Raw genomic sequence first — 70,681 nt, 5'->3', positions numbered from 1 at the left:
ACAAAAAATGCTAGCAGCTTACCAGCTAGGGAGGCCTGTACAGCCAAGTTTTCCAAATGGGGCTACATTAGTTGTTCCAGAACTTTAGCTGCATCAAAACCACCTGGATGGCTTGTTCAGCTACAGAGGGTCTGGCCATGCCCCTAGAGTTTCCAGCTGAGGGTCTGGAATGAGGCCCAATGATTTGCATTTCTAACAATCTCCAGGCGATGCTGATGCTGTGGGTCCAGGGACCACATTTTGAGAATCTATGTTAAATGAACCGGACGAGATCAAAGCTCGAACTTATTCCAAGAACTTTTCAAGGCCCACCTGCAAGTTGTAGTGGAAGTAAGCATCTAAGGGTGCAAAAAAGTTTCACTGTAGACTAAGGCCTTTTACCTGAGCTCTCAAATGTTCACATTTCTCTTATCAACCTAAATAACAAACAGAGAGAGGCTCTCCACAAGAAAAAGATATTCGTTTGGAAACAGAGCCTTGCAATAGAAATAGGCAAGCCAGAGTAAACTATATGCATATTCACGGAGGTAAAGGAAGACAAAAGAAAAAATGAGGAAGATTATATGATCATTTGGAAATGATTATCCTTGGCTACAAAGATCAATAACAAAGGTGATGCCAGTCCCAGGTTCGACAGGCAGTTGTTGGGCAAATATCCTTCAGAAGCATTGTTGTGTGCAAAGTTGCAATGGGCTTTGTGCAAGATTGTGTTTTTTGCAGTCTTCTGTGATAAGTTTTTGTTCTCAGGCATACAAGCCCAAGAATCCTTTTTTGCATGGCCTTCCCTGGCTCTATTTGTCAGGGTTTTGGTTAGGGGAGGGGTATTTTTAACACTCTCAATGTAAAAAATGCCATAAGGTAGGTACCCCAATTGCTTGTTTCGTCTTCATAAGATAACTTTTCCACCCGAACAAAGTCTACACATAAATTGTAAAAATACCCTGGCATGCAGTCCCTGGAAAAGTCTGGAGTCATTCTCGGGGTTCCCACCCAGGTGGGCAAGCGTAGCCACCACAGATAAACACAAAGTAGGGGCGCCCGCTGGGGTTTGGCGGCAGGCAGTGGCCCTGGTTCTGATATTTGGCTGAAAACACAGCTCCTCTTTGTCACCCTCAGGAAGCCATCCCAAACCGCTCGAGGAGTCCTTGAAGCCAATGTTACCACTAGGACAGCAAGTGTGCCTGAAAGCTATTTGCCTTTGCAGCAGATTCATTAAGCCAGAACAAAGAGAAGACCGATGACTAGAAGATTTCTCTCCTTTTAAAAATCATGCTCTTTAACTCATAGCACATTTTCATTGTCCATCTGGACAAAGCCGCTGTCTTATTTTGCTTTTTCCCTTGTCTGTGATGCTCACACTCATCCTCCCTATTCCATCAGCAACCTCTCTAGTACGTTTGATATGTGTCCTTAAACTTTCTATCTTGGCCAGGGGCACGGTGGCTGTCATCTCAGCACTTTGGGAGATGGAGGTGGGTCTATCACTTGAGCCCAGGAGTTTGAGATCGGCCTGGGCAACATAGTAAGATTTCATCTTTACTAAAAATAAAAAACAAAAAAATTTAGCCAGGTATGGTGGCCTGTGCCTGTAATCCTAGCTACTCGGGAGGCTGAGGCAGGAGGATCACTTGGGCCTGGGAGGTCAAGACTGCAGTAAGCTGAGATGGCACCACTGCAGTCCAGGCTGGGAAACAGAGTGAGACCCTGTCACAAGAAAAGAAAAAAGAAAAAACAACTATCTCTGTAGAAATAGGCAAGGTTGTTTGATATGCAAATGTGGCTTTAAATTACATAATAACATTATATCAGTAAGCCCATTTTTTTCTTATAGTTGCACTCAACATCATGATTTTAAGACCTAGGCATGTTGCTTTATATTTTACCTCATGAGAAGTCACCTTTACACATCTGTTTCTCACACTGAAATCAACATGCCTTTGAGTCAGTATTTAGGACTGAGTGAGGCTGTTCGCTGGAGTTAATCTGACACCAGATGCATTTATCCCTCTTTAGGACTGTAACGAATTCCTTTCCACTCTGTTCCCCCAGGCTCACTAGTTGGCATCACAGGTGTCATCTTTGAAAAAGAAAAACATCTCATCCCTTGGTTTCCTGACAACCACCCCCACCCCCTGCCTTGGCTCTTTTTCATGGAATTTGCACCAAACAGCACAGAGACAAACGTCTCTCTAACGTCTATGATTTATCCTTGCTTACACAAGATCACTCCAGCCTATTAAAAAGTATTTTTAAAAAATATGAAAAGTTACCCCAGTCTTGGATTACAGAGTTTCAGATAAAAATGAAAACATAGTAAAATTGCTTATCAGAGACTTTCCTGTTCTTATTCGCCCTTACTCCTTTCACAGATGTGAGTCATAAATCCACAACCAAATCCTCCCTCCTTCAAGGTCAACTCCTACTAACACCCATGAGGAGGGAATTTGGCTCATATAATAACACTTAATTAAAATGTATAATGTCCACATGTACATGAGAGATAAAAAGAATGCTTCTTCGGGTATGTTTCCAGCCCAATCTTTCAAAATACGTGAAGTATTTCTTAACCTACTATACCCTATAAATGATAAATATAAGATACTAAGATTTAAAATACTTTCAATAACACTTTCCTAGGCCTCCAGATGAGCACTACATAAGTTTATAATAAAATATTTTAAATAGCTACCATGTATTATGTGTTTATAATGTGCCAGGCACTGGAGTAATGTGTTTTCACATTTTAATCTTCATAAGCCAAAGACATAGATTTTTTATCTTCGTTTTAAAGTTGAAAGACCTAAGGCTCAGAGATAAATTTTTTAAAAAATCTTTAATCCCTTTATACAAGATTAGCTCATTCTCACAAGCCAAAAATAAAAACCAAAACTCCCATATCTCCCCATATAAAAAAATACTCTTTAACTTCTTTCTCCCTCCAGAACCCCTCCTCCCTCTCCTTTCTATCTTCAGCCAACATCTGGAAGGTTCTGTCTACATTCACTCCTCCATGTTAACGCCTCCCTCTTCCCCTCCTTTCCTTGCAACCTGGTTGCCTCTCACAGCAGTGAAACAGAAAGCTGTTTCCTCAGCCCATAACCAACTGTAACTTTGAATCACTGTGCACCCTTGGCCGCGGCCACCTCCTCCTTCAATTTAACTCCCTGCCTTGATCCGCCATCTCTGGCATGCTCTACTTACATTCACTCCTCCTCTTCATGTGTTTCTGGGCTGCTTTGCCAACTCTTCTTCCTCTGCTGCCCTCATACATCCAGGCAGAGGAGCACAGCTTCTGCCTTGGCCTCCTGCCTTAGTTCTAACTGGTGTCCCCCTGAGCATCTCAAGCCCCCAGACTGGAGCCTGTGTTCTGGGGTTAATTCCCTTCCCCACCTATGGAGGCTTAGCTCCTGCCCACCAGTGGGGTTATCACAAGTGCCCGCCTTTTCCTCACACTCTGCCTCTTACAGGGTTTCCGTAGGCTGGCCATTTGTGAGTTGTGTGACCCTGGACCTCAGTGTCCTCCCATAGAAAACAAGGAGCATGAACTAGATTTATCTCTAGTGTCCTTTCTAGGTGTTTCTTTCTTTATTTATTTTTAAACAAGATCTCACTCTGTCACCCAGGCTGGAGTGCAATGGCACTAACATGGCTCACTGCAGCCTCAACCTCCTGGGCTCAAATGATTCTCTTGCCTCAGCCTCCCAAGTAGCTGGGACCACCACTCCCAGCTAATTTTTTTATTCTTTGTAGAGATGGGGTTGCAATGTTTCCCAGGCTAGTCTCAAAATCCTGGGCTCCTAAGAATTTTAACATTTGAGTTTTCTTCCAACAAAGAGGTGGAGGAAAATATAACTTTATATAAACATGTATAAACCCTGCTTCCCACTTTAATTAAGCCATAAATTCCTGCGACAGCTAGGGATGTGAAGAGGCAAGTGAGAAGAGGAAATGTGCATAAGAGTCTCAGCAGCTTGGAAGTAAACAGGGAGGACTGAAGTGACACTGTTGCTCCGAAGGTGGCTGTTCATTAGCCTCCTTCTGTCCTTAGACCCAGCTGAAGCATTGCATGCACTGGCTCCCAGGTTGCAGGGGATGTCAGCAGCTCCAGCTCATCCGATTGAAGGAGGCCATGTGGCTTTCCCTGGACTTTCTGCTTGAACAGTGAATCCCTGTAGGGCCTGGATCCATTGCCCTCTTCTCCTCCCACCCCACCCAAGCACTCTTCTTCATGAGTTTGCTTTCTCCTATCTTTTTTTCCTCCACTTTTCCTTCAAAAATTGTTGATTAAGCACCTGCTATGGGCCAGACATTTTTCTAGAGTAACATCTCAATGAGCAGACAGGTTCTTGTTCTCATAGATCTTCCATTTTAGAGAGAAAGCTGAATGATAAACAAATAATACAGCAGGTGGTGAGGGGTGCTATAAAGAAGGATGAGCAGGGTAAGTGGGTGAGAAAATGTGCTACTTTGTCCTCTAGAGGCCAGGGAAAGCCTCTCTGTTTAGGTGATATTTGACAGAGATTTGAAGACACTGAAGGAGTGAGCCATTTGGATCTCTAGGGAAAGAGCATTCTTCCCCAGACAGAGAACAGCAAGTGCAAAGGCCATGATGAAGAAGGGAGCTTGGCCAGAGTGAGGGACACAAACGGCAGCCTACGGTGCATGCACGCCTTAAGAGATGAGGTTCCTGGTGCCCTTTGACTGCCTAAGAGATCCCGTGCTCACAACACACAGCCCCAATCATCCTAAAATACATCTATGCTATAGAAACTTGTCCCAAAATATCCTTGCATAATGATTTACCTTCTGGTATCCCACCCATGAAAGCAGAAATTTCCTGCTTTCTCCTAATAATTACTAATAATTCTCCTAATAATTACTAATCTGTCTCCTCCCCCAAAATGTAAGGCCAAGAAGAGCAGGGACTTGGCCTATTCATTCACTGCTCTATGTTCGGCTCCTATTTCAGTGCTAAAAACCAAGTGGGCCCTCAATAAATATTTTTGTGAATTTATTTATTTATTTATTTATTTTTTGAGACGGAATCTCTCTCTTCCGCCCAGGCTGGAGTGCAGTGGTGCGATCTTGGCTCGCTGCAACCTCCGTCTCCTGGGTTCAAGGAATTTCTGGCTAACTTTTGTATTTTTAGTAGAAACAGGGTTTCACCATGTTGGCCAGGCTGGTCTCGAACTCCTGACCTCAAATGATCCATCCACCTTGGCCTCCCAAAATGTGGGGATTACAGGCGTGAGCCACCGCACTTGGCCAGCCCTCAATAAATATTTATTTTCTAGGTGAAATGGAGAATCTAACTATGCTACATGGTAATGAGGCAGCTGACTTTCTTGGAAGCAGAAGACCTAATTCTAGATGTGGTGACATAAAAGCAATAAAGGAAGGACCTCTATAAATCACTCGTGGAGCTGAGCCTCAGCTCTCAAAGTGTTGGATTACAACTAGGGATGGCAAAATCCTATTAAAGGCACAACAACTCACCCCCTCCCTTCCATGCCCACTAGACTCTCTAATGAAGCGTGGCTGTCTCTCTCTGGAAAAAACTACGGAATTCTTCCCACCCAGTGCTCCTAGCAGCCACAACCAAAGGGTCAGAGGTGACCCTTACAATGAACCCAATTTGCCATCCCTCAATTAGATGTTTAAGATTCCTTTCCACTTTAATATCCTGTGGTGCAAATCTAAGCAAGCCTGCTTCTTTGGCCACATGGAGGTACATGTTCCTGCAAAATCAACCCCAAAAAATCCTATTGCTCACAGGTAAGCAGGTAACCCCTGCTTCCATAGCAGAGGCAGTCACTAGTAGTACTTGCTTCAATTGGGACAAATATTTTTCACCCGGAAACTAATTCAAGGCTACCTTTTTCAGACTCCTTCGAAGGCTGCTAGAATTGGTCCCTTGAGTAAGCTGAGTGTTGTGGTGCCCCTCAGTTCCCATGCCATAGAAGCTCGAACCTCATTCATTAATACACTAGCCCTAAGGCTTGAAACCAGTCTGGCCTGGCTTGGAGCCTTTAGATCACTCTCTAGCTTCTGGCCAATAAGAATGAGCTTCTAGGCCAGGCATGGCGGCTCACGCCTGTAATCCCAGCACTTTGGGAGGCCGAGGCAAGTGGATCACTTGCATCCAGGAGTTCAAGACCAGTCTAGGCAACATAGTGAAACCCCATCTCTACAAAAAAAATACAAAAAATTAACCGGGCATGGTGGCACGGGCCTGTAGTCTCAACTATTCAGGAGGCTGAAGTGGGAGGATCGCTTGTGTGGGGAGGTCAAGGCTGCAATAAGCTGTGATGACACCACTGTACTCCAGCCTGCATGACAGACTAAGGCTGGAGTGCAGTCTCCAAAAACAAAACAAAACAAAACAAAACAAAACCAAAAACCTGCAGCCTGCACCACTCCTACTGGTAGGCTTGCTCTAATAGCAGCACTTCAAGCAGGTGATAACACTATGAGGTTTATTTTTAATTGCTAGGTGTGGTGGTTGTATTTCCTCAGAGTAAAAATGCACTTCCTTCCTCCCTTTGAAGTGAGATGTGGACCTGTGATTTGATCTGGCCAAGAAAGTGTGACCGAAAATGACCTGGACACTTCCAATGGGAGCTTTAAAAGCCAGTGCACAATTTATCACTGATCCTTTTTCTGCTTCAGTCATCGTAGAAGCCCAGGTCAGGATGGAACTCCCACCAGCCTGGATTGCTGATTAAGGATGCTCCATGTTAGAGCAAAAATATAAGTTGTTTTAAACCACAGACGTTTGGAGGTGGTTTCTTATTGCAACATAACTAGTCTCTATTGACTGATACTCCATGGTGTAAGATTACTCATGGGATTTTTCTAGCTCAGAGTTTCTCAATTTTGGTAGGATTGACGTTTGGGGTTAGTTATGGCTTTCTTGCGGGGACCATCCTGTGCATTGCAGGATGTTAAGTGGCCTCCATAGCCTTTACCCACTAGACACCAGCAGCACCCCATCCCAAGTTGTGACCATCAAAAATCCCTCAACAGTATGATTCCACTTATTTGAGGTACCTAGAGTAGTCAAAATCATGGAGACAGAAAGTCAAATGATGGTTGTCAGGAGCTGGGAGAAGAGGGAAATGGCGAGTTAGTGTTTAATGGGTACAGAGTTACAGTTTTGCAAAATAAAAAGAGTTCTATGGATGGATGGTGGTGATGGTTGCACATCAGTGTGAAGGTGCTTAGGGCCACTGAACTATACACATGAAAATTGTTCAGATGGCTAATTTTATGTTATGTGCTTTGCCACAATTTTTGAAAATGGAAAAAAAAAATGTCTCCAGACATTGCCAATGTCCCCTGGAAAGCAAAATCGCCCCTGGTTGAGAACTAGTGTCCTAGCGGTAGTGCAACACATTCAATTGTAAAATATGTGTAAAAACGTGGGCTTAGGGCTCAGCCCTGCTTTTTGCCATTGAGGGTTAGAATCTCATCTCTCCTAAAATATTTTTTATCCACTCAGATTTTAGGCCAGGATCAACAGGACAATTGAACGGTTTGATCTAGAAAAAGCCCCTGTCTATGGACCCCAAACTGGTGTGATATGAATACACTCTGTAAAAACTCTTACACTGTTTTAAGCTTTACATCTGATAAACAGAGCACCGTAGAGACTCCACTTGGGATAATTTTTCCTGAAACCTACTTGTTTTTTATGCTGTTTCTGCAGCTAAGGTGCCTGGTCTTAAAATGTGTTGAAGCAAAAGAATGGGAAGAGCCAAGGGACACATCAGGGAGTTTCCAAATGACAGAACTGCAAACCTGCAGGGCAGTCCTCTGCTGAGGAAGAGGTAGCTTACACTCTGAATGCATCTTGAGGAGTATTCTCCATACCTGAGGAATAAATTAAGGCTAACAAGGGGGCCTAAATGGTGATTGGCTCTGCTCTTGACCAATTGAATTCCATGCTCAGAGTGAGGCAGCAGAGGGCTTCTTACACCCACCTCCACCACCATCACCCTGCCTAAGTCGTCTCAGAGAATCCTCTTTCTATCTCAGTATTGGGCCTACATTCTTATGCTTCAGCCCTTTTCCATAATGACCCCTCCAGATTGCCACACTCTAGAACCACTACAGAGGGTGGTGTTACTGCTGTATGGACACTTCATCTCAAAGTGAGGGGCCAGCTCACATGATTTGCAGGGTTCCTTTCTCTGGCCTTCCAAAACATTCTCCAGGTTGAGGCTGAAACTGCTCCCCCAAAGCCCCATAATAGGCATGAACAGATTATCCTCCTCTTCTTGGTTCTCATGGCTAGAATCCTTAACTAATCCTCTCCCCACAAAGTAGGGTTGATTTCACAAGCTGTTATTTCAGCTTCTTGTTCTGCCATCTGCTCTTGATTTGCTTGGTGAACACCTCCAGCGTGCTTGGAGCCGCACTGTCACGCTTCGCCCCAATCAGCTTCTGGCCCCCCACACTCAAACACATCTGCATCGGCACACCCCTCCCACGCCCCAGTTCTGCCCACAGTGGATCCATCCATCTGCGCTCCAGGCCCCAGCCCCTTGGGAGCTTGCGCTATCAATTACTTGCACTTAGTTCAGAATCTTTAGCCACTCCATGTCCATGGTTATTTCATTTATTCAATGTAGTAACATGTTTAAACCTCTCCCGTCCTGGAAAAAAAAAAAAGTCCTACATTTAACCCTATCTCCCTCTTTAGCTTAACGTCATCTGTAATCTTCCTTGCCATTTATTTACTCCATGTCCCAGGTTGAACAGTATCCACACACCCCCAAAAATTCATGTTCTCCCTAGGAATCTTAGAATGTGACTTTATTTGGAAATAGGGTTGTTGCAGATGTAATTAGTTAGGAGTGGACCCTTAATCCACTATGACTGGTGTCGGTGTCCTTAGAAGAAGAATAGAGGGAATGCAGAGGCACACGCAGAGAGGAGGCCATGTGATGATGGGGGCGGAAACTGGGGTGATGCATCTACAAGCCAAGGAATGTCAGGGCTTGCAGGAAACCCCAGAAGCGAATGGAAAGGCATGGAGCAGATTCTTCCTAGCATCTTCAGAGAGAGCATGGTGCTGCCAACACCTCGTTTTGAACTTCTAGCTTCCAAAACTGTGAGAGAAAAAATTTCTGTTGTTTTAACAAGACACCCAGTTTCTGGTATTTTGTGACAGCAGACCTAGAAACTGAATATACCCTTTAAACCACCACCGTTTTCCTTTTGGTTCCAAGATTCTTTCGTGTATGACCTGCGAGAGCCAAATCCAGTCTTTATTTGGCCTCTCTGGAGCACGTGCAACTCATTTATTCCTTATTGATGCTTCTCCCCCACATCCTTCTCGGCCTCCTTCATTGCTTCCTAATCTCACAGCCAGCTACCGCATACTGGAGTCCCTGGGTTCATCACCACCTTTTCCCACTCTGTTCATGCTCCACTGCAATCTCATCCAAATACCAGCTCTCCTCCCACCCCCATGCTGATGATTCCCCAAGCCCTCTGGCCTAAGCCTCTCTCCTGAGATCTACTTTGAGTTCCCCACTGCCTCCTGGACATTTCCACCTAGAACTTGTACAAGCACTTCAAAAACTACATGGCTAAAATGGAAGTCATGGTCTAGAAGCCTCCTTCCCAAATAAACCTGCTGTTCCTCCTGTAACCTGCATGTCAATGAGAGGCTTCACGTTCACACAGGGGCATAAACCAGACACCTGGCATCTTCTTGGACTTCTCCTCTGCACCCTTGGCCGTGGTCACTGAAGCCAAAGGACTCTGCCCATAAGGGTTTGGGGAATGTATCCTCTGCATCCCTGCTGCAGCTGCTTCAGCTCAGCCTCTTACCACCTCTTGTGGCTAGCGGAGACCTCCACTACACTAGAATTTCATGCTGCTCTGGGAGCACTTTCTTATACCACCTTGTTTTAAGCCATTCCCCTGCTTCGAATGCTTCAGGGTTTCCTGGTCACCTGCAGGATGATGTCGTTAGCATTTCTCCACTTGGAATAACAATGCCTTGTAGCATCTGGCTTTCAGGAGTTTAGAGTGGAGGGGCTCTGCATTCAACTCCAGGACCTACCACATACTTGGTGCGTGGCCCTGGGCAACATGCTTACTCTCTCTGTGCCTCAGATTCCTCACCTGAAAATGGGGATAATAATAGTACCTACCTCATAGGGTTGTTGTAAAGATTAAATGAGCGAATATGCTCAGAGTACCCGGAACTGTGTCCAGCCTGTCGTAAGTGGGCACTAAATATTAACTGCTGTTGCTGTTAAGTATTACCTTTCCCCACTCATTTCTGTACAGCTTCCCATGTGCGTTGTTTTCCAGCCGATCAGAACACTCTTCCATCTTAGAAGAAAAAAAAAAAAAAGCCCCACCTGTGTTCCCCTGGCTCTTGGCCTTGACACACACTGTCTGGAATACCTTTCCCACCACGTCTCCTCCCATGCTCCCTATGAACATACTTCGACTCATCTTTTGTAACCTAAGTGCCCTCCCCTGCAGTCAAGCATGCTCTTCACTGAGCCTTCGTAAGGCCCTTGTGCTCACCTCTATTGCAGCACAGATCACACTGCATTATAAAGGACCATCTCCTGTCTCTCTGTCCATCTTTCAGAGTTTGCTGTATTGATCTTAGTGATGTCAGCACGTGGCACTCAGCTAGACAAAGAAAGCAGGCTCAATAAAGGCTGGTAGAATTAAGTAAAGAATTGTATAAAGGCATTAAATAGAGATGGGGTACAAATATGTCCCAGGCTGCCTGGGATAGTCCTGGTTTAGGCCATGGTCCTGATATAATTACTAACAACACCCTCTTTCACTGTCAAAAATATCTCCTTTGGACAATACATTATAAGGTCACTCTAGGTATTAGAGCTGTGATTCTCACCCTATCAGGCCCAATTTTCTCTTTGCTTAACAGCTATTTTAGAATACCCTATGCACTATCTTTAAATGGGATTGATAGGCAATAGAAACTGCCAATAACAGAATTTCAAAAAAACCAATGTAATACCCTAAATAGAATGCTAAATGGAAAATGAAGGAGATTTTTTAAAAAGTGGCTTAAACTAAAATTATGTGTGCAGTATTTTGATGTGTAAATGCTTAGGTCTTACACTTCTGGCCAAGATGGAGTAACAGAGACCAAAATTACTTTCTGACCTAAAACAACAAAAATACTGGACAAAATATATGAAACTATGGCCCTCAAGCAACAAAGGGAATCAATCACTGGAATCAAGCATCAAAAGGCAGTGATCGTCAACAAATGAGAAACAAATGAGGCTAACCCCACAATTGACCTCCCAAACACCTTAGAAAACTTTCCAGGCCACAGCACAGGAAGAAAGAATGCAGATGGAGCTCAGAGATCTTCCTGAGTTGAGAGGACAGAACTGTGAGTCTGGGAAGGCCAATGTGGCTAGAATTCATAGGGCAGAATATTGAGGAGGAGAGGGCTGTACAGAGACAGAGCTCTGGAAATCTGAAGATAATACTTACCTTCCTTGACTGTTTAACAGAGTAGTGATCAGAGTATGCAGGTATGAAAATCGCCTGAGAGGCTGGACCCAGTGGCTCGCACCTGCAATCCCAGCACTTTGGGAGGCTGAGGTGGGTGGATCACAAGGTCAGGAGATAGAGACCATCCTGGCAAACATGGTGAAACCCCATCTCTACTAAAAATACAAAAATTAGCTGGGTGTGGTGACACACGCCTCTAGTCCCAGCTACTCAGGAGGCTGAGGCAGGAGAATCTCTTGAACCTGGGAGGCAGTGGTTGCAGTCACCCGAGATCCAGCAAAGCATGGGCAACAGAGCAAGACTCAGTCTCAAAAAAAAAAAAGAAAGAAAAAAGAAAAGTGCATGAGAATGGAAAAAGAATCATCCACAAAGAGAGCCAGCCCCTCTTCCCCCCTGGCTCTTAGGACCCCGACCACAAGGTGGGGAGGCACCTCGCGAGGCGGAGACTGAGAGCCAGCTCCTCCTCCCCCGCTGGCTCTTAGGACCCCCATCGCAGTGGGGGTAGTCACCCCCCTGAGGTGGGGACTGAGAGCCAGCCCCTCTTCCCCCACTGGCTCTGAGGATCCTCCGTGGACTCACAGCCTCTTTACCATATTGTGAGTAATATCATCTCCCCCTCTGGAGATTACGAACTCTTTCACAGACGGGTGTACACCCTCGGTGTACAGAGGGTGTACACCCATCTGTATTGGGAGTAATATCATCCTCTTCATCCCTGAATATGAAGAACAGTATCACAGGGGTGTTTCTACTCCCTGCGATATCGCCTGTCATATCCTCCTCTCCCACGTTGCAATTAGAAGGAATATCAGTGGGGGCGTGTCCACCTGTAGGGAAAAGAAAGAGAGATCAGACTGTCACTGTGTCCATGTCGAAAGGAAAGACATAAGAGACTCCATTTTGAAAAAGACCTGTCCTTTAAACAATTGCTTTGCTGAGATGTTGTTAATTTGTAGCTTTGCCCTAGCCGCTTGGCCCCAGCCACTTTGACCCAACCTGGAGCTCACAAAAACATGTGTTGTATAAAATCCAAGTTTAAGGGATGTAGGGCTGTGCAGGACGTGCCTTGTTAACAAAATGGTTACCAGCAGTATACTTGGTAAAAGTCATCGCCGTTCTCTAGTCTCAATAAACCGGGGGCACAATGCACTGTGGAAAGCCGCAGGGACCTCTGCCCTTGAAAGCAGGGTATTGTCCAAGCTTTCTCCCCATGTGGTAGTCTGAAATATAGCCTCATGGGATGAGAAAGACCTGACTGTCCCCCAGCCCGACACCCGTAATGGGTCTGTGCTGAGGTGGATTAATAAAAGAGGAAAGCCTCTTGCAGCTGAGATGGAGGAAGACCACTATCTCCCGCTTGCCCCTGGGAACTGAATGTCTTGGTGTAAAACCCGATTGTACATTCGTTCAACTCTGAGATAGGAGAAAAGCTGCCCTGTGGCGGGAGGCGAGACATGTTTGCAGTAACACTGCCTTGTTCTTCTTTACTCCACTGAGATGTTTGGGTGGAGAGAAACAAATCTGGCTTACGTGCACGTCCAGTCATAGTACCTTCCCTTGAACCTAATTATGACATAGATTCTTTTGCTCACTTGTCTTCTGCTGACTCTCTCCTTATCATCACCCTGCTCTCCTACTACATTCCTTTCTGCTAAAATAATGAAAATCATAATCAATAAAAACTGAGGGAACTCAGAGGCTGGTGCCGGTGCAGGTCCTTGGTGTGCTGAGCGCCGGTCTCCTGGACCCACTGTTGTATCTTTACACTTTGTCTCTGTGTCTTATTTCTTTCCTCAGTCTCTCGTCCCACCCAACTAGAAATACTCACAGGTGTGGAGGGGCAGTCCACCACTTCATCCACCTTCTGTCATATAGAAAGTAACATCATCTTCTTCCCTCCAGGATCGTGGGAATAATATCCCTGGGGGGTTTCCACTTTCTGCCATGTATGTAGTCATATCACCCCCTCCGCCGTGGAATATTATTAAGGACCATCTCACACGGGGGTGCATACTTCCTCCGATATTGGGAGTGACATCAACCTCACGGTCTCTGAATATGAGGAAGAAAATCACAGGGCGGGTGTACACCTCGTGCTCTACGATGGGGAGTCATGTCTGTTATGGGGAGTAATATCATCCTCTCCCTTTCAGGATACTAATAACAATTTAACAGGCTGGGTGAACACAGCCTGCAATGCTGAAGTTATTATCATCCTCTCCCCCTCTTCCTCCCCTGGCTCTTAGGATGTCCATCTCAGGGGAGCGAGCCACCCCCCGCGAGGCGGGGACTGAGCCAGCCCCTGTTCCCCCCCTGGCTCTTAGGATCCGTATCTCGAGGAGGGGAGGCACCCCCCGCGTGGCGGGGACTGAGAGCCAACCCCTCTTCCCCCCATGGCTCTTAGGACCCCCATCGCTGTGGGGGGGAGGCACCCCCCACGCGGCGGGGACTGGCAGCCAACCCCTATTCCCTGCCTGGCTCTTAGGACCCCCATCGCAGGGTAGCAAGGCACCCCTCGCGAGGCAGGGACTGAGAGTCAGCCCTTCTTCCCCCCCGGCTCTTGGGACCCCCATCGCAGGAGGGGAGGCACCCCCCTCGTGGCGGGGACTGAGAGCCAGCCCCTCTTCCCTCCATTTCTCTTAGGACCCCCATCGCAGGGGGGGAGGCACCCCCCGCGAGGCGGTGACTGAGAGCCAGCCCTTCTTCCCCGCCCAACTCTGAGGATCCCCATCACACGGGGGAGGCACACCCCGCGAGGCGGAGAATGAGAGCCAGTCCCTCTTCCCCCCCGGCTTATGACCCCCATCGAGGATTCTAAGATCCTTAGGACCGACCTGGAGGGCTGTGGGTATTAGGTGTCCAAGAAGAAAACTCAGATCTGCCGACGACCGCAGGTACCTTACTTGGGATTTACTATTCGACAGGTGTCCGAAAGCAGCCCGGGATCCCAAAGAAAGCAGGTCATTTGCAATCTACTGGAGCCTAAGGGCAGAAGGCTGGTGAGAGAATTCCTAGGAGCTGTGGGGTTTTGTAGACTGCGGAGCCCAAACTTTGCAGTATTAGCCACGCCTTTCTATGACGTGACAAAGGGGACGGGGACCGGGAACATTTGGAATGGGGATTCCAACAACAGCAAGTCTTTCATGACTTAAAGGAAAAACTTCTGAAAGCCCCAGCCCAGGGGCTACCTGATCTCACAAAGCCTTTTCCATTGTATGCATCAGAGAAAAGATGGCAGCTGGACTTTAAACCCAAACTGTGGGGCCTTGGCTGAGGCCGGTGGCCTACCTCTCTAAACAGCTAGACAGAGATTCGAAAGGATGGCCCCCATGTTTGAGGGCCTTGGCAGCAACTGCCCTGCTAGAACCAGATGCAAATAAGCTTACTCTTGGGCAAAACCAGAACAGAAAGGCCCCCCATGCTGTGGTGACTGAGAGCCAGCCCCTCTTCCCCCCCTGGCTCTTAGGACCCCCATCTCAAGGGTGCGAGGCACCCCTGGTGAGGCGAGGACAGACAGAGAGCCCCACTTCCCCCCCTGGCTCTTAGGACCCCCATCTCAAGGGTGCGAGGCACCCCTGGTGAGGCGAGGACAGACAGACAGCCCCACTTCCCCCCCTTGCTCTTAGGACCCCCATCGCAGCGGGGGGAAGGACCACCCACAAGGCAGGGACAGAGAGCCAGCCCCTCTTCCCCCCCTGGCTATTAGGAACCCCATCGCAGCGGGGAGAGGCACCCCCCACGAGGCGGTGACTGAGACCCAGCCCCTCTTCCCTCCCTGGCTCTTGGGACCCCCATCCCGGGGGGGGGAGGCACCCCCCACGAGACAGGGACTGAGAGCCAGCTCCTTTCCCCCCCTGGCTCTTAGGACCCCCATCGCAGGGGGAGGAGGCACCCCCCGCGAGGCGGGGACTGAGAGGCAGCCCCTCTTTCCCCGTGGCTCTTGGGACCCCCATCGCAGAGGGGAGAGGCATCCCTCGCGAGTCGGGGAATAAGAGCCAGGCCCTCTTCCCCCACTAGCTCTTAGGACCCCCATCGCCGGGAACCCCCTTGATGCGGGGTGTAAGAGCCAGCCCCTCTTCCCCCCCTGGCTCTTAGGACCCCCATCGCAAGGGGATGAGACACCCCCCGCGATGCGGGGAGTGCGTGCCAGCCCCTCTTCCCTCCCTGGTTTTTAGGATCCAAGGTGGACTCACAGCCTGTTTACGGTATTCGGAGTGATATCATCTCCCCCTCTGGAAATTATAAACTATTTCACAGATGGGGGTACACCCTCGGTGTGCAGAGGGTGTACAGCCGTCTGTTTTGGGAGTAATATCATCGTCCTCCTCCCTGAATATTAAGAACAGTATCATAGCTGTGTTTCTACTGCAGGTGTGATTGGGCGTCACATCCTCCTCTCCCACGTGGAAATTAGAACCGATATCAGTGGGGGCGTGCACACCTTCTGTGATATTTAAAGTGACATCATCCTCTTCCCTCTAGGATCATGAGAACAATATCCCTGGGGAGGTACACTTTCTGCGATATTGGGAGTAATATCTCCCCCTCCGCCTTGGAATATTATTAAGGACCATCTCACACGGGGGTGTACACTTCCTGCCATATTGGGAGTAATATCGACCTCTCGGCCTCTGAATATTAGGAACAATATCACAGGGTGGGTGTACACCTCCTGCTCTGTTATGGGGAGTAATATCTATCTATTACGGGGAGTAATATCATCCTCTCCCTTTCAGGATGTTAATAACAATATCACAGGGTGGGTGATCACAGCCTGTGATACTGGAATTATTATCATCCTCTCCCCCTCGGGATACCAGGAACAATATCACAGAAGAGGTGTACACTCCCTGCGATTTTGGAAGTAATATCCTACGCTTCTTCCGTGAATATTAGGAGCAATATCACTGGGTGGCTGTACATTCATTGCTATGTTGGGAGTCATGTCATACTCTACTCCCTGGATATTAGGATCAGTGTCACAGGGTGAGTGTACACCTACGGAGATATTAAAACTAATATCATGCTCTCCATCCCTGGATATTAGGAACAATATCACGGGTAGGTGTACACCCCCTGCGGTATTAGGAGAAATAATACGATTAATGATTAAGCATCAATCTTAATAATATTATTAATTGTTAAACATCAGTCTTAATAATTATCAATGGTAATATTAATTAATAGTATAATGTTATTAATCATTAATGATTATTATAAATGTACGATTATGCATGATTAAAATTATCTGTATTAATGTCATTTTTCAATAATATTAGTTATTAATCTTAATATTAATTATTGTTTTATTACCAACATCATTTATGACTGATTTATGTAACACTGATTAATAATATCATTATTTTATTATTAATAGTGATATTGTTATTATTAATAGTAATTGTTAATATTTTTAATCCGTATTAACTTTTACTATCTCTATTGCAATTATTAATATCGATGATTACTATTAATTATTAATATATTTATTAATATTAATAATTAATATAACTTCCCGATATCTGTGGGGGAGAGGATATTACTCCCGATGTCGCTGAAAGTGTACACCCCTCTATGATGTTTCTCCTAATTGCCAGGGCGTAGAGGATGACATTATTGAAAATATCGCTGTGGGTGTACCTCCGTTCAGTCATCTTGTTCCTAATGTCCTGGGTGGGAGCGGATGATATGACTCCCAATATCGCAGGGGGCATAGACCTCCCCCGTGATACTGTCCCTAACGTCCAAAGGTGGAGAGGATGATATTTCTTCCAATTTCGCAGGGGGTGTACACCACCCCTATGATATTGATCCTAATATCCAGGGGGGCGAGAGGATGATCTTAGTCTCACTATTGTAGGAGGTGTACACTCCCTAGGGATATTGTTCCTAATATTCAGGGACGGAGAGGAAGATCTCACTCCCAATATAGCAGGGAGTGGACACCCCTTCTGTGACATTGTTCCTAATAGCCAGCGGGGCAGAGGAAGAAATTACCCCCAATATCTCAGGGGGTGTGCGCCCCCTTGTGACATTGTTCCTTATATCCTGGGAGGGAGAGGATGATACTGGTGGCAATGTCGCAGCGGCTGTACGCACCCACTGTGATATTGTTTCTTATATTCAGGGGGAGAGGATGATATGACTCCCAATATCGCAGGGCTTGTGCACACCTCCTGCGACATTGTTCCTAATAACCCAAAGGGGAGAGCCAAATATTACTGTCAATATCGCAGGGGGTGTACACCTCTTTGGTAATATTGTTCTTAATATCCATGATGGGAGAGGATGATATTACTCCCAATACCGCAAGAAGTGTACAGTCGCCTGTGATGTAGTTCCTAATATCTAGGTGGAGAGAGGATGATATTACTGCCCATATCGCATGAGCTGTAAAACCCCTTCCATATTTTGCCTACAATCCCGAGGGGAGAGGACGATACTACTCCCAATATCGAAGAAGGTGTACACCCCCCTGGGACATTATTGCCAATATCCAAGTTGGGAGACGATGACATTACGCCCAATATCGCAGGGGATGTACACCCACCTCGGGATATTGTTCCTTATATAGAAGGGGGAGGGGATGATATTACTCCCAGTATCGCAGGGGCAGTACACCCCTCCTGTGATATTGTTCTTAATATCCTAGGAAAGAAAGGATGATACTACACTCAATATCTCAGGGGGTGTACACCCACCTCCTTCAGATATTGTTCTTAATGTACTCCACCTCCCCCGACCAGGGATATTGCTAACATTATGCCCAATATCGCAGGGGGTGTACACACCCTCTGTGATGTTGTTCCTAGTATCCAAAGGTAGAGACGATGATATTACTGGCCATATCGCAGGGGGTGCACACCCCTCTTGTGATACTGTTCTTAATATTTAGGGAGAGAGACAATGATAGTACTGTCCATATTGCTGGAGTCACAGCAGCCCCGTGACGTTGTTTTTAATATTCAGTTTGGGAGAGGATGATAATAATTTCAATATAACAGGGGACACACACCCCCCGTGATGTTGTCCCTAATGTCCAAGGGAGGAGAAATGATATGACTCACAATGTGTCAAGGGGTGTACATCCCCTGTATAATATTCTTCCTAATATCCAGGGGGGATTAGAATGATATTACTCCCAATATCACAGGGGGTGTACGCGACCCCTTTTATATTGTTTCTAATATCTAGGGAGGGAGAGGATGATATTACTCCCAATATTGTAGGGGTGTACACCCCTCCCGTGACATTGTTTTTAATATTTAGGTAGGGAGTGGATGATATTACTCTCAATATCTCAGAGGGTTTACACTCTTCCTGGGATATGGTTTCTAATGTTAAGTGGGAGAGAGGATGATATTATTCCCAGTATCGCAGGGGGTGTACATGTCCTGTTATTTTGTTCCTAATATCCAGGTAGGGAGAGGATGATATTACTGCCTATATCGTAGGAGTTGTACACCCCATCAGTGATATTATTCCTCATATTCAGGGGAAAAGAGAATGACATTACTCCCAATAGCGCAGGAGGTGTACACACCCCTTTGATATTGTTCCTAATACGCAGTGGAGGAGACGATGATATTACTGGCCATATCATGAGGGGTGTACACCTCCTCTGTGATATTGTTTTTAATATCCAGGGGTTAGAGGATGACATTACTCCCATGATCGTAGTGGGTGTACACCAATTCTGTGGTATTGTTCTTAATATCCAGGGAGGGAGAGGATGATATTACTGTCACTATCACAAGGGGTAGACACTCCTTCTTTGATATGGTTCCTAATATCCAGGGGGGAGAGTATGATATTAATCCCAAAATCGCTATGGGTATACACCCCTTTTTGATATTGTTCCTAATATGCCGGGGGAGAGTCTATGATATTACTGCCCATATCACAGGGTGTGTACACCAGAACTGCTATATTGTTTCCTATTTCCAGCAATGAAGAAGTTGATATTACTCCCAAAATGGAATGGGCTGTAAACCCCCCATAAGATATTGTTCCTAATATCCAGGGGGAAAAGGATGATATTACTTTCAATGTTGCAGCAGGTGTATAATCTGCCTGTTATATTGTTCCTAATATCTGGGGTGGGGGCGGCGGGGTGAGAACGATATTACTCACAATATCTCAGAGGGTGTACACTGCCCCTGTGATATTGTTCTAAATATCCACTGGGGTAGAAAATCATATTACTCCCAATATCGCAGGTGGTGTAAATGCCCCCCGATATTTTTTCTAATATCCAGGTGAGGTAGGATGATATTACTCCCAATATCACAAGCGTTGTACACACCTTCTTTGATATTTTTCCTACTATTTACTTGTGGAGAGGATGATATTACTCCCAGTATCAAAAGAAGTGTACAAGCCCCCTGTGATATTGTTCCTAATATCCAGGCTAAAAGCGGATGATATTACCCCCAATATCGCAGGGGGTTGGCTGTACCCTCCGCCTGTGATATTATTTCTAATATCCAGGGGAAGAGAGAATAATATTACTCCCAATATCGCAGGGGCTGTACACACCTTGTGATATCGTTCCTAATATCAATGAGGGGAGGAGATGATATTACCACAAATATCAGAAGAGGTGTACACCTTTCCTGTGATATTGTTCCTAATCTCCATTTTGGGAGAGGATGATATTACTCACAATATCGCAGGGGTTTTACACTTCCCCTGTGATATTGTTCCTAATATCCAAGTTGGGAGAGGATGATCTTACTCCCAATATCGCTGGGGGTATACACCCCTTCTGTGATATTGTTCCTAACATCCACAGGGGAAGAGATTAATATTACTCCCAATATCCCAGGGGGTACACGTCCCCACTGTTATATTGTACCTAATATCAAGGGGTGGAGAAAATGATATTACTCCCAATAGCGCCGTGTGTATACAGCCCTCCTGTGATATTGGCTAAAGATAGATATTACTCCCAATATCCAGGGGATAGAAGTTGATATTAAACCGAATATCACAGTGGGTGTACACAACTCCTGTCATATTGTTCCAAATATCCAGGCAGAGAGAGGATAATATTACTCAAAGCATTCCTGGGGGTGTACACAGCCCTCTGTGATATTGTTTCTAATATACAGAAAGGGAGAGGATGATATTACTCTCAATAAACAGAAGGGTACAATTCCCATGTGATGTTGTTCTGAATATCTAGGGTGAGAGAGGATGAAATTACTCCCAACATTGCAGAAGTTGTAAACACCTTCTGTGATATTGTTCCTAATATCCGAGGAGAAAGAAGATGATATGACTTTCAATATCGCAGGGGGTGTGCACCCCCCTCCCTGTGATATTGTTCCTAATATCCGGGGGAAAGAGGATGATGTTACTCCCAGGATCGCAGGGGGGTGTACACCCCCCTGTGATATTGTTTCTAACATCCAGAGGGGGAGAAGTTGATATTACTTCAAACATCGCCGGGGGTGTACACCCCACCTGTGATATTGTACTTAATATTTAGCAGGAGAGAGGGGGGTGATATTACCAACAACACAGGGGAAAGTCAACCCCTCTCCCCCGCTGGATATTACGAGCCATATGACAGGGAGGTGTCCACCCCCCACCATATGGACAGTAATATCACCCTGCTCTCCCCCCACCTCCAGCTTCTTTCTGCTAAGGTCCCCTTGCCCCTCCAGGTGGCTTTCTTGGGCAGGGCATAAAAGAAATTACGTGGTTTTCTTGCTCAGATTTGTTCGCAAGTCCACGAGAAATACTCAGGGACTCTTGCAAAAATCCAGTGTTACAGCAGCTAAGTCAGCCAGCTAGCCGTGCCCTACAGTTGAGATGGCATGTCATGATTCCCCTCTCTTTTACCTGCTGACTCCTCCTCAGCCTTCCGGACTCTGCTTAGGTGCCTCTTCCTCCAGGTTGTCCGCTCCCGTCCCCACCCTTCCTTACCTGCTCTCCTAATACCATGGGCTGATCCAGCGCAGCATTTGTCACACATCTTACAGCTGCCTGCCTCCAGTCTGTATCCGGACTCCACAACCTGAAGGTAACGGCTGCATCTGCCTTGATCATCATTGTATCCCTTGCGCCTACAACAGCACCTAACACAGAGTAATTCCTCAGTCAACATTTTCTGGATGGGTGAACAAAAAATAAATCTACACATCAAGTGAAAATTAGGCTGAGCAGAAATGAAGCAAGTGATAAAGTACAAGAGAAGGTTATACCTGTTATTCTAGGCATGCTAATTCTAATTTTAGAATTGCTGTGGTTATTTCATGTTACTCTGCCAGGCTTCAGTGTTAGGCAAGGGCAATTCTCTGTGTAAGCAGGGATAGCTTTCCTGAAAGGTCCTGTTGGTCCTGGGAAGTGATGGTATATGTGACTCATCCCTCAAACCGGAAGGCTAAGCTAAACTAGCAGGAGAGCTGCAGCAGGAACCTTCTGGCAGGAAAGAAACAGCATGCTCTGTGTACCACCCGTGTGTGACCGGAAATAAAGGATGCCCACCATGTGAAGACTGACCAGGACGCAGAGAGAAGGACGTCAGGCAAGATCCCGCCCGTGCTTCGGGACACATCATGTCTATTAGCATCATTAAGTACTAGCTGACACGCATAGAGCATTGAGTATGTGCCAGGCACTGTGCTAAGCACTTCACATTCACTACTTCATGGAATCCCCACCATGGCCCTATAAGGCGAAACTTATAAATATCACCATTAGATAGATGGGGAAATTGAGGCTTGGAGAGGTTAAGTTGTTTGCCTGAGGTCACAAAGCTGGTAAGCAGCAGAGCTGGAATCCAAACCAACAGAAATTCCATCTAGATACCCAACTCCTCACTGCCGTCTATCCTTGGAAACTAGACTAGTCTCCAAGGAAACATGAATCTACATTTTCTTTCAACTAATAAGAGCTCTTTCCTTACGGTAATTATTTAAATAGTTTTAATAAAAATTTAAAATCTATTTCAAGATTAAAGTTTCAAAGCCATCAAACATCAAATATATATGAAAATACATTTGTATACATTATAAACAGATATATGACGTGACATGAAGTGCTGGATCCAGTGCATCAGAAAATACACGCAAATATAAAATACCTGACAGCATTATGTAAAACATCAGCTGCTTGCCAAATCGGCATTAAATACTTAAGCACTGTGACCTGTTGCTTAAAGTATTACAAATCCAGCCTTATCTAAAAATCTCTATTTGTCCTAGGAAACTAATACTTTTTAAAAACAATAATTTGGTAATTTTAATAATATTTAGATCTATCTAAACTTAAAGCCTATATATTTACCACCCTTTTACATGCTTACCAGTATTACAGACACAATAAATTTTATCAGGTATTTTTGATAATGTGCTAGGAATTGTTTGAAATATAAAGAAGAATAAGATTTCGTTTTCACCATCTCAGAGATTCCAGATAGTGGTGGACACAGAAACCCGTGAAAATAACTGCAGGATGAAATAGATGAAATTATAGAAGCCCTATGTACCACGGAAAAATGGACATGGACATGGAAATTTTATTTCATATGCATACTCGTTAAAGAAAGAAGAAGCCTAAAAAAGTTAGCTACCTTTAGTTTTTATTACTTATGTCTTACACTCAAGTGAACTTTTTTCTGTCTAATCTAATATCATTCAAATCCTGAGTCCTTTTAATTAAGTTATCCTAAAATGAATTTTCATGAACACAGAATTTGTGCTATTACTCTATCCGCACCTCATGGATATTACCACATTTTAGATTTTATGTTTTAAAACACAAAACAATATAAAACCTAAAGTTTTAACATAAAATGTCTTTGGATCTTCAACTAAAATACTAAAGATATAAAAAACTTTATTCTCCTCAAGATAAAACTAGATTTAAAATTGTCAATGAAATAGTTGATTGATCATTTATATTTCTATAAATATATGGAAAATAATCTATTTTTTAATTGTAAGACATTACAATTTTAGATTGTATTTGCATTTAGGAAAATTTCACATAATCTTTACCAGATCCATGCTTACTCTGATAAAAATTTGTTTTTTCAATAGTTGATTCTTCAAAATATCTTGACTAATCCTTCTCCCTCTACAAACAATATTATTATTTGCCAATATTCAAAAGTCTGAATAAACGACCTTATCCCTGGGAATATCTTGCCAAAAAACTATTACCTGCAGCTACAAAGTCCAGAATGTCAACTTCTTCAGAACAAACAGTTCAGTTTCTCCCATAAAAAATGCAAGGGAAACAAAAAAAGAGGATTGAGGAAATCTAAAAGAGATATAATAGCCCATATCAACCAAACACAATACGTAACCCTTATTAGCATTCTAATTCAAACCAACCAACTAAACAAAAAGTTTTTAGACAATTGAAGATATTTAAATATTGCCTGGATAAACCGATGCTATTAATGGATTATTTAGGTGTGATAATGGTATTGTGGTTACATTGATGGGAATCTTCTTTTTTATAAATGGGGTCTTGCTATGTTGCTCAGGGTGGTCTTGAGCTCCTGGCCTAAAGTGATCCTCCAACCTCTGCCTCCCAAAGAGCTGGGATTACAGGGAGGAGCCACTGCACCCAGTCTCATTGATGGAATTATTATCTTTTAGAGAAATATTCAAAAATACAATACAATGATAGACTATCTGGGATTTGATTCAAAATAATTCAGTGGGGAGGGGACTGTCAGCAGTTAAAGAAGACACAAGGTTGGCCCAGAGGAGAAGTACATACAGGTTAATTATACTAATCTCTTTATAAACATTGTTTGAAATATGACATAATGTATCCTATACATCTGATACCTTGAGTAACACAATAATAGTCCCCTTAATTTTAGGAACTACTGGTCATAAATATGCCCTTACATATAGACATCTCCTCTATACATAGCAAAATCACATTATTTGACAAAAAGGAAATCTCTTAGGCTACGTTTAATCTTATTGTTCTCTTTGCCTGGATTTGGGAATAGAAACTGCTTCACTGGCTAAGTAAATCATAACTGTCCCAAAATATTCTTAATTACTGATTTCAATAAACATATCCCTTCGTTCTAAGAACAATTAAGAAAATGAAGTTTATGTTCAGGTAAACCTGACAATGTTAAGATAGTTGAGTAACAGGGAAGTAATGATTAACTGAATTTCATACTGGATTCTCAAATCCTTTTTCTTTTTCTACTCTAATGTTTCCTTTGGATGGGGCGAATTCTAGTATTGTTAGCGATCACCTATGTAACTTTTTTGCAGGTGGTGTATATGGAATCAATGAATGCTTAAAACCAATTAAAAATAATTTCAGTGATTACATGAAAACACAGCTAGAAAAACTAAAGTATTTTTGTAGAAATTACGAGAAGGTTACATTAACAATCAGAATAAGGTTACTATTTAGACTGTAATCAGGTGTCAATGTGGAAAGAAATTTCTGAGCGTTTTTCCGGAAGGCTGGGGAGGAATGAGAATCATGACTCTCCACACTTCCAATAAAACGTGGTGAAGGACTGGTGCAAACTCTCAGAAGCCATCATTTGCTAAATCTCCCCGCCAGCCTTGTCAGTCCTTACCGCCGTTTGATTCCATTCTTTTTCTCGTGGTTTCTGCTGTTTCTCTCAATTGTCTAACGACCGTTATTAAGTAAAAATGAATGAAACGGGGCCGTGTGATCTAGGCAGCCTGGAGATGAGATTTTGGAATCATAAGCTACATTCCAATGTATAAACAGATTTTATGCATTTTGGATACTCAATGTACACAGAATCGGCACTGTAGAATGTGACTGCCTTGCCAGAAGGCATCCGCTCGGGACTTGCTGGCAACCGACAGTCCCCTCTGCTTGCAACCCTCGGCCAGCCGCCGGGGACCCCTAGTCCACCGGTTCCTGGACGTTCTCTCTACTCTCAGCGGCCACCGCCTCCACTCCCACCCCGATAGTCCCGAACCTGCCGGCCCGAGGGTTCGCAGAGGGCCAGTGGTTGCGACAGCCCCGCGTCCCGGCCCCCTCGTCTCTTGGACCTTCCCCCCGGGCCAGCGCAGCCCAGCTTCCTGGGCAAGTTTCACGCTACCAGGATCCAGTGCGGGGCGACGAAGTGGAGAGCTGTAGCGAGACTCCGAAGAGAAATTCCGGCTTCACGGGGCGGCGCGGAGCCCGGAGCTGCCCACCTCCGCCGCCTTGGGAAGGCGGCTGGGATTAGAAGGTGGCTTCGGGCCGGCAGGGAGTCCGGGGGAGGGATTCCCGGTACCGCCGGCACCGACGTCGAGGGGTGCCTGGGTTCTTGGGAACCACGAGAGGAAAAAGAACGAAAATCACACCGGGGAGGAAGGACGCGCAGAACGCCCCCCTGTGAAGCAGGTGCTCTGGTCGGGCGTGAGCCGGAGCGCGGTCTGGGGGAGTCTGGCGGCGCCGTTGCCCGCACTCGGCAGAGGCTGGTAAGAAACGCACAGCCCAGGGCGTGGGGTGGGGAACTGACCGCGCGACAAGAACACGCACAGCCCAGGGCGTGGGGCGGGGAACTGACCGCGCGACAAGAACACGCACAGCCCAGGGCGTGGGGCGGGGAACTGACCGCGCGACAAGAAAACGCACAGCCCAGGGCGTGGGGCGGGGAACTGACCGCGCGACAAGAACACGCACAGCCCAGGGCGTGGGGCGGGGAACTGACCGCGCGACAAGAAAACGCACAGCCCAGGGCGTGGGGCGGGGAACTGACCGCGCGAGTCTTTCGGCGCTTCTGGGTCTCGGCGAGAGAAAAGCGCTTCCTGGCACCGGGGGCGGTGGCACAGAGGCCAGGAGGAAGAAATCCGGGCCCTGGCCCAGGTCAGGCTTCCACCCCTGCGACCCGCCAGAGGCCCAGGCAGGAAAGGTGGCGTGCGCGAGTGGAGTTAGTGGTTCAGAAAGCAAACCTGGCCGGGTGCTACTGCCTGAGGGTCGTCGGGCGAGTTTCTTCATTTCCCCGAGTTCCTTATTTCTAGTCTGGAAAACGGAGAATTCCATAGTGTCTTCTTCAGTGAGTGCTGGGAGTGCCGAAGGAGGATCCGGTGCCTGGCAGACCAGGAGCGGGGGGGAAACAGTTGGCCGATATTGTTACTATTATCAGCGTTTTTAGCGGGCAGGACAGTGTGGGGGGGGCGGGGGTAAGGGGCCTCCCCGCACCTCCCAGCCCTTCGCGCTCGGCTCCAGCTCTTTGGCTTCCTTCCCTGGGCAGCTCTAGGCTTAGCTCTCAGCCATTTCTCAAGAAGACGATCCCGAGGGTCGAAGACCACCCTTGACCCTTGACCATGGACTCTTCGTGTAACTTGGAAGAGCCGTGATTTTAAAACCCAGCCTCAGGGTTACGGAAGCCCGAGATCTGGGAGGCGTCCGGGACCTCCCTTCCAGAACCGCAGGGACCCGGCCTGGGATCCAGAGTGTGGCCTCTAGCTCTGTGCAGTCAGGAAGGCGGCCAGGTCTGGTCACCGCGCCAAGCACTACGCACCTCTGGGACGCGTCGTTGCGGGGGGGTGGGGGGGCTGGGGCGCCTGGTCTGCCCGGCAAGTGCTTGGTGTCGTTGGTGGGTTCGTAGCTGCGACACGTAAACGTCCGTTCCGCGAGCCGGGCAAGGCAACCCCTGCGGGTCGCACCCGAAGGCCGGACCTCTCCAAGCCGCCTGGGTGCTTCCAAACAGGTGGACCCGAAGCTCCTGTTTGATCGGAGAATAACGTTTAATTTGCTCCGCCACTGAATTGATGGTTTAAATATTCATCTTTGGATATGGTTTAACATTAGGCAAAAATTAGGAGCTTGGAGGCGGTTCCGGGAAGGGGTCTGACACTCAGTCACCCATGTTCGTAGCTGTGTTGGTCTGCCCTCGGGCAAGAGAAGGAAGATAATTGGGAGGGTGCCAAGAAAGCCTAGAGAAAGTCCCTTCTGGGTTCAGCGGCCGGCTGTAGCCGCTCTCCCAGGACGTTTGTTGACAGTAAATGAATGAAGGTCGGCCTGGAGACGTTTTCGCACAACGGACAGAGGGGAGTTGGAACGTAAACCAGGGAGAACCTGGCATGAAATAGGACCCCTCTATTCTCAGTTTGTTTCCAAACTCTTAGACTGCCCCAGCCCTGCCGGATTTGCTAAAAGTGGTCTATTTTGGACGCTGGTGGTGCTATGGGGCTGACGGCTACCTGTGCAAAGAAGAGGGAAGAATTGGAAGCTGGGGTCTGGGCAGCTACCAAAGGTGGGGCTTGGGAACTTTTCAGAACGTCCTCAGAACCGCAGGAGCCAAGAGGAAATCTCCCGTAGGGGATCTCAGGTAGGGCATGCCAAGAAATTCCAAGAGACGGGATGGAGAAGAGAAGCCGGAGAAAAATCGGCCAATTAGACTACTGTAAAAATGTGTGTCTCCATGTTTGTCCTCCCTCCTGAAATAAGAAATTCATAGCTGGGGGTGGGGAGTAGATGGGGGCTGGGGGAAAAACTTTCTCACATTCACAGAGCAGCTTCCCTCATAGCGGCACAGAATCAGGAACCCCACTCAGGACAGGAGAAAACGGCCAAGTTCCTAGAAATTTGTTTTCTTTGTGGGGAGCAATTCATGATGGGCGTTCTTGTCTGGTTTCCCCCCACTCCATCCCCTGACGCCGAGTAACACTTAAACCTTTCTAGTTGAAAAGTCTTTTCAGAGTTTTTTTTTTAAGAAATAAGTTTTGAAAATTCTAGTGCTTAAAATATATATATATATATATATATAGCCTTTTATTTTCCCTGAGTACATGTTGGCCACTACATTCCAAATTGATCTCAAATGGTTTTCCAGCTTGTTGGGGGGTGATGAAAAATAAATGGAGAATATATTTACATGCCCTCCTATTCTTTTCTTTTAGAAGTCTCATAAATAGTAAATTTCCTATTTTAAAAGCCAGGACATTTTCAACCGCAAATATTTGGAATTTTTAAAGGCCATATTAAAATGGATTACTTCTGCTATCTATAATAAATATGAATTGTGAAAATAAATTGTTTGAGGGAAAATAATGTAGGTTTTAAAAAGTTCCATTTAGAAAGGGAAGAATGAGAAGTAATAGAAAATAAACGATGTAGTGTAGTGACCTAGCATTTTATTTCGTCTATATAACTAGGCTTAATTTTAACACCTTAATTTTAACATTAAAGATGGCACGTCAGACACACAGATAAGAAATCAATGTTCTGAAATTAATATCCTACTTACATTAAACATCCCTATCAGGAAGACACAGAGAGTAGAAGCATTTTGCACTAGACTTAGGAATAATACTTCCAGTTCCAAGGAAGTGAAGAAGGGGGAACATGTTTGGCATCGGAGGCTGTGTTTTTGTTTGCTTGCTTGTTTTTCTTTTAATGCCAGAACAAAATACCCCACTCACGTTCATAGTACCCCAGGAAATGTGCAAATCGGGAAAGCCATAGAAGCCACAACCGAAGGCAAGAAAAGATGACTTGACGCCCTGCGAAGGTTACGTTCAGGTGGTTTTTAGAGGAAAGTAATCCAGCTGTTTCTTTCTAACCATTTTGCAGCGGACAGAAGTTCGTGTTTGCTCTCCAGCGGGATTCAGATGCACACGCCCAGTATGGGCCGCGCAAGGTGGAGTGAGCAGCTGCGGGTCGCTCCCCACTCCCACCTGGCTCTAGGAGGGCCCTGCGGAGTTGGCCAGGGAACTGGGCGTGGGCGATACTAAAAAAACTGGTGAGGTCCCCTCTCTGCCCAAAGGGGCAGCCAGCGATGTCAGCCTAGAGCCCTCTGCCACTGCCTGATACCTCAGCAGCGCCGACGCGGCTGACAGGTGCCCGCCCAGCACTGCGCCCTTGGTGGGAGCGCAGCCGTTGGCGCAGTCCTCCTCCTGATGCTGCTGCTATTGCTGCAAAATTGTCCGAGCAGCGGCGGCGGCGGACACTTGCAGCAAAGGGGCAGTGGTTTGGGGATGCAACAGGCTTGATGGTCGCTGGAGCAGGTGGCAGTAGCTCCACGCGGTCGGGGACAAACTCTGCGCGGCCCCTGTACCCGCTCCCCTGACCCCTTGCATAATACTCTCAATGCTGAAAGAGATGCATCCGCCTCCCGGTGGCGACGCCAGACCCTTGCCCTCCTCCCAAGGCTGAGGACCAAGTGAGGGCTGCAGTACGGGAAGGGTGCCGGGGTCGCCAGGTCCGCGCCTTCTGCTTTCTTCGGTGCCCCGGCATAGGCGGGGGCCGAGAGCAGTAGGTAGCGAAGAGGATGCGGGTGCAGCAGAGCGTAAGGGCGTCTCCCGGGGGCGGTGTTGGGGTAGGCCCCCGGGACTGGCTGCGGCGGGGCAGGGGCCCCAAGCAGAGGGCCTGGGCGGGGGTTGTGCAGGGCGGCGTGTGCCGCAGGTAGAGGGAAGGGGTGGGGCAGGTGAGCTCCCGGGGTCAGTTGGTGGCGCTTGAAACGCTTCCTGCGCCGGAGAAAGCTGCCATTGTCGAACATGTCCTGGGAGGCGGGGTCCAGGCTCCAGTAGTTGCCCTTGCCTGGGTGGCCCGGCTCGCGGGGGATCTTAAAGAAGCAGTCGTTCAGCGAGAGGTTGTGGCGGATGCTGTTCTGCCAGGCGGGGAACTTGCGGCGGTAGTAGGGGAAGCGGCCACTAATGAAGGCGCAGATGCCGCTGAGCGTGAGGCGCTTGTGCGGGTTTTGCAGGATGGCCATGGTGATGAGCGCGATGTACGAGTTGGGGGGCTTTGCCGGCTGCCGGGCATCTTCAGAGGCCGCCGCAGACCTTGGCGGTGCCCTGAACTTGGTGCCAAACTCTGAGGGGTCGCTCGGGCCGCCGCCGCCCTCGATGTGCTCTCGGGGAAGCGCAACCCCGCTCCACCGGGCCACCTGCAGCCCCGGCTGGAGCGACTGCTCTAGGAACTGCTGGCTCGCCTCCTCCTCCTCGTCTTCCACCTCGTCTTCATCTTCCTCCTCTCCCAGGACATCAATTTTACCGTCTTCCCCATCAGAGTCCCGGAGGCTGCGCTGCGGTGTGGAGCGAAGCCGCTCAGCTCTTGGCAAGTTCATGGAGGAGCAGGTGCTTTAGTCTCAGGGGATGTGGCGGCCGATCACCTGGCCTGGGGCGGGCTGAGCTGGAAGCCTGGGATGAATGTTGCAAGAAGCAGGAACGCTAGTGGTTACCCTTTGGGATGTTTTCGTCTGCTTGTTTCTACTCCTTTGCAACAACGTCCGGCAAAGATGCCTTTGCCTTTTATAAAAGCTTCTTCAAGACCATGTGTGGTGGACTCCCCCCTTTATAACCCTTCTTCCCGTACCTCGGAGCGGTGCCACTTCCTCCTAACGTAGTCCAGGGATGATGGTCTTCTGGGCAAACACCCGTCCGGAGAAAAGCCCAGCCCCCTCCTCCTCGCACCCACCTGCCACCAAGGAAGATGCTCTACTCATCCGGTGCAGACAGACAGTTGGCAAGCCTTTGCACGGGTTCTGTTAAGGCGCATTTAAACCCGCGCAAATAAAAGCGAGGTAGGAAAGTGTGATACTCAACATTCTATGACCACCTCGACATGCAGCCTTCCCTCCTGGAGAAAAGAAATGGTGGGGCAGGAGGCTGAAATGTACACGGTTGTTTGTAAAGGAATGTGTAACCGTAAAAGTATGTTTTTGTGTTTCACAGCTGGTAATCACCCATTTTCATTGGTAGAGTCTGTCCTTACCCAGAATGGTGAGCTGAATTATACTTAAGGTTCTGACAATATTCCCAGGCTTCAGGGGGGTGTTGCTTTGCTCCTTCTACCTTCCTTCCCACCTCCCCAAGATGCTCTCCCTGACCCAAATTTTCAGAAAAGGTTCAAATGTCCCAGCACTAAATTGTGTAAGTTTATTCAGGGAAGGCAGGAGAGCTCACACGGAGTCCTCTGTCCCCTTGTAGCAATGGTTCTCCAATTTCTTTGAATATTTAACCACAGAAATACATTTTATATCACAATCTTACACATACAGACATAATACATAACTAAGATGGCTTTCACAAAACAATATACTTACACTATAGTGATCACTGATATTTCCTTTTAAAAAAAAATGGCCATAACCAACTAAATTGATTTCACACATACCAGTATGGGCCCAGTTTGAAAAATCCTGTTCTTACAAAGTGGCCCCACATACAAGAAATGCACCCACTCTATAAGGGCTTCTCTCTCTCCCTTTCCTCCTTCCTTTCTTCATCCTTTATAACCAATTCATTTTTAGAGACAGGGTCTATGTTGCGCAGGCTGGCTTTGAATTCCTGGGCTCCAGTGATCCTCCCGCCTCAGCCTCCTGAGTAGGTGGGACTACAGGCGTGCCACTATGCCTGGCTCTGGCTCTTCATTCTTTTTTTCCTTTTTTTTTTTTTTTTTTTTTTTGAGACAGAGTCGCTCTGTCGCCCAGGCTGGAGTGCAGTGACACAATCTAGGACCACTGCAAGCTCCGCCTCCCGGGTTCACGTAATTCTCCTGCCTCAGCCTCCTGAGTAGTTGGGACTACAGGCGCCCGCCACCACGCCCAGCTAATTTGGTTGGTTATTTATTTATCTGGGACGGAGTCTCGCTCTGTCGCCCAGGCTGGAGTGCAGTGGGGCGATCTCAGCTCACTGCAAGCTCCGCCTCCTGGGTTCACGCCATTCTCCTGCCTCAGCCTCCCAAGTAGATGGGACTACAGGCGCTCAGCACCACACCTGGCTAATTTTTTGTATTTTTAGTAGAGACGGGGTTTCACCGTGTTAGCCAGGATGGTCTCGATGTCCTGACCTCATGATCCGCTTGCCTCAGTCTCCCAAAGTGCTGGGATTACCGGCGTGAGCTGCCGTGCCCGGCCTCTTCATTCTTTCAGAAATGTCAACATTAAGTGCTTTTACTGTAATAAAACTTGGGACTTCAATGAGGCAAGAAGGGGCTGCAGTGTTGCCTTTAAATCAGTGGGTCCTCATTCACTATCTGCACTGGGGAGGGGCAATATGACAGCACAACTGTTCATCTCACTCGCTCCACATCTTTAGAAGTAACATGATTTTTAGATTGGCTTCATGAAAATTAGCTCAGAGACTAAAGTAGCACTACAGAGGAATAAAAAAATATTTGTTATATAAATAAGGATCTTATTAAAATACTAAGTAAGATACTATGCCACGGTATATATTCATAATTTAAAACCCACCGACTTGGGAAAACTTTGAGGTGCCATCTAATAAAAATGCAGCATGAAAGAATATTATGCCCTTGATAGTCACATAGTGTCTATAATTATGACAATGAATGTTCAGTGAGAAATCAAACGCCAACTGCAAGGGCAAAATATAATAAAAAAATAGCTTAAAGTAGCTAGTGCCTTCAAGATAAAATCTGGAAAAGAGCTTTCTTGCTGATCTTTTTTTGAAACTTTGCTGCTCCTGAAGTTTTTACCCTTTAAGGCTCCTCAGTTTATATGAAGCTTGGAGGACAAATAACAGACAGGTTTGAGCCTAACAGATTTGTTTGAATCCCAAATTTACCAATGACTGCTTGTGTGACCTACTAAACTAAGCTCCAGGAGAGCCAGGCCAGGTGTCTTATTCAACCACAAAATCCCAGACGCCTACTCCCCAGCGCCCCCGGCATGTGAGGCACATTTCCTCCATCAGCATAGGAATCGGATGACCTGGAAAAGGGAGTATTGTTAGTTTTCCTAGCGCCAGCCTCAATAGGGATTTGGGTTATTTAAAAATACAGGAGAAAAATAAGGAGGCGCTCAAAAACAAAACACAAAACCCACATCGATGGGGGTATGTCAAAGGGGGGAACAGGAGATAACTGAAAGAGTTCCCAATGGTCAAAGCTGGGATCATTTGAGCAACAAAATAAAGTAGTATTAAATTGTAACCCAAAGTATAAAATATTCATGTGTCCACACTGATAAACATAAATGATGGAACTAATAAAGCAAAAGGGACAACTGTCCCTTGCAGAAGAATTTCAATTAATTATGTAGACCACTCCCAAGAAAGTACACTACAACTCCCCATTCCTTTAGTGTGGGCTGTGCATAGTGATTTCCTTCCAAAGAGCACAGTATGAAATGGGGGAAAAGAGTAACTTTACAATGGAGAAACCTGACAAACACTCCTTCAGCCAGGTGATCAGGTCATCAACATCAACATCAATAACAGTCATAACCTTTTATTTCATGTCATAAAATGGTGACACTTACTTGTGTTAAAAAAATTTAATAACAATGTAATCATTATATCTCTGCAATCAGCTGAAGTTCTAAGAAAAAATGACAATGTTGAAAGTTGTATCATCATTATTATAAACTTTCATGTTCAGTACATGTAAACTCCAAAGCCAATTTCAAAAGATATTTTTGTGAAATACCATTCTTTAAAAAAAAGGATATTATATATAATTGTATGAATGTTAAATGTTTTACAGTACTGATTTGCTACATTTTATGTATGCTGTAAAACAAATACCATTTTAAAGTATATTGGAATTCGTAACTAAAGTAATAAATAAATGCTTGAAATATACCCAGTAGAAACTTATTTTCATTATTCAATCCTTTTGATAAGAAATGCCTCTAGTGTTACGTACAAACTTGATCTTCTTTGAAATGTGTTGTTGAAGACAAACATGTCTTAATAGCCTTTACATTATGTAATAATGTAATACAAATAATAATTTATTATTAGTAATAATGTGAAATTATTTACAGTACCCTAACCCTAACCCTAACACTAACCATAACCCCTAATCCTAAACCTAACCCTAACCCCAACCCCTAACCCCAACCCCTAACCCTAACCCCTAACCCTAACCCCTGACCCTGACCCTAACCCTAACCCCTAACCATGACTCTGACCCTGACCCTAACCCTAACCCTAACCCTCACCCCTCACCCTCACCATCACCCTAACCCAACCCTCACCCTCACCCTCACCCTAACCCCTAATCCTGACCCGACCGTGACCCTGACCCTGACCGTGACTGTAATCCTAACCCCTAACCCCAACCCCTAACCCTAACCCTGACCCTGACCCCTAACCCTAAACCGTAACCGTAACCCCAACCCTAACCCTAACGCTAAAACCCTATCCCTAGCCCTAACTCCTAACACCAAACCCAAATCATAACCCTAAACACAACCACAACCCTAACCATATCCCTAAACACAACCTCAACCCCAGCCCCAAGCCTAACCCTAACCCTAACTCCTACCCTTAGCCTTTCTTACCTTTTACATGTGTCCAGATTCTCCAGTAGAAGCAGGGACCCTTGGCAGGTGTGCACCACTGCATCTGGCACAGGACTCTGTATCAGTCCCCAAACAGGCACCTGAATGCTCAGAGTGCCAGCCATGCAGTGGAAGCCCAGGGTGTTTTCTCACCTCCAGAACAAGGGCCCAGCACCTGCATCAGGCTAATCAGGACTACAATGAACTAGGGCACCAAAGGTCTTCATAAGACCAAGGCCATGTGGTGCCTCCTGTCACAGAGCGAGACGCAGCAGCCTTCCAAGTCAGGGGCCCTTCCCTGATGACACTCCAAGCTCAAAGCACTGGACTGTCACATAGTGAGGCTGCACACAGTATTCTGTTTACATCTCCACCTAGGCCACTGGGAGAAAGGGTGATAGAGGGACACTCGTGTTGCCCTGTGGTATACATGCTCTGTTTTATACGACTGTAAGCCATTTACAGGAAACTCAAGCCAAAACACTACTTGTTTCCAACTTTTTGTTTGCAGAGGATTTACAATTTACACTCCAAAACAAGATAGCCACAGAGCATACTACTTCTCCTCTGAAGTCGCTCTGAGGGCCTCCGCAGCAGTCCTAGAATTGGAAGATTGGTGGACAAGAACTGGGATGTTGATGGCGCACTGAATATTTGCTGGACACCAACCTCCTGTTACCTAACCTTACAGAGGGCCCAGATCTCACCTGCCCAAATCAGACATTTTAACACACACAGCTCTCAACAGCAGGACTTACAGACACAAAACTCTGAGGTAAAGGATTGTCTCAACTTCTTGGTGTCTCAACGAACTAAAACACTGCCTAGCGCAGGTGCACCATCAACCTGATTCACTAAATACACCTCTGTATCTTTTATTCATCTTTGATTGTGGAAATGATATAATCAACATAAAAATGTTTTATAGATTGGACTAAAGACCTTTGAGGTCTCTTCACAGGATCCCATCTGGCGGACCCCCAAATCTGCCAACACAGAGGTCATCCGTAAACACGTGCAGGACAGAGGCCAGACAAAACCATCTCTCTCAGCCTCAAAGTGGCCTGGCAGTCACATGTGGGGTCTGGCCTGTATGAGGAAGTCAGGCTTTCAGCTCCAGGCACCCTACTGCACCGCAAAACCAAGTTCTGCCTAACAAACAAAAAACAGCCTGCTCCCTCTCCCTAATATCCCAGGTGGTAACCTAAGAGCATTATCTGCTAGACACCCCTCCTCCTCCACCCTCCATGTCCAAGCTATCACCAAGGTCCTAGCAATCTTACCTCCTAAATGTCTCCCAAATCCACTTCTCTCCCTTCACTGTCCAGGCCACCAGCATGACTTCTGCATGTGTGTAGCAGCCTCCGTGCAGGACGTAAAGATGCAAATCTAGTCGTAGGCTCTCTGAAAGGAAAATCTGGGGGCCCCAAAATTACTAAGCTAAAGGAAAAGTCAAGCTGGGAACTGCTCAGGACAAACCTGCCTCCCTTTCTATTCCAAGTCACCTATCTCCTCACTAAGATACGTGCATATCTGATTCCCTGCTTTGGAGAGGCTAATCAGAAACTCAAAACAATGCAACCTTTGTCTCTCACCTACCTGTGACCTTGGAAGCTCCCTCCCTGCTTCCAGTTGTCCCCAACTTTCTGGATGGAAGCAACATACTTCTTACATATATTGATTGATGTCTCATGTCTCCCTAAAACCAAGCTGTGCCCTGACCACCTTGGGCACATGTCGTCAAGACCTCCTGAGGCTGTGTCACGGGTGCACGTCTTTCTAAATTACCTGAAACCATCTCAGATAGGGTTCACAGATCCCTTTCCCGAACCCTCCCAGGAGCCCCTCGTGGGCGCCCAGGTCCTGCGTGCTGTTGTGGCCCAGGCTCACCTGGAGCAACTCGACTCTTCGTTACAGCCTCGTGAACCTTTCAGTTCCTAAAGCTGTCTAGCCTGTGAAAGGAAAATGAATCTGGGGGCCCCAAAATCACTAAGCTAAAGGGAAAAAAGCTGGGAACTGCTTAGGGCAAACCTGCCTCCCCTTCTATTCAAAGTCACCCCTCTGCTCACTGAGATAGGTTAATATGTGATAGCCTCCTTTGCGGAGGCTATTCAGAAACCCAAAAGAATACAACAGTTTGTCTCTCACCTACCTGTGACCTGGAAGCCCCCTCCCTGCTTCGAGTTGTCCCGCCTTTCCCGAGGGAACCAACGTTCATCTTACATATATTGATGTCTCCTGTCTCCCTAACATGTATAAAAGCAAGCTGTGTCCCGACCACCTTTGGCACATGTCAAGACCTCCTGAGGCTGTGTCACGGGCGTGCGTCCTCAACCTTGGCAAAATAAACTTTCTAAATTGACTGAGACCGTCTCACATATTCGAGGTTCACAAGCCCATGCATGGGGACGTCCCCTGGGGTAGCGCCCCTCCTCCACTGAGCTCACTCGCTTCCTCCTTGTGTGTTTTGTTCAGAAGAAATTTCACAGCTACTTGGTCCACCCCTGTCTGCCCCACAGGAACCTCTTCTCCACAGGCACATGGGCGGCGCACCTGCTGGGCTGTGTGGAGAGGACCGGGTTCCTCTCCTAATTCCTGCTCAGTTAATAACGAATGTCGACAAGTCGAGAAAATTGCTCAAATTTACCCCATCAAAGAATTAAAAACTGGTGAAAGCTTGACCTGCGCCCCCCACCCCTGACGTGCTCACCGCTCCACTCCCTCTAGGCTGGTGGCACCGGCTGAAGCCTCAGTACCACACCCACAGCCAGGAGCCCCAGTCCCGCACTCGGCCGCATGCGCACTCCCTGCGGCCCTCCCGCCAGGCGCCGCGCTGGGCAGCCAGCGCCCCGGCGGGGTCCTTCAGGCCTTCGGCCGGGCAGCCTCCCTCGGGGTCCTTGCGCGGTTGCCTAGCAGCTGCGAGGACGCGGGCCGAGCCGGAAGTGGAGTGCGCTGCGGCGCGAGCTGGGCCGGCGGGCGTGGTTCGACAGCGCGCAGAGTCCAGACGGGCGGCAGGGCCCGAGGGGCCGACCCGCAGCGTCCCTGGTCTCTCCAGCCCTCACTCGGAACCGCACGTGAGGGCAAATCCGCCCCGGTGGCTGGCTTAGCACGCGGGGACAGCCCCTCCGAGGCCTCCCTAGCGGTGTGGGCGAGAGGGCGTCCGGGTCAGGGGAAGCACGGAAAGGTGGCTTCGCGAGGCTGTTGTGGGGGGCGGGACGGGCAGCCTGGCGATGCCTGGACATGGTTGGTGGCCAAAAACATTTATCGAAAGATAGCTTACCCACTTAGATGGCGAGGATACCGACAAGCAAGTCTTCGCCCGTAAGCAGTGGCTCACGCCTATAGTCCAGGGATGCCGAGGAGGGAGGATCGCTTGAGTCCAGGAGTTGGAGGCTGCAGTGAGCCGTGATCGCGCCACTGCACTCCAGCCTGGGCGACAGAGTGAGACCCTATCTCTAAACAAAAGAAAGAACGTCTTCAAGCATGGAGCCATGAAGCTGGATTTGGCTTTCTGTCGCTCTCTGTACAGGGTACAGGTGAAAGGGGGCAGACCCCTCATCATGCTTTCCAGGCATCTGCCACTTCCCAGGAATTGTCTCCCTGGATAAACAAGGCGAAGTCCCTGGCTGTGCAGAAGCAGTAGCTGTGTGGTGGCACAGTCAGGAAAACTCGGGGGCCCTGTTGGTATTTTCTACCCCTGACCCGTGTGCATACTTCTGTCGTAGCTCTCACCACAGTAGACTCTGCTATCATTGTGTCTTCCATCCTCTGAACCCTGTGCAAGGTCTGCTCATGGTGAATGCCCAGTAAGGCTCACCTATTGCTGCTATCTCGTCATCATATCATTTCTATGTGCCCCCCTAGCTAAGAGTCTGGACTGTGGTTACATTCTCAGGAATGTTTACAAAGTCATATTTAGGTGTGAGGAGAGTAAAACAGAGCTAGACATAATGTTGCACACAGCCTTTGGCACTGGATGCCTGGCGAATGTCTTGTGTAAATGGGTAACGTGAGGAGCAGCATTTGGGGTGCGCAGGACTTAACTATTTGTGTATAACATATTATTGATGCCTGTGTGTCATACTCTGCTACTCCAAGGCTAGTAGTCAATTGCATACCATATCTCAGTCTGGCACTGAGGGAAGCAGTCTGGATGGAGGTACAGCTGGAGATTTGGTTGAGGGGACTTATCTCTGACAACAGCCTCTTGTTGATCTTCCCAGACAGTGACAATACCCTCCCCTCCCTTGGGCTGGACCCCTCTCTACAGCTAGGAGCCAATGGCAGAAGACAAAACCAAACCGAGTGAGTTGGACCAAGGGAAGTATGATGCTGATGACAACGTGAAGATCATCTGCCTGGGAGGCAGTGCAGTGGGCAAATCCAAGTATGTTGGGAGATTAGGGAATAAATACCAGCCCCAGAGAGGGTCTGGGTCATTTAAAAAGTCCTCCAGAGGCAGAGGAGCATGGCTTCTTGGGGCTGGGGAAGGAGCAGTCTTGGCTGGAGCCCAGATGTTCATGGGGGAACGAGGGGAATCACGTGAGCCATTGTGTGTGTTGGGTGGAGGGGGCAGGTCATAAGGACTGAGGAATTTGAATGTTTCCTCTGAGCCCTGAGAGAACGTGTGGAGCAACTGAGGACACTGTATGTGGTTTGTGGGCTGAGGGATGGCAAGGGCGGGGAGTGGGAATGGAAAGACAAAAGTGACTATGCCACCGTGACAGATTGGGTAAAGGTGGTAAAGATGCTTTCTTGGAGGGACTCTCTGAAATAGAGAAAACTGGGTAGAACTGACGATTGACTATAATCATTGTGAAGACTGGCTTCTTCTTGTAATGAATTTCGGTGCCTACATGCCACCCGGAGAGGTGAAGGGAGGCTCTGCCGTGCTGCCAGCTTGTCTCCATGAGAATTCCTAGTTCTCACGCCTAGGACTGCTGAGGGCACATGTCCATTTCTGCCTTCATAGCATGACGGTACACTTGCCCCTGCCCAGAGAAGTGGTTACGTTTATCTCCCAAGTACTCCAGGCCCACCTTGGTTTCTACCTTCATTTTTATAATCAAGTCCTTTGACTCAGGTAGCTGTGAATAATTCTCTGGGGGCTTTGCTGGTTTTTAGGCCATCTCCATGACTTTGAATTCTCTCTCTCTCTCTCTTTCTCTCTCTCTCTTCCCCACCACACAATCACACACTGCAGCTCTGGTTTAGTTTTTTTATTTTTTATTTTTTTGAGACGGAGTCTCACTCTGTCACCCAGGCTGGAGTGCAGTGACGTGATCTCGGCTCACTGCAAGCTCCGCCTCCCGGGTTCACGCCATTCTCCTGCCACAGCCTTGCGAGTAGCTAGGACTACAGGCGCCTGCCACCACACCCAGCTAATTTTATTTTTGTATTTTTAGTAGAGACGGGGCTTCACCTTGTTAGCCAGGAAGGTCTTGATCTCCTGACCTCGTGATCCGCCCACCTCAGCCTCCGAAAGTGCTGGGATTATAGGCATGAGCCACCGCGCCCGGCCTCTGGTTTAGTATTTTATAGTTACTTTGACCATCCTCAACAGCACGCCTGTACAGTAAAAGTGAGGATAGGTGTTGTAGTTTGGGAAGGTTACCCAATAAATAACACCCCCTTTATCCCCACTCAAGTTTAAAACAACAAAGAATAGAAATGGCAGGCAGGTGTAGAGCAAATTGCCACTTTAATAACAAACAGAACTTTCGGAGAATGTATCTTGGTATACCCAGCTCCCAAGTTCAATGCTAGTCTCTTTATATGCCTCATTTCGAACAGTAACAAAAAATAAGAATCCAAGTAGTTAACTTGACGTCAAAGATTACCATAACATTGGCCTCCACAGACACAACAATTAGAAAACAAGCCAGTCTTCATCCACTAGCAGTATCTCAGGCAAAATGTTGTCCCAGATACAATGGAAACAGTGCATCTGAGGGAAGGTGAGTGCATGAGAACACTGTGGTTCAGTTTTGATTGGACTCAAGAATTACTGCCAATTTTCAGTGTCTCTAACCTATGAATCTAAACCCAGTTGGGCTAAAACACCCATTAAGAGGTTAACACATCCAGGCTGTGGTGAGCTATGATTGCGCCACTGCACTCTAGCCTAGTGACAGAGCAAGACCCTGTCTCAAAAAAAAAAAAAAAAAGTTAACACTTGTGTTCATCATATCTGAAGGGCGTCAGTTGTACACGGCCTCATTTCTAGATAGCAATGTTGTGGCAGTGCGGCCTTCTTGCAGAGTTCAGAAATTTACAACAGTAGCAGCCCCAGTCACCAGGCTTTCTTTAAGGTGCCTTTTTTTTTTTTTCCTCATGCAGCATGTTCATGCTTCTTGATTCCACTCAGGGCTCTGTTGGTGGGCTCTGATGACAGCTCCCCTACCCCCTGTGAACAGGTGTCCTCAGACCTGGGCACTGCCTGCTGTGGAAGGCTTTTCCTTTGCTCCTGCACAAGCCACCTTCCTGAGCTGCCATTACAGGCGTGAGCCACTGCACCAGACCAGATTTCTTTTGACCCCAGGTGATCATACTGCTTAATAACAAGACATGGTGTTTTTTTTTGTTTGTTTGTTTGTTTGTTTTTTGAGACAGAGTCTTGCTCTGTCACCCAGGCTGGAGTATAGTGGGGCAATCTCTGCTCACTGCAACCTCCGCCTCCCAGGTTCAAGCAATTCTCATGCCTCAGCCTCCTGAGTAGCTGGGATTACAGGCATGCGCCACCATGCCTAGCTAATTTTTTTGTATTTTTAGCAGAGGTTTTGCCATGTTGGCCAGGTTGGTCTGGAATTCCTAACCTCAAGTGATCTGTCTGCCTTGGCCTCCCAAAGTGCTGGGATTACAGGCGTGAGCCACCGCACCCGGCCAACAAGACGTGGCTTTCTGATTCCATCTTTAAGAGTAGTTAGGTCCAGATGTGTTGTCTTTTTTCTTTGATAGCTGTCTAACTTGGCCTTTAGGGTCTTCCATTCCCGTTAGTGATTGCCTATCATCGTTGTACAAAGAGGGCAAAGGCACACCCCCCCCCCCACCCAAAACTAAGGCCACATGGTGTGAGTACAGACTAGGGTGATGGGGGAAACTTACAAGCAGAAAAGTCACACCATGTGACTCCCTGGGTCCCAAGCTCTCATTATCCTGAGGGAGTTGTGCTTAGGCCACCAGTGACCAGTGCCTACTCTAAATATTTTTGGGAAAAGAAGACAGGGAACATCTGTGTATGTGACAGTGACAGAGGCAGCTCCCTAGAGCCTCCAGAGGTAGGCCTGCTCTGTTTTTGAGCTCAGGCCTGCCGAGCTGGTTCTCTGCTAAGCTGCAGAATGTTGGGAGGGAATGAGTCTCTGGGGCCTCTTTTTCTCTCCTTCATCCTGTCTTCCAGAGGCAACTTTTCCTTACGAAAATCCCTCTGTGCCTGTGTTTTTATTCTTTCACTGCTTCTGCTTGGATGAGGCAAGTTTATGGATCTCTCCTCTTCCTCCTGCACTTTCTGAGCATGTGCCCTCTCAAGACAGGGTTCTGAGCTTGAGTCTTTTTCATTTACCATCTTAACCTCTGGCCGCGGTAATTTCTTTGTGTAATTTTCTACGTGATCTAAGAAGATGATGTGTTTTCTTTATAGTAAGGGTGCTGTTTCTTTATAGTTATAAATAAAATCTATCCTCCTTTTACAATTCAAGCTGCAGTTTAAATATCAGAAGTATAAAATCATGGTTAGAGTGTATTACACTGACAGACAGGCAAGCAGTGACCCTTCAAAACGTGAGGGAAAAAAGGTTGCAATGTCAAGAGAGTGGTCAGGGAAGGCCTAGTTGTAAAGGTAACATTGGGTCAAAGACTTGAAAAAAGCAAGGAGTGAGCCTTGCAGATATCTGGCAGGAGCATTTCAACAACAAAAGGAGGAAATGGCCAGTGGCTAGAACAGAGGGAGAGAAAAGAAATGGGAGAGTTTGAACTGAAAGAAATGGGGAACCACTGGATGGTTTTGCAGAGAGGAGTGACCAAGTCTGCCTAATTTTTTCACAGGATAACTGACCACATTCAGAATTGATAGTCCTCTCAATAACCAATAGATCAAGCAGATTCTCCTGTCTCAGCCTCCTGAGTAGCTGGGATTACAGGCGTGTGTCACCACACCTGGCTAATTTTTTGTATCTTTAGTGGAGACAAGGGCTTCACCATGTTGGCCAGGCTGCTCTTGGCCTCCCAAAGTGCTGGGATTACAGGCGTGAGCCACCGCGCCCGACCGGGAAATGGCTTTTGAACGGAAGGCGCAGCTTTGGCCTGGCCTCTGTTTCCCTTTGCACAACATAAGGGTAATTGTATGTGCAGAACTGTGCTCTGGTGGAAATAACAGATTTGAGAGCTTCACATGGGCTGGTGTGTGTACTCATAGTGACATGAGCTGTTTTGTTATGACGGGTTAGTAATGCTGATACCCAGCTTCCAGACTTGACCCGGAAGCTGTGTGGCTGTGGAGTGAAAGGGGGAAGGGAAGCCACAGGTGGCTTCCAGGTTGTCAGCCTTAGGGTGCAAAAGTTTGGGACAAGGGAGAGATGGAGACGCCATCTGACCACCTTGCCTGTTCTGCTTACAGACTCATGGAGAGATTTCTCATGGATGGCTTGTATCCTTCAAGGTTTGAAGTACCCCTTGTTCCTGTGGGTCTTCCCACGCTCATGTATCAGTGTCCCACTGCCCACCCCTTTATACCAGCAGCCCAGGAAGGAGGATTGGGTAAGTGAATGCACAGGTTTTGTTCCGCACTTGTTTCTTGCCGATTGACCCACATGGCATTGCACAATCAGTGCTGTATATTTTGGACCTTACTCATATTTGGATTGTTTTATATTAAGAGGGCAGTAGAATGGCAAACAGCAAATGGTTTGGATCTAATGCCTGGATTCAAACCCCACCTCCTCCTCCTCAGTAGCTTCTGATACTGGCCAAGTCATTTAACCTCTCTAACCTCAAAGCTTGGGCCCCCTACTATTGAAAAAATCTCTGATATGAATGAACTTTGTAAAATAGGAGCTGCCAGCCCCACCTTTCTCCCATGAATTGTTATATTGCATAGGTTTGGAGTGAGTTCCTCCCCGCAACTGGGAGATTTTTAAACAGCTTCCCAAGTGGATCCACTGAGAACCACAGGTGAGAGGAGCCCCTGGAGCCTGCTGCTGCCTGTCCTAGGCTCAGCACCCCAAGGCTCAGTTGCCTTAAGATCTGAGTATGTGTTACTCCACCTTCTACCAAGTGCTCCTGCACACCCAGCCCACCTGCGTCATTTGGCTCTGCTTTTTACACTGTCCAGCTTCTTGCAGCCTCGGAAGGTGTTAAGCCCCAGAGTTTAACCCTTTTTCTCAGGGTTTCAAACATAGGCAGACTCCAAATTGATTGACAGCTTGTCAACTGTATGGCTTGTGGGAGCTTTTGTCCCTGGAATGGTCATGTTGCTACCTAGGGTTAGGGTTTCCTTTCTAGCCTGCGAAAGCTCCATCCATGATTGAGTTGGGGTATCCACATTTGCATTTTCCAACTGCATGATGCCTTGTATGACACTTGTCTGTAAAATCCCGTTCTATGTTTTACCTCAGACTTCGATGGCCAGGACACACTCCCATCTCCTCCCACCCCTCACCCTTCCATGGAGCTTGTACCAGTGGTATGTGAAGCTGATCCTCTGTCTGCAACATTCATTTGATTTAAAATCTCAATAACTCCAAAGAGAAGAGGAGGGAGAGGATCCATTTCATCAAACCAAACACCCCTGCTCCCCACTCCTTCCTTACCTCCCCTTTTATTGATTTTGGTCCTTAACCTGAGTGCAGTCAGCCACAGCAGCTGTCCACGTACGCCCTGACCCTGTACAAGCACACAGCCACGGTAGATGGCAAGACCATCCTTGTGGGTAAGTGGCACAGGGCCAAGACATGCTGACCCTCAGGAAAGAGGAAATGGGAGATGAGGGGAGGTGAGGGAAGGTTCATAAGGAGAGAGTCCACAGGGAGAAAATGAGACCCCAGGCAGGGACAAGGGGTGCTAGAGAGAACCCAGAGAGCCAGGAGCCAGGAGGCCATGGAGGGTGGAAGGAGGCATGCAGGGGCCAAGTCCCAGCCCTCTGACCTGGCCTCCAGGCCAGCACCTGTGCAGGACAGGGTTCAGGAAAGGAGAAGTCAGGGGGGCTGTACCCACCTCAGGGAAGAAGAACATAAGAGGCCTTCGATGAGGCAGTAGTTTTCCTAGCTTCAGGGGTTCTTACTCAGCCAGTTTGAAAAAATAAATGTGGTCAGAACATTATCTCCCACATCAGGCTGCGACCTTCCATCGGGTCATAATCTTCTCCTTGGCCGGGCACACAGCCTGCCTGACTCTGTCTACCGTCTGCAGTCAGAGCACGTGAGAAGTTGGAATAGTTTGGAACTTAGAGGACCCTGCGTGTCACGTGGGAAACGGGGAACTATCTTCTCCCTCCTTGGGCTTCCAGTGTGTTGTCCTTCCTCCTGGCCCCTGACCCACTGTCTTCCCATACACACAGGTGAACACACACCTCTCACATCACACTCAGGTACACTGTGTCTTGAAGACACACTTGTGGGGCCGTATGGTCTCTGTTTCTCCCTGTGCTCCCCATGTACACTCACACATGTGCTGTGGTTTGTGCCGCATGTGTGTTGTATCTTAGTGACTTGCACAGAAATGCACCGGGCATGTGGGTCTGTCTGTGTTCACACTGCAGACTTTTGGGACACGGCAGGCCAGGAGCGGTTCCAGAGCATGCATGCCTCCTACTACCACAAGGCCCACGCCTGCATCATGGTACGAGACGGTGGGGAGGTGGACAGAGGCACTGGGCAAGTCTGGCCTGAGAGGTGAGGGGCCTAGCAGCCCTGGGCCCTTGTAACCAAGTCTGGGTGTTGTGGGAGGGGGGCTTAGGGTCACCCGGGGGATGTTTCAAACCACACCTGCTCCCCAGAGCTTCTTAGTGAGAAGGTGCCAGGTGAGCTCTCTGTAGGCGGGGATGGGTGGAGAAAAGGTGGAACAGCAAGCTCAGGGCTTCAACATCAGGTGTAGCATCCAAGAGGCAAACATATGCCTGAAACAGGGCCACAGTCCCTCTGATGGACCTAACCTGTCAGACAAGCTCCCAAGGCCTCCCTCCACTGTTGCCTGCTGCTTTTCCCCAGGGGGTACGTGCTGGGACTGAGTAGATGCTGCGGGTCCCAGAGAACCTTCTCTCTCAGGCCAGCCCCTTGCCTCCCCCCGAGCCTCCCATTTTGTTGCCTAGGACGCAATCCTCACGGTTCCACCCTGGTGACCGGGGTGTGGTGAAGCAGTCATTCCAAGAGAAAAATGCAGCCGAGGAAAGGGCTAAGAAAAGAAAAAGGAGCTCTGTAAACCTGTGTCCTATAGAAGTTCCTACCCGTGAATTCCCTGGCTTGGTTCTCAGGCCACCACTTTTAAATGCTGAAAAGGAGCATGTTTTTCTTTTGGGTCACTTAAAAAACATTTTCATGGCTGGGCACGGTGGCTCATGCCTGTAATCCCAGCACTTTGGGAGGCCAAGATGGGTGGATCACCTGAGGTCAGCAGTTTGAGACCAGCCTGGCCAACATGGTGAAATCCCGTCTCTACTAAAAATACAAAAAATTAGCTGGGCGTGGTGGCGGGTGCCTGTAATCCCAGCTACTTGGGAGGCTGAGGCAGGAGAATCACTTGAACCCGGGAGGCAGAGGTTGCAGTGAGCCGAGATCACACCACTGCACTCCAGCCTGGGCAACAAGAGCAAAACTCCATCTAAAAAAAACCCACATTTTCATGAATATCGGCCATCAACAATGCAGAAAGTAATAGACTAGTCTTCTGAATTATTAACCCTAGCAATTGTCACCAAGTGAAAACCTCGGTCACTAAAACTTCTTGGAATAGCATTCAAGGTCTTGCTTTAACACAAAACCCCAAAACTTGGCGGTATAAAACAACCATTTTCTGATGGATCGCGAATCCATGTCTGAAGTCTCAGCTAAGAAGACTCCAAGGCTGGGTTCCAGGCTGGAACTGCCTGGGGCATCTCCCCACACACACGCTGGTACTTGGCTGGATCACCAGCAGGTTCTACTCCCCGTGTTTCTTCGCAGTTTGTCAGTTGGGCTGATTTGGGTTTGCTCACAGTATCAGCCAAGATCCCGAGATCAAGTATCCAGAGAGAACCCGGTGGGACTTATATTTCCTTTTATGGCCTAGCCATGGAATATGTGGCATCTCTCTGTCCATAGTCACAGAGGGAAGAAACAGATGGCATCTCTCAGTGGGGAACCAGAGTCACATGGTTAAAAGAACACATGGGATGGACAGGTTGCCACCATTGTTGGCATATATTAATAAAGTCTGCCATGGCACCCCATAGCATTTAGACACCCACCTTTCTAGCCCTACCTCCCACTTAGTGATTGTCTGTAAATATGCATGGCGTTACCTTGGCACTGAGAGAGATGCATGGCTGAGTAGGTGTCATCTCATCTGTAAGAAGCAATAGCAGAGGGGATGCAGAAGGAGCTGCTCTGTTCTGCTCATTGTCACCTGCTCCTCTGCACACCTTCCTTCATGCTCTTCCCTCGGCCTCTCCCCAGCTCACACCCCTTTATTTGAAACTCTGCTCATTTTTCAGGCCCTGCTTCAATGCCACCACCTCCATGCAGCCTCCTCTGATGTTTGTCATTAGCATAACTCTTTCGTGTGTGCTCCTGCACCACTGATCCCTTCCACAACATGGACTGTCTGTGATGCCCGTGTGCAGGATGCTGGGAGTGCCCAGGTGGAAAGACACACGTGCTGCCCCAGGAACTGACTGACTGGTAGGCACAGTACAGATACCAGTGGTGAGGACAGTGAGGATTCTTCCCTTCTGACCCTTTGCAGATGGTAAAGGAAGGAACTCATCACCTAATTCCCCTGACTGCCCCTTGAGAACAAAATCCCTTGAAAAATTCCAAAAGCTTTAACTCTGATAACTGTTAAGGTACTAAGCAAGAGGATGATGGGGCAAGGCAAATGGGGGCAGTGTAGTGCAGAAGTCTGACCCTCAAGAGCAGAGGAGCTTGCTCCTAGCCAGTTTGGTTTCAGGCCTACAGTGGCATTTGGTATTTTGAGCTCACCTCTCTTTTTCTCTTGGAGTGACTGCTTCCTGCATCTGATGCATCTCCGTGGGCTCACCTCAGACCCTCTTCTGAAGGCCTGGGGTGTCTCTCCTGCCACCATGCCTGTGTCTGCAGGTGCCTGCCACCAACCCCAGTCTGCTGCACGGGCCCTGGCGAGTAGAAAGCACTTGCCTTCTGACCACACAGGGAGCTGAGGGTCAGAGACGGAACCAGGGCTCGACCCTCCACCTTGAAACCTTGAGATGGGGATGCTCCTCATTCTAGCCAGCTCCTCCTCAGCTCTCAAAACAAGGAACGGATGCTCAGGAAACCAGACCTGGACAAAAGGCATCTGAGCCTGGTGTGAGGCAGATTCCAGAAGTTTAGTTACAGACATCCTTTATAAGGAGTCTTCATCGGGAATTCAAGACAACCTGGTGATTCATTGAAATTGGCCTGTGAAAGAGAATCCACATAGACTTCCTGCCACCTCTTGAGATGTGACAGTTGCTGACCCTCCCGCCACCACACAGGGCGAGCCCCTAGCCCTGAGCTTGAACCATGTTGCTTGCACAAATAGCTGGGTGATTTAGAAGTGAGGTGAGCTGTGCCAGCAGTTACAGGGTGGTGGTTGTCTGTAACTTTAATCCACTGACTGTTGTACTAGGGCAGTTTGGGCTAGACACTTTGGAGGAGCTCCTGTGAAGGGCATGAAGGCTCACTGTAGCAGCAGCTCAGCTGTCTTTCAGAGTTCTGCCCTTAGAGCTGGTTTGCAGTGCTCATCCTTCTTGCTGATATTTTAAAATAGGTAGAAACAGGCTGGGCGTGGTGACTCATGCCTTTAATCCCAGTACTTTGGGAGGCCTAGGCGGGCAGATCACCTGAGGTCAGGAGTTCGAGACCAGCCTGACCAACATGTTGAAACCCCGTCTCTACTAGAAATACAAAAATTAGCCAGGCGTGGTGGTGCACACCTGTAATCCAGCTACTCGGGAGGCTGAGACAGGAGAATCGTTTGAAGACAGGAGAATCGTTTGAACCCAGGAGGTGGAGGTTGCGGTGGCAGTGAGCCAAGATACTGCCACTGCACTCTAGCCTGGGCAACAGAGCAAGAGTCCATCTCAAAATAAATAAATAAATAAAAATAAAATAGGTAAAAACAAATTATAAAGTAATACAATTATGAACTGCAAATAATAAAACATAAAAATTACTTTAAAAAAATTTAAAGAGGCCGGGCATAGTGGCTTATGCCTGTAATCCCAGAAATTTGGGAGGCTGAGGCAGGAGGATCACTTGAGCCCGGGAGTTCAAGACCAGCCTGGTTAATATAATGAGAGCTTATCTCTACAAAAAATAAACAAAATTAGCCAGGCATGGTGGCATGTGCCTGTAGTTCCAGCTACTCAGGAGGCTGAGGTAGGAGGATCACCGGACCCCAGGGGGTCGAGGAGCAGTAAGCCAAGATTGTGCCACTGCACTCCAGCCTGGCTGACAGAGTAAGACCCTATCTCAAAAAACAAAAAGCAGAAAGAACAAAGAAGTAAACAAAAGCTTAAAAGTAAATCAGCCAGGTGCAGTAGCTCATGCCTGTAATCCCAGTACTTTGGGAGGCCTAGGCAGGCAGATCACTGCAGGTCAAGAGTTTGAGAGCAGCCTGGCCAACATGATGAAACCCCGTCTCTACTAAAACTACAAAAATTAGCCAGGCGTGGTGGTGCACACCTGTAATCCCAGCTACTCCAGAGGCTGAGATGAGAATCGCTTGAACCTAGGAAGTGGAGGTTGCAGTGGCAGTGAGCCAAGATAGCGCCACTGCACTCCAGCCTAGGCAACAGAGCAAGACTCCATATATGGAGATCCCTTGAGATCAAGAGTTCGAGACCAGCCTGGCCAACATGGCGAAACCCTGTCTCTACTAAAAATATAAAAATTAGCCAGGCATGGTGGCGCACACCTGTAGTCCCAGTTACTGAGGAGGCCGAGACAAGAGAATCACTTGAACACAGAAGGCAAAGGTTGCAGTGAGCTGAGATTATGCCACCACACTCCGGCCTGGATAACAGAGTGAGACTCCGTCTAAAAAAAAAAAAAAAAACAAGGGCAGTTGTGGTGGCTAACACCTGTAACCCCAGCACCTTTAGAGGCCCAGGTGGGAGGATCCCTTGAGGCCAAGAGTTTGAGATGAGCCTGAGTAACATAGGGAGAGCCTGCCTCTACAAAAAAAATAATAATAAAAAAAATTAATGTATGCATGCTACTTGGGAGGCTGAGGTAGGAGGATTCCTTGAGCCCAGGAGTTTTGAGGTTACAGTGAGCTGTGATTGAGCCACTGCATTCTAGCCTGGGTGACAGTGAAACCCTGTCTCTAAAAAGTAAATAAATAAATAAAAGTAAATAGTAACTGAAGTAAAACTCTAGAAACATTTACGGTTACTACAGAGGAACTTTAAAACAGTTTAAGCAATAAATACAAGAGTAGACTAAAAAACACAAAAGTTTTTACAATTTCTAACAGACTGTATCAATTGGCAAATTGATTCCATTTATGATTGTTAAAATAGGTGAATAAGATTAGATGACAAGATAACAAAAAAGGAATACGTTATTTATTTGTTTATTTCAGACAGAGTTTTGCTCTTGTTGCCCAGGCTGGAGTGCAATGGCATGATCTGGGCTCGCTGCAACCTCCGTCTCCCTAGTTCAAGCAATTCTCCTGCCTCAGCCTCCCAAGTAGCTGAGATTACAGGCATGCGCCACTACGCTTAGCTAATTTTTTGCATTTTTAGTAGAGACGGAATTTCACCATGTTGGCCAGGCTGGTCTCAAACTCCTGACCTCAGGTGATTGACCCGCCTCAACCTCCCAAAGTGCTGGGCTTACAGGTGTGAGCCACTGCACTGGGCCAAGAATAAGATTTTTAAAAACATGTTCGCATCTGGAGGCTCCAGGGGGCTTCCCTGAGAAATGGCAGCCTCTGTGGTCAGAGAGGCTGCAATTCAGAGCGTTCCCACAAACAGCACCATGCTTACCTGCTTGGGTGTGTGAGTCACCTGGAGATGGGGTGCAGAAACATTGACATACCTGAGCTATCTTTCTTCCTCTGCCCTTTGCAGGTGTTTGATGTACAGAGGAAAGTCACCTATAGGAACCTGAGCACCTGGTATACAGAGCTTCGGGAGTTCAGGCCAGAGATCCCATGCATCGTGGTGGCCAATAAAATTGATGGTGGGGCCATCCCTGCACCTGGGTGTTAGCAATTCACTGGGGACCTGCCCTCATACATTTCCTCCTCCATTCCCTGGGCAGGCAGCATTCAGTGATTGGTTCTCCCTCCCACGATAAGATACAAGCCTTGGTTGCTTGCATTCTTCCCACCTTATAAAGAAGCCAGCTAAGCCGACCTGCCCTCTTTCCAAGGCACAGATCCCTATTAACTGAGCTCTTTCTAGGACATGTTTCCCAATCATCCCTGCCTATCCCACTTTCTGGAATGGAGGCCTCCAGTGGCCCCCGCTCCAAACCTTCTTCCCCTCCCTTGACAGACAGACCAATGTCCTACCTTCTCTCTACAGCAGACATAAACGTGACCCAAAAAAGCTTCAGTTTTGCCAAGAAGTTCTCCCTGCCCCTGTATTTCGTCTCGGCTGCTGATGGTACCAATGTTGTGAAGGTATGGCTGACTGCAGAGGTAGCTAGCAAGGTCAGGGCGCTAGGTGGTAAAGGGAAGCTGTGAAGAGAAGGGCTTACTGCAGGTGTGATGGAGAGAACCGGGACAGTGCATGGGCATGGGTGACAGGGAGGGGAGGAGCTGATGGGCCTGGACTTGATGAGGCAGAAGTCCATTGACCATACATAGGTCAGGGTGATGGGGAGAGGCAAATGGAGGGGTAAGGTTGCTGATTTTAGGAATGGAGTATTGTGTAGTCTCACAGTGGGGCCAGTGGGGTGGACTGGGCAGAGTCCAAGGCACTCTCATCCACCATCTCTACCTCACCCCCAGCTCTTCAATGATGCAATTCGATTAGCTGTGTCTTACAAACAGAACTCCCAGGACTTCATGGATGAGATTTTTCAGGAGCTCGAGGTAGGTCAGGTCCACATTTCGGGTGGGATGGAAGAAACGGCTCCTCTTCAGGGAGAGGGACTACAACCCAGTAGAGTGGCTCTTGCCTAAGTTTGCCCCACTAAATGTATCAGAGCTGCGGTTGAGCAAATGCAGGGCCAGGCCTCACCTGCGACCTTGTTCACAGAACTTCAACTTGGAGCAGGAAGAGGAGGACGTGCCAGACCAGGAACAGAGCAGCAGCATCGAGACCCCATCAGAGGAGGCGGCCTCTCCCCACAGCTGAGGGGCTGGGGCTAGGGGTGGGTGGAGCCCTTTTAAAATACCCTTCCCTTCAACAGCTCTCCAGCTCTGAATGGAGAAACTCTCTAGGCCATCCCCTCTTCTACCTCCTGCAACCCACCCGTCCTATTAGCCTCCCACATTCAACGCCCGTGATACAGGGATGAGGTCAGCACCAGCAAACTCTGGACTGGTGGAAGAATTCCCCACCAGATCTCCTTGAAGCAGAATTAGGGATCAGCATCATTAACACCTTCCCCACCCCCTCCCCCCAGGCAGACAGTGAAGAGAATCAGAAAACATGATTATGTGTCACTTTAATACAGGAAATTTAGGTGTTTTTTGGTGTTTTTGTTTTTGTTTTTGTTTTCTTTCCAAAGCTCACCTCGGGGACAATTCCCTGTGCTTCTGCTGAGGTAATGATTACCCCCCCACCCACAGCTGAGTCTGTGAGGCCCCATCCTTTCCCTACGTTTTCTCCCATCTTTTTTCCTCTTCAGTCTCCCAATCATCTGGTTTGTTTCTTTGTTCGTTCTGAGACGGAGTCTCGCTCTGTCGCCAGGCTGGAGTGCAGTGGCGCAGTCTCGGCTCGCTGCAACCTCTGACTCCCTGGTTTAAACGATTCTCCTGCCTCAGCCTCCCGAGTGGCTGGCATCACCACGCTCAGCTAATTTTTGTATTTTTAGTAGAGACGGGGTTTCACCATGTTGCCCAGGATGGTCTCGATCTCCTCACCTCGTGATCCGCCCACCTCGGCCTCCCAAAGTGCTGGGATTTACAGGTATGAGCCACCGCGCCCGGCCCCAATCATCTGTTTTTAAGCAAACGTTTTTGAGCAGATAGCTATTCCTTCCAGATTTCTGTGTACCGACTCTGTTTCAGGAGCTCTTCTAGGTAAAGCTGAGATCACAGGAACAGCAGGTGACAGGCATAGCTATAGTTAGGAATACACAAGCGGTAAAATCGAGTCCTTACAGCCATACCACAAGGTACATCCATTTGGACTACAAGAAGAGCTTCCTTTAAAGTTCCTATTTCAGCATAAGGAGGCTGTCCTTTTTTTTGAGGAATAGTTTGGACCTTGTGCCTCCTGTGGGAGGCTGAGGACTGCAAGAGGAGAGCTAGCAGATATGCCTGTTCACCCCTCTCTGGTACTTGTGGCTTGCTAGTATGTTTTTATGATAATCTCGGGCATTGTTTGCATTGTGTTTATTAATAGGGTTTTGTTTTTATTGTTTCCTTTTTTACAGTAAAGGCTGAATTACATAAACATTGAGTAAATGTATGTGCTTTGTGGCTCTGAAGTGTGTTCGGAGCAAAAAGACAAAAGAATCTGCAAATCATCACCCTTATGAATGAGGGGTAGCTGCCTTGACCTGTTGCAGGGTAGCCCATGTTTACTCTCAATTCACTATATTGGAGGCCATTTCAGTGGATTTTAGTGTTTTCAAAAGAATTCAATTACCTATTAATTTGGGAGCTCAAGAACAAGCACATTTCCCCTTTAAATCAGCAATACTTAGATGTTCAACGTAAGATGTTTGACCTGACCAGGGGTTCCCAGGAACGTATACCCTGATGAGGTAGAACTTAAAAAAATGTAGTTACTGTAAATAACTACTAAGTATTTAAAAAAAATACAACAGCCTTACTGAGATAGAATTTGCAGACTATAAAGTTCACCATCGTGTTGGTTTTATGGGCCTATTCTGTATCCGGTTCCTTAGAAGCTGACCCTGAGAAGGCCGTGGTTCAAATGATTTAATTAGGGTCATTCTCAGAAGAGTGAGGGGGGCAGGAGACAAGAAGCTCAGCAAGGTTGTGGTCTCAGCTGGAGGCCGGCTTCACCACCCCACCCCGTCCCAGGGAAGCTCTGGAGGGCAAATTGCCCTCCAGAGTTAGTCCTACCTCAAGACCAGGGGCCTTTTGTGCCCTTAAGCCAAGGGTGTGAGGTGGAAGGGGGCCTTCTGTTTCAGTAAGGTCAGTTCTCTGGGGAAAAGGGCAACTGTGCACTTCCAACTCAAAGCAATTGGAGGATGAATGTTTAGGCAGGGTGCCAGCAACATCCACAAGCCACCCATGTGTACAATGCTCAGATCCACCTGCTTCTTAAAGTTCATTCCATCCAGGTAGAGCTGCTCCATGTTTCTAACTGGTCACCAGTCCTGGGGGAATGTACAAGAGAAGGGTCAATGGGAAAGGACAAACCATAGCCCCTGCTATTGTAGTTGGACCCCATGCAGAGACGGATACTTGTCTCATCCTCTGGCTAGCACTTTCGCTGGTCTAGGTTGTTTGCCTGGTGGGTTGATCCTGCTCTTCTTGCCTAATGGGGTCTGAGCCCCTGCTTACTATGCCTTTATGAGGCAGTGGTTGTTAACACTTACATAGTTATATCTAAACATGCAAGTACCAAGAGACAGCATGAATCATCTGAGTATCAAATAGATTGCTCCTTCCTATTATTATCTGGCAACATCCTTTCTTCCTAATGACGATTACAGGCAATCACCTCTTTCCAGAATGCTAACTCTGCTTGCCAGTTACAAGCGCATGGACTGTCTAGGAAGCAGCCATAGCTTTGTGTTTAGTGAAACTCTTACTGTATCACTTGGTGGAAATGCCTTCCCCACTCCCCACACTGCCACTCACAGAGTCCAAGACTTCAGCTCACAGAGCCTAAAGCTGTAGACACAAACACAGATTCCCCAAGTGTGTCACTGAGAGTGCTAGCGAGCGGGGCGCTCCTATGTCCACTCCTTGGTTACTAGACATGTTGGGGACATAAAACCATATAATGAATATTAAGTTGTATATCACATCATGAAAGACCCCATCCTTACAGGGTATCATATCCAAGATCGACATCTCTGCTATCCACAAAGATAGGAAAGACTCAGAAGTGGAGTGACATCAGGAAAATGGCAGAGTAGACAGCTCCAAACTCCTGGCCCTCTACAGAAACATGGAGAAAAAGCAGCAGAAACTTTGCCAGAACTCTGGAAAAAGTAAAAGACTTATATCAATCAGGAAAGCACTGAAATGAGGAAAGGGCAACTTCGAAGTGACAGAAAAGTGGTGTGGCATTTTCACTTGCCCTTGCCCCACCCCTTCATCAGCTTGATGGTGATCTTGAAGATAGTAGTCCACTTTCCCAATTTAGGACCCAGGTCCCAGGTTCCAGAGGGAGCAAGGCAGACCTTATTCACAAATGACTTTGTTTGTCTATTCTAACCGGTCAGAAACGATCTGAAAGACTAAAATGAGGCATTTGTCTGTTTTGCCCAAGTCTGAATCCACTCGAGGTAGAAAAGGGGCAGGCATTGCTTGAAAACATTCTGAGATGACCAAAAAACCCACAGCTCCCTGGGACAAAAAGTTGTGGTTCAGACATACAATATATTACATAAAGCCTGGGAGGAAAATCTGGGAGAGTTTCTTTGGAAAATCAGGACATTCAAAAAATACTTGTGTTTATTGGGGATTTCAAATGTCATGCACATACCCAGGGCAGGTCACGCATTCAGGAAAGATCTGAGAAGACTCTAAGCTTTTTCTTTTGGAAGATCTCTAGGTCCAGGGTTATCAAGAAGTGAAGGCTAAGACAGAGTTGTTAATATCCTGGTTAGGTGTTGAAGGAATGCCCCAGCACAAAGCCAATCTGCAAAGACTGAAAGAGATGCTTAAAAAAATTTTTTTTCAACCACGGGTGAATACATAAAGAAAATGTGGCATATACGTACAATGGAACATCATTCAGCCTTTTTAAAAAAGGAAATCCTGGCCTGGCGCAGTGGCTCACGCCTGTAATCCCAGCACCTTGGCAGGCTGAGGCCGGCGGATCACAAGGTCAGGAGATCGAGACCATCCTGGCTATGGTGAAACCCCATCTCTACTAAAAATACAAAAAAAAAAAAATAGCCAGGCGTGGTGGCGGGCACCTGTAGTCCCAGCTACTTGGGAGGCTGAGGCAGGAGAATGGCGTGAACCCAGAAGGCAGAGCTTGCAGTGAGCCTAGATCACGCCACTGCACTCCAGCCTGGGCAACAGAGTGAGACTCGGTCTCAAAAAAAATTAAAATAAAATAAAATAAAAAGGAAATCCTTCCATTTGCAGCAAATATACTAAGTTAAAGAAGCCGGACACAGTAGGACAAATACTACATGATCTCACTTACATAAGGAATCTAAAATATTCAAACTGAGAAGCAGAGAGTAGAATGGTGGTTGCCAAGGGCTAGGGGGAGGAGGAAATAAGCAGGCATTGCTCATTGGGTGCAAAGCTTCAGCTATGCCAGAGGGATAAGTCCTAGAGACCTCCCGTACAGCATAGTGACTATAGTTAACAACATTGTATTACATACTTAAAGATTTACTGGAAATAGATCTTATGTTAAGTGTCCTTATCACAAAACATAAGAATTAGAAATGAAGAGAGAGGGAGCAAACTTTTTGAAGTGATGAATATGTTTATGGCATTCATTGTGGTGACGTTTTTATTGGTATATACTTATTTCAAACTCATCAAGTTGTATACCTTAAATATGTATATCGATAAAATGGTTTTTAAAAATACATGAAGCAAATGCACATTTCTCCAAAGAAAATATACAAATGGCCGATAAGTACATGAAAAGATGCTCAACATCATTAGTCATGAGAGAAATGCAAATCAAACCCAGAATGAGATGCCACTTACTGATAATGAAAAAGATAATAGCAAGTGTTAATGAGGCTGTGGAGAAATCGGAACCCTTATACACTGCTGAGGAGGAAGTAAAATAGTGCAGGCACTTTGGAAAACAGTTTGGCAGTCCTGGAGTGGTGAAACATCGAGTTAACCCTATGATCCTGCAAATCTACTCCTAGGTATACACTCAAGAGAAATGAGAACATGCGCTCACAGAAAAGCTTGTATATGAGTGGGCATAGCAGCACTATCCATAATAACCAAAAAGCTGGAAATAATCCAAATATCCATAAAATGTGGTATATCCACATGATGAAATATTACTCAAAAATACAAACAAATGAAGTGCTAATACGTGCTACAACGTGGATGAAACTGAAAAAAAAGTATGTTGAATGAAAGACGCCACGTATAAAGCACCACAGGTTGTGCGATTTCATTAATATGAAATGTCCAGAATAGGCAAATCTACAGAGACAGAAAGATTACTGAACAGAAAGATTACAGACAAAAATAACAGATTAGTGGTTGCTTAGGGTGGGGGGTTGCCGGTGAAGTTGGGAAGGAATTTGGTGGGGGCCAGGAAGCTAAGGGTACAGATTTTCTTTTTCAAGTAACGAGAATACTTTAAAATTAATTGTGGGTGGGTGCAGTGGCTCACGCCTGTAATCTCAGCACTTTGGGAGGCCAAGACAGGCAGATCACTTGAGGCCAGAAATTCAAGACCAGCATGGCCGACATGGAAAAACCCCGTCTTTACTAAAAACACTAAAATTAGCTGGGTGTGGCGGCACATGACTGTAGTCCCAGTTACTAGGGAGGCTGAGATGAAAGGATCGCTTAAGCCCAAGAGTTCAAGGCTGCAGTGAGCTATGATTGCACCACTACACTCCAGCTGAGATGACAGAATGAGACCCTGCCTCTAAATAAAATAAATACATAAATAAATAAGAGAAGTCCAGCAGCATATTAAAAGGATAACACACATGACTAAAGTGGAGTTTATCCCAGGAGTGCAGTGTCAGTTAAACATTTAAAAATTATTTAATGGGGCCGGGCGCGGTGGCTCACGCCTGTAATCCCAGCACTTTGGGAGGCCGAGGCGGGCGGATAACGAGGTCAGGAGATCGAGACCATCCTGGCTAACACAGTGAAACCCTGTCTCTACTAAAAAATACAAAAAAAATTAGCCAGGCGTGGTGGCGGCCACCTGTAGTCCCAGCTACTCGGGAGGCTGAGGCAGGAGAATGGCGTGAACCCGGGAGGTGGAGCTTGCAGTGAGCTGAGATCGCACCACTGCACTCCAGCCCGGGCGACAGAGTGAGAATCTGTCTCGAAAAAAAAAAAAAAATTTAATGGGCCTGGGCACGGTGGCTCATGCCTGCAATCCCAGCACTTTGGGAGGCTGAAGCGGGTGGATCACCTGAGATCAAGAACTCGAGACCAGCCTGGCCAACATGGTGAAACCCCGTCTCTACTAAAAATACAAAAAATTAGCCAGGCGTGGTGGAGGGCGCCTGTAGTCCCAGCTACTCGGGAGGCTGAAGCAGGAGAATCGCTTGAACCCACGAGGAGGAGGTTGCAGTGAGCTGAGATCACACGCCACTGCACTCTAGCCTGAGCCACAGTGCAAGATTCTGTCTCAAAAAAAAAAAAGTATTGGAAGCAAGAAAAGGATAAACTAAATCTTGTGGTACTGGATAAGAGGTGAAAGTATTATTGTGAAATCTCATTTAGCTTTATATATATATAAAATGGATAGATACAAAAACAATAATAGATACATGTGTGTACATGGGTTAGTATACAACATATATTACCTAACTGTCTCATCCAGCTTTGAGGGCTTAGAAGTAATACATCTCAGTATTGACAAGCACACCCAGTGTCCAGATCTTAGTTTCTAAAAAAACACTTTCCAGTGAAAAAACCAGATTACTTTAGAGAAATGGTGGATTCCAGGGTTGAAGCAGGGGAAATGCAAAATGAGCCTGTAGCATCTTATTATATCAGAAAGTAAGGATGTGCTCAACAAATGAAATGAAGCCGGGAATGAATTTTTAATCTGCTTAGCCCCTACCTTTTCTTACCATCCAAGCAGCAGTGAGAGTTTTGTACATGCACTGCCCTTGGGGTAGGGGTGACATTGAAACAACAATGAAAACAATCCTGGCTTATTAGCCATTAAGACGATTTTTTTTTTTTTTTTGAGACAGAGTCTTGCTCTGTCGCCCAGGCTGGAGTGCAGTGGCGCCATCTTGGCTCACTGCAAGCTCCCCCTCCCGGGTTCACGCCATTCTCCTGCCTCAGCCTCCGGAGTAGCTGAGACTACAGGCGCCCGCCACCATGCCCAGCTAATTTTCTGTATTTTTAGTAGAAATGAGGTTTCACCGTGTTAGCCAGGATGGTCTCGATCTCACGACCTTGTGATCCACCCTCCTTGGCCTCCCAAAGTGCTGGGATTACAGGTGTGAGCCACCGCGCCTGGCCAAGATGACTTTTTAAGTCTATGGCAGAGCCCATAGTCTTGAAAGCCATGGTTTTTATTGTGAAGAGCCAGGTGTCTGAAACAGAAAAGGGTTTTCTAAATCCCAACACCTTGGCGGGTTTTTTTTGAGATGAAGTTTCGCTCTTGTTACCCCGGCTGGAATGCAGTGGCGCGATCTTGGCTCACTGCAACCTTCACCTCCCGGGTTCAAGTGATTCTCCTGCCTCAGCCTCCCGAGTAGCTGGGACGACAGGCATCCACCACCATACCCTGCTAATGTTTTATATTTTTAGTAGAGTTTGGGTTTCACCATGTTGGCCAGGCTGGTCTCAAACTCCTGACCTCAGGTGATCCACCTGCCTCGGCCTCCCAAAGTGCTGGGTAAATTACAGGAATGAGCAACTGCACCCAGCCGACACCTGGGCTTTAAATAACAAATGCTTAAAAGTCTGCAGGGACTCAAAACCCAATGGGAAAGAAGCAATACCCAAGCAATACCCTTCCAGCCCCAAAGCAGATGAGTTGAAGGAGGTGGTAAGACATGGAAGGTTTGAAGGGATCACAGGAGTTGGAGCCTGGGGGTTTCTTTAAGACTTGGACTTATGGGTACAGGATGTGTTTGCAAAAATGAAAAAAAAAAACCCCAAACAGAAACAGAGTGATCCTATTAGGTTTATGGGAATTCCAGAACAAAAAAGGTTTTGCATGGCATCCAAGATGTAGCTAGGAGACTACAATCCGTCTGAGTAATAGAATAGGACAGCAACGGTTGGCAGAGGGGACCCTAAGATCAGCCTCCCAGGAACATAGGGACCCCCAAGAGCTGTGGACATCATCAGAGAGGGGACAGAGCATGGCAGGCTAGGGGGCTGGACAGAGGCCAGGGCAGAGCCATGGGTATCGGCAGCTGGAATAGAGGCTGTCACTCCAGGCCAGAAGGGGATGGCCACGTGTCAAGTGAGGCCAGTGAGAACAAGGACAGCTGGGATGAGACTCTCTTCCCTGAGGGACAGGAGAAGTGACAAACCTGTCAGAAACTTACAGCACGCCCTCAGAGAAGGAAATAAGAGTTAAAGGAAGAATCCTCAAATTATTGACTTTTTGTTGTTGTTACCCAAAAAAGGCTGCGTTTTAGACTCATATGACTGAATTGCCTTGAATTAAGAAGCCTCATTATCCATTATCAAGAAAAAAAGAGATTGAGATGCACCACTTTTGGAAAGCTGGAAGTATAGGTCACATGCAGAGATCAAGTCCTACTGGGTCTTGTCCTGCTGGCAAAACCTTGCTGCTCACTGCTGCCATTTAATGGGGTCACCTGTTGCTTCTGGGATAAATGGTGTCTCTAGTGTGCCTAAGTATGTAGGGAGAGGTGTCTGGGCCTCTCTGACCATGGAGTCAGTAAGGACAATTTGTTCTAGGTCACAGGTGGGGCCCTCCGTGAGCCTGGTCTGGTACGGAAGAAATTCCCCCTACTGTTCTGGAACTCATCTGGTGTCAAGTGTGTCAGGTAGTGTAGGATGGGCAAGAGATCTTCTGGGAGCCAGGGGAGAGAGAGACAGCTTGGTTATGGACAGAGCTCTAGAGCGACAGCTACACCCGTCTTGAATAGAGAGGTACCTGCCGGACACTCCAGGAAGCCTGAAATACAGGGATGCCTATGACCCACAGAAAGCCACACCAACCACCTGTCCCCTTCCCAGTCTACAGAGCAAATGTCAAGTAACTCGGATGGAGAGGGTAGATCAGGTTCTCACTCTCTCCCATCAAAATTTAGCTGCCTTATGTCCCAACTCCCTACGGTATTCCTACCTAAAAAAAGGAGGGGCAGCTAAGGCATTAATTGTTAGTAATGGCTTAACGGAAAGCCTTTAGCAAATCCATTTGCATTTTTATAGAGGTCTTTTAGGCCTCGGTAGAGAAGTTAGTAATGGGGGATTTGGGGCTTTTAGAGAAATAAATTAGGGCACCCCTGACATTTACCGCAGGGTCCTTTTCCTTGCTGGTTCCTTAAAGCTATGCTACCAAACACTTCCAGAAGTCTATTGTCGCCTGTGGCTTGACAGTCCTGGTACAGGTTCCCTATTTTGACTGTGGCAGGCCCCTCCCAAGAGCAACTGAGCTCAGCACAGTTCTTTTCCCCTCGTTCCACCATCCCTCCAGTGACGGGGCGCTGAGACTGATGCAAAGGAGAAAGGCAAGGAGAGAAATGATTTGCATCTTAGACTGGTGCAAATTCACACTTTGTGGAAAATTAACAGGTTCCTCACAAGACACCCTCCCCAGCCACCGTGAGACCAGATGCTCCTTAGCCTCCCCAGGGTGAGTCGAATGCGATCGCATGAATATTGATATCCGAAACTCCCTAGGCCTAAGCATCCATTTGCCCAGTCAAGAATTTCAGTTCTCACAGTTTTTCTCCTCTGCTCCACATTTTCCTGGGAATCACCAGGATGTGTCTTACATGTGCCAACAGTGAGCCTGGGCTGCCTCTCACCCTGAGTCTGTGTTGCTGTGGAGGCACCACTCTGCAGCCTTGTTCCTCTCTGCAAGCAGGCTGCTACCCACACTGGCTTGGACCTCTGCCCCAGTCAAGGGGGCAGAGCTATGACACTAGTCTCAGAGTTTCAACAATGCCTGTTGGAAAGGAAAACCCACCTATTTATTGTATCCTTCCTAACTCACTTAGGAAGGATGCACAACATCTTAAATATTATGGGGTTTTGGGATCCAGTATAACAGAACTTTCAGGCCACACAAAGGTTTTTCCCATAGTTTGTTTCATGGTAGGTATCAGGATGCTACTCTTGGAACTGAAGATTAGAACATGCCATCCCAAAATATGCCATTTTCAGGTGAAGACAATTAAGAAACAGCCAGTGCAGGAAGGGCTCTCTGCCCTCCTCCTTTCTGCCTAAAAGCAGTGTATAAATTTTCTGTGAGAAATTTGTCTTTCCAATACTAGGAAGAAGAAAACATTCTTATCACTGGAGATAAGAAGTCAACTCTGACATGAGTCTGCACAAATAAACCTTATGGAAATAACCCTTATTGTCCATTCATTTCTCCCATATATTTCCTAGGTTTTTCCCCCTCAATTTGCCACCCCTAGAAGCCCAAATGCCTTTTCTTTGTCTAGTCACTTCCCCACAATTTATTGCCCTTTGTTATGATGGTACCGTAAGCCCCCAAATCTCGCCACTTCCTTGAGGTTTTCACTTTTTTTTTCTATGAAGGCCCCCTTCCTGTGCCACATACAAATATAAATGTCAAATAAAATTTAAATGATTTTCCATTATTAATCTGTCTTTTGTCAGCTTAATTCATAGGTCTCAGTCACAACATTAAGAGGGCAGAGAAAAAGTTGTGTCCTCCCTCACTATTATCAAGCCCTACTAAAGAATATGGCCTACCATGCAGGATTCCTTCTTTCTAGGACCCACTGACTCTCTTTTAATCTCATCTTCCATTCAGACTTCCCTCCCAGGCATTGCGGAGTTTCATCTGCAAGCTACTCTCTACACAGTATTTCTGAAAAGGATGGCTTCATTCTTACAAAGTGATGTCAGACTTCTAGAGTGAATTTATTTTGGAGGTGTTCATCAAGACTAAATGCTGCCAGGGAGCCCCCCTAGAGCTCAGACTCATGTCCTCACACAGGCATTGGAATTGGATTTGTTGTCAATGGCGTTTTACAAAACTCTGATTTTTTTTTGTTTTTGTTTTTGTTTTTTTGAGACAGAGTCTTGCTCTGTCGCCCAGACTGGAGTGCAGTGGTGCGATCTCGGCTCACTGTAACCTCCAACTCCTGGGTTCAAGCGATTTTCCTGCCTCAGCTGGGACTACAGCACACGCCACCATGCCTGGCTAATTTTTTGTATTTTTAGTAGAGACGGGGTTTTACCGTGTTAGCAAGGATGGTCTCGATCTCCTGACCTCGTGATCCACCCGGCTTGGCCTCCCAAAGTGCTGGGATTACAGATGTGAGCCACCGCGCCTGGCCCACAAAGCTCTTTCTTAATAAAAGCTGAGACTGGTCTCAGAGAATGCAACAGCAAGAAGAGAAAAATTCATCCCTGGTTCAAGGACCACACAGGCAGGGATCAAGGTGGAAAGAGATGGTTGTTGGAGAGAATGTCATAGAGACCCATGTTTAACTCATTCATGTCCTCAAGTTGAACAGTGCTTTGTTGTTGGGGGCCGAATGCCTCAGGTCTCCAGGATGTGCAGTTCAGATGCCCAACACTTTCCAGACGGTAGATTAACAGTCTCTGCTTAAATATTGAGGCTGGTGGTTCTGTTACTGAGAGCTGTACACTTAAGAGCCTCCAACACATGCTTGTGGGTGTCCCACAATAAAACACTTGCTGCAATATTCAACCCCAGACTTGGCTTGAAGAGGAAGATCCCTTCTGATGGTGAGGAGGAGGATGCCGAACCATCCAAGGTCAAGGTGGAGACCCTGCATAAGCTGTGCTAGTCAATACAGGCAGGACTCCTTGCACCTCAGATAATTATCTGATTGGGACTCCATAGGCCATAAGTTTAAAGAAGGTACTGCTCAAACCCAAGCGGATCATTTCTTGGGCAAAACTTAAAGACCCAATGAAGTGAAAACACCTATCATTTTGCTCTGGTGATGGGAAAGAGGATATCTCCTGTTAGCGTCCGGCAATGGTATACCTAGCAATTCAGATACTAGTTTGTCTGGGAGCAGTCAGGAAACACGAACAGGAAGCAGAAGAGTCACCCCATTCCCTTGAATAAATGAGCTCTGATGACCCTGGAGGATGGAGCTCTAAATGAAAAAAATGGAACAATCAGACTGGGTGCCAGATGTCAGCAGTGAGACAGATGGTGAGGCCAGGTAAAGTCACATGCAGCACCCAACAACCTCTCTCATTCCTAATAAAAAGATAGTAAGGGCTCCTTTGACTCTCAGCTTATAAAGATTAGCCTACATCTGGCAGGCTCTCCAGAGGTGAGATTCTGGGACTCTGAGTCTGGAAAAAACATTACTGGAAACTAGGATCAGGGAAGAAGCTGTCCCCTCTCGTCATCCTCAGCCTTCATTCATGCTGCCACTGTAGAGCAGTCATATAGACTCTGAGCATGACATCCTCAGTGTTAGACAGAGCTTGTCTGGGGTCACAGCATGGTGAGAAAAGGAGCCAGAACTGCATAGAGAGGCGCTGGAGAGGACAGAGGGAGAGATGTTGGTTAACACTCAGTAAGGAGGGCTGCCCAATCCACACTTGAGCATGCGAAGCCTGGCATCACCTCATATATAGAAATATGACCCTGGGGACAGAGTTCTGAGACACAGCAGAGCAAAAAACCACGTCGTCTTTACCTCCAAGAAGAAAAGTTTAAGTGAAGTTGGAAGAGACTTTTGCAGGTACTGTGAAGAACACACTAGGGAGAAAGAGAAATAAACATTCTCTGCACTCTCTTGGAGGTTTTATTCTTCCAGATGCTTAGATTGCAAGTAATAATAACCCAGACTACATTAACAGGAAAAAGAATAATGTATTAGCTCATAGAACTGAAAGCACAGGAATAAGTGCCTGTTTCAGGCAAAATTAGATCCAAGGCCTCCAAAAATGTTTTCTGGAAGTTGTTGCTCTGATTCTGCTTTCCTCTTGATGTGATTTGGATGTGTGTCACTGCCCAAATCTCATTTTGAATTATAATCTCCAATGTTAGCAGTAGGGCCTGGTGGGAAGTGATTTAAATCATGTGGGCAAATTTCTCATGAATTGTTCGGCACAGTCCCCTTGGTGCTGTCCTCAAAATAGTGAGCAAGTTCTCGAGAGATCTGGCCATTTAAAAGTGTATGAAACCGAGACAGCCAAGTGTAAAGGGGTCCCCAGAGAAACTCCAAATGGCCTGCGCACTGGGAGGGGTGCACACTGGGGTGGAGCCTCGGGAAGTTGGTGCTGTTTGCAGCCGGAAGGAGCCTGGCCCCTCCTCTTCCTGGGCGGAACGTGGGATTCAGTCTGCGAGGCGGGAAGCACACTAGCAGGGTTCTGGCTTTGTAGAAGGTCCCTGTTGGGGTTTTTTTCCCTTTTGCCCAATAATTTCCATTTATTCTCACCCTTCAAAGTGTCTGCAAGCCTGATCTCTCATGGCCATGTGACAAGAACCCAGCTCTTAGCTGAACTAAGGGAAAAGTCCTACAACAAAACCTCCCTCCCCACTCTCTATCTCTCTTCCTCCTGCTCCAACTATAAGAGAAGCCTGCTCTCCTTTCACCTTCCCCCATGATTGTGCAGCCTGAAGAACCATGAGCCAATTAAACCTCTTTTCTTATAAATTATCCAGTCTTAGGTATTTATTTATAGCAATGTGAGAATGAACTAATAGACTTCTCTATTAAGCTTCATTTTCAGGCAGGCTCCATCACCCCTTCTGGAGAACATCAGCTACTCTAGGCTTACAGTCTACAGTTTAACAATCCAGGGAAAAAAAACAAGACCCTTTTTCAATATTTCCAGCAAAAGTCCAGGCATTGATACCAATTGGTACAGCTTGGTCCTGTGCCCATCACTGGTTGGGCCAATTAGTGTGCCTAGAAGGACATGTGGTCTGATACATTAAGCTCACATCATGACCTTGCCTCTGACACCTGTAGGAGGGATGAGAGCTCCTCTTTATAGGACTGAATTGAGAGTGGGAGGGCTTAGCTCTCCAGAAGAAAACAGGTGCACTGTTCCTCAAAGAAGGAGTGTTGGGAAGGTGAAACAAGTGTTCACTCACCCAGTGGCCTAGGAAGCCACTTCTGCCATAAAATTGCAATACGGGTAAATGCTGGCGCTCTGAACACAGGCAGGGGTGGGCTTGAGTCCTTATGACTTATTAGTATGAGCTCAGTGAATGATTTCACTCCTCTAGGCCTCCAGTTTCTCACTGTAAAGTGAGAATACTGCCTTCTTTGTGGGTATACTGGGAGAGTGAAATGAAACAATATTAAATATTCATTCAAAGCTAAAACTAATAGTACCTTTTCCCAACCTCCCCTAGCAGCTTCAGCTTAGATTAAACTGAAAGTAGATTTTGTCTGCTTTCTTCATAACTATTTCCCTATTCTTTATAGAAAGTAGGCATCCTTGTATACAGTTGCCATAGTGTCAACATTTGTTGAATAAATGAATGAATGATGACAAAATTAATACATTTCTGGAGAATTCCTACTTTTCAAATATCAGCTCCCAAGCCCTAGCAAACAGAATGAATTATCCCCTCCTCTGTGTCTGCTGGTATTTTTAATTAACTCCTCTTCCAGCTCTTATCAGCCAGAATGTGAACCAGGACTGTGTGTGACTCAACTCAAGCTCCTACTGCCTAGCACCCAGCCCAGTTTATGTTGCTGAATAAAAAAGATCAGCTAGTCCAAACGCCTCACTTTGCAGATGTTTTAATAGAGCCCCAGAGAGGTTAATTTGCCAGAAGCCCCACAGCTTACCGAGTGATCCATGACTTCTAGTCTATTCTTTTTTCTACTTCATACTCAGGACTCTGTTTTTTTCATGCTGCCATGAGCAATGCACACTGCCAGGAATAAAGCGAAGTTCTTGATCCTCTAGAAAGGAAGGGGCATCTTCAGTATGAAAAGTCATCATCCTTAAAGAGTGGCATCAAGTACCAAATGCAAGTGTAAGGGTCATTCACTTGCTTCATATCACATATAAACACATTTTTAGTTTCAACATTTTTGTTTTTATTTTTGTTTTTGCAACCTTTGCTTCTTTCCAATAACTCAGGCAAGGCTCAGCCATTCCTACCCATCCTCCCCACACATGCATACCCAATTCCCAACTATGGTTGGAGGAGGCCAACAGGCCTTATTCGGGCTGGAGACTGAATGCTAAGCCCACAGCAGTGGGTTGTTAACCTCCTCACACTATGCCATCCCTTCTTCTGTCTGAAGGAAGAGGTCCCAGCAGGTACTAAGCTAGCATCTCCCCTTCCCTGACTGCTCCTAAACCCAGTTTCCCAAAATCCACGTACCCTGCCCAGTTAAATTCTATTCAAACAGAATCCACCAGAAACACATTCAAGATTATTTATGCTATTTTCCTTACTGGAGACTATGAAAAGACATTTCTCTTATACATTTACTAATTCGACAAACATTTTAGCAGATACCTGTACTATGTGCCAGGCACTGAGCGTACGAGAACAAATAAATGAATCATGAAGAATGTATGCAGGGCTAAGGCAACTATGTAATCCCTTAATAGTTTTTGTATCAGAATCCCCAAAGCAGAACTTTCTCATTCACCAACCTCTCCCCGCACCCCTCCCCCCACAAACACCAATATTTAACTCAAAGAGCATGTCGTTAATAGCTTTTCAATTAAGAGGAAAGTTTCTTTCAAGGTAAGCTGAATCTTTTGGCTGCAAAAAGGTGTTCTTCTTATAAAAATAAAAAAACAGCAGGTAGGTCTCTCATATTGATAGAAAGAAGGTTGATGGTGATGTATTCACTGCTTCCTTAATACCAGGAGGAAGGGCTGAATCTAAACTCAAAGTACGTGGAATGTTTTGATGTGAGAAGAAAGCAAAACATGTAAGACTCCATCAAAAATCCCGTTTGGAGGAGCTCAGAGGAGCAAGACATTTCTCCAAGACTCAGGTGCACAGCTAATATATCTGAATGAATTAACTCGGCTATGCATATTATTCTTCCTCTCTTATTCCTAAAGAATTCATTCATTTTGAAAATTTAATGACCCTAACTTAGTAGTGTTAAGCCAGGCTTCTAGAATGTTCCCTAGTATTCCAAAGCTCCTTCCTTGCTAATTGTAAAAAAGTTTCCTTTTCAATTTATAAAAAGAGACATCTTGGCTTCTCATTTGTGCAAATATGTCATTTTCGAGTGAGGAAACTGAGACCCAGAGTACACAGCTAAGTAGCTGTAGATCCAAGACCCAAGCGTCTTAACTACAAATTGAGAATTACACTTAAAGAAGTCCATTCGATAACTGTATTCCTTCAAATTTACATAATAGTCTACCAATTATTAAGGGTCTATTATGTACTAGGTACTTTACATATTTTTTTCTTTTAAGCCTCAAGTAAAACCTCCAAGATAGGGGTCACTAATGGATGCTGTTGAAGTGTTTAAATAATACCATTATATAGCACTTAGGGTGTACTGAATACTTCCTACATATTATCTCCAATTTTCACAAAAACCCTGCAAAGTATCATCAACCTTGTTTTATAGATACAAGACCTGGGTCTCGGAGGGATAAAGCAACTTGCGAAGCTCACGCAGCTAGGACATGAGTAGGGCTGCATCCAGATCTCAAAGCCTGTGTGCTACCCCTGAAATGCTGCCCATGTAGGCAGCCATAGACCTATCTCAGCCCAAATAAATAGCATCAAAGACTCTTTCTCTCAGCGGGCCTATTGTACACCACAGAAACACTCCCCAGCATGAGGTAGCTAACTAGAGTGATGGTGCAACTGATAAGGTAGGTGACACTTCCAGGCACGGCCGAGCTCTCAGCATAGTAGTGCCATGTAAGGGGACCTTGCATTATGGTTCTATCTGGGCCTTGGCTTGTCAGAGCCTGGAATTTCACCCTAACATTTCATTTAGGGGTGGCCGGTATCCTTAAATTTTGTTTAATTTTAGCTGTATCACAAAACAACTATCATATAATGATTATGACGATGATGATGCTGATAACCACCATTTATTGAGTCCTATGTCACATGATGTGCTTTATGTACTTTGTCTCTAATTACTATGGAGATTGACTTACCCACCTAAAATGAAGCCCATTTCTCTTTCAGGACACATCCCCCTGTTGAATTGTGGTGTTTAAGAGATTTTTTTTCAGAACTGTTGCAGACAGAGGTGAGTTCCTATCTCCTTCTGCAATTACCTGCTGAATATCCTTGAGTGAGAGGTCATTGCCACAAAAATAACTTGCCAAAAGTTAATTTTCCTTATGCATAAGTCGTTGTTTTAGTCTGTTCAAGCTGCTATAACAAAATGCCATAGGCAGAAATTAATTACTCATGGTCCTAGAGGCTGGAAGTGCAAAGTCAAGACACTGGCAGATTTGGAGTCTGGTGAGGGTCTGCTTCCTGGATCATAGATGGCTGTCTTTTTCTGTGTTTTCACATGGTAAAAGGGGTGAGGAATCTTTCTGGGGTCTCTTTTATAAGGCCACTTGCTCTTTTAAATAAGGGTCCCACATTGTTGCCAAGTGTACAAAAATAGCAGAAAAGCTAAAATCAAAATGTTGGACTAAGATTAGATGCAGAAAAAGATGTAGACAGGATGTAAAAAAAAACAAGTATGTAGAGTCATGAATGGCTCAAAGTCAGACACAACAGCATCACAAATAACAGTCTAAACACTGGTCATCTCTGAAATGTCTTCCACAGATTAATCTCACCCATTGCATACAGATGCTTCCATTTTATCTTAACATTTCGAGGTGATTCATTTTATTTTGAGGACCTACGTGCCATTCATTTTCTTCCACAGCTGCACCAACATACACACACATGCTCAAACATTAGTCTCAACCAAAAATTATATACACAAACAGACTGAAGCTGGGGATACAGTCAGTCAGCCAGAAGTTGTTTGGTAAATTATCTATTCATTTGGAAGAAAAACAAAGTTAGATCCCTATCTCAAGCTACTGAATGAACAAAATTAAAACTCCAAAATGTAAACATTAAAAAAAAACTATAAACATACCAGAGATGATACTTCAAGTTAGAGCAGCCTAAAAAGGTGGACAAATCCTCTCCCCGCCAAAACAAATATAAAAGTATAAAGTTGTTTTGCTCACTTCAGCAGCACGTGAACTAAAATTGGAATGATACAGAGAAGATTAGCATGGCCCCTGCACAAGGATGACACGCAAATTCATGAAGCATTTCATTTTAAAAAAAGTATAAAATTGTTTAAACAAGCGTTTTAGGACTGGAAATTAACCAAAAGCAAATAATAAACTAAAAAGGGTCTATTCATGAAATCTACCCAAATGTCATATAAGAACAGCAAGAGTCTGAACTTACTGATTATTTCCTTCTATCATCTCACACCTATAGACATAGATAGATGAGTAGAAATTATCCTTTCTGCAGCCAGGCGAGGTGGTTCACACCTGTAATCCCTGCACTTTGGGAGGCCGAGGCAGGTGGATCACCTGAGGTCAGGAGTTCGAGACCAGCCTGGCCAACAATGATGAAACCCCACCTCTACTAAAAATACAAAAATTAGTCGGGCA

General features: G+C 46.6%; 2 protein-coding genes, 2 long non-coding RNA genes and 1 other non-coding gene across 20 annotated transcripts; 2 read left to right on the top strand and 3 right to left on the bottom strand.

Moving 5' to 3' along the window:
- Positions 1–8,802: 8,802 nt before the first annotated feature.
- LOC129524107 (uncharacterized) lies at positions 8,803–14,977 on the bottom strand. Of its 3 annotated transcripts, XR_010135072.1 has the most exons (6): positions 14,361–14,977; positions 13,355–13,578; positions 11,506–12,353; positions 10,552–10,662; positions 10,282–10,350; positions 8,803–9,113 (listed from the first exon to the last, which is right to left on the bottom strand). It is a non-coding gene; the product is annotated as an uncharacterized lncRNA (long non-coding RNA). The 3 variants fall into 3 exon arrangements; XR_010135073.1 differs by lacking the exons at positions 11,506–12,353; positions 13,355–13,578; positions 14,361–14,977 and adding an exon at positions 11,307–11,493; XR_008667758.2 differs by lacking the exons at positions 11,506–12,353; positions 13,355–13,578; positions 14,361–14,977 and having other exon boundaries at positions 10,552–11,267.
- A 6,166-nt stretch (positions 14,978–21,143) lies between these two features.
- On the bottom strand, positions 21,144–37,537 carry LOC134759138 (uncharacterized). Its single transcript, XR_010135071.1, has 3 exons — positions 37,455–37,537; positions 36,028–36,161; positions 21,144–21,611 (listed from the first exon to the last, which is right to left on the bottom strand). It is a non-coding gene; the product is annotated as an uncharacterized lncRNA (long non-coding RNA).
- On the bottom strand, positions 28,629–33,163 carry LOC129524105 (forkhead box protein D4-like 3). Its single transcript, XM_055348639.2, has one exon. The coding sequence runs from the start codon at positions 30,557–30,559 to the stop codon at positions 29,306–29,308; it is 1,254 nt and encodes a 417-aa protein (XP_055204614.1). The 5' UTR covers positions 30,560–33,163; the 3' UTR covers positions 28,629–29,305.
- Positions 37,538–37,643: 106 nt separating the features above from the next.
- LOC134756389 (rab-like protein 2B) lies at positions 37,644–53,510 on the top strand. 14 transcript variants are annotated; one of them, XM_055348648.2, is made up of 10 exons: positions 37,658–37,818; positions 38,274–38,357; positions 38,968–39,131; positions 43,356–43,385; positions 44,587–44,666; positions 45,495–45,574; positions 51,009–51,120; positions 51,468–51,565; positions 51,896–51,979; positions 52,146–53,510. In XM_055348648.2, the coding sequence occupies exons 3-10, from the start codon at positions 39,025–39,027 to the stop codon at positions 52,242–52,244; spliced, it is 690 nt and encodes a 229-aa protein (XP_055204623.2). In that variant the 5' UTR covers positions 37,658–37,818; positions 38,274–38,357; positions 38,968–39,024; the 3' UTR covers positions 52,245–53,510. The 14 variants fall into 14 exon arrangements, with proteins under 14 accessions (XP_063565739.1, XP_063565735.1, XP_055204623.2 ...); XM_063709666.1 differs by having other exon boundaries at positions 38,274–38,428; XM_063709669.1 differs by lacking the exon at positions 38,274–38,357 and having other exon boundaries at positions 37,644–37,818; positions 38,972–39,131; positions 51,471–51,565.
- Positions 53,511–70,232: 16,722 nt separating this feature from the next.
- Positions 70,233–70,339, top strand: LOC134759143 (U6 spliceosomal RNA). Its single transcript, XR_010135077.1, has one exon. It is a non-coding gene; the product is annotated as a U6 spliceosomal RNA (small nuclear RNA).
- Positions 70,340–70,681: the final 342 nt, after the last annotated feature.

This window comes from Gorilla gorilla, chromosome 7 (assembly GCF_029281585.2).
Source record: "Gorilla gorilla gorilla isolate KB3781 chromosome 7, NHGRI_mGorGor1-v2.1_pri, whole genome shotgun sequence".
NCBI lineage: Eukaryota > Metazoa > Chordata > Mammalia > Primates > Hominidae > Gorilla > Gorilla gorilla.
Note: the sequence above shows the minus strand (reverse complement) of the source record. Positions and strands in the feature narration are given on the sequence as shown.

Coding starts and splice junctions, on each gene's coding strand:
- LOC129524105 (XM_055348639.2), bottom strand. CDS start 30,559: ATGAACTTGCCAAGAGCTGAGCGGCTTCGCTCCACACCGCAGCGCAGC.
- LOC134756389 (XM_063709665.1), top strand. CDS start 39,025: ATGGCAGAAGACAAAACCAAACCGAGTGAGTTGGACCAAGGGAAGTAT. Junction 39,132..43,355: donor AGTGCAGTGGGCAAATCCAA/GTATGTTGGGAG, acceptor TTCTGCTTACAG/ACTCATGGAGAGATTTCTCA. Junction 43,386..44,586: donor AGATTTCTCATGGATGGCTT/GTATCCTTCAAG, acceptor ACCTGAGTGCAG/TCAGCCACAGCAGCTGTCCA.